Source organism: Apteryx rowi, unplaced genomic scaffold, assembly GCF_003343035.1.
Source record: "Apteryx rowi isolate R43461 unplaced genomic scaffold, aptRow1 scaffold_163, whole genome shotgun sequence".
Lineage (NCBI taxonomy): Eukaryota > Metazoa > Chordata > Aves > Apterygiformes > Apterygidae > Apteryx > Apteryx rowi.
In genome coordinates, this window is record NW_020447897.1 from 1,214,475 (window position 1) to 1,281,099 (window position 66,625).

The 66,625-nt window shown below is 44.8% G+C and overlaps 2 protein-coding genes across 2 annotated transcripts; both read left to right on the plus strand.

Annotated features, from left to right (window-relative positions):
• Positions 1-3,843: 3,843 nt before the first annotated feature.
• Positions 3,844-14,950, plus strand: VLDLR (very low density lipoprotein receptor). The gene is made up of 18 exons (XM_026060018.1): positions 3,844-3,961; positions 4,176-4,295; positions 5,297-5,419; positions 6,357-6,479; positions 7,848-8,219; positions 8,322-8,444; positions 8,529-8,651; positions 9,127-9,246; positions 9,323-9,448; positions 9,790-9,961; positions 10,309-10,533; positions 10,699-10,817; positions 11,228-11,367; positions 11,497-11,638; positions 11,976-12,122; positions 13,566-13,643; positions 13,758-13,927; positions 14,285-14,950. Exons 1-18 carry the CDS (start codon positions 3,844-3,846, stop codon positions 14,318-14,320), a joined length of 2,577 nt encoding a protein of 858 aa, XP_025915803.1. The 3' UTR covers positions 14,321-14,950.
• A 37,950-nt stretch (positions 14,951-52,900) lies between these two features.
• On the plus strand, positions 52,901-58,720 carry KCNV2 (potassium voltage-gated channel modifier subfamily V member 2). The gene is made up of 2 exons (XM_026060019.1): positions 52,901-54,337; positions 58,427-58,720. The coding sequence occupies exons 1-2, from the start codon at positions 52,901-52,903 to the stop codon at positions 58,718-58,720; spliced, it is 1,731 nt and encodes a 576-aa protein (XP_025915804.1).
• The last annotated feature ends 7,905 nt before the right edge of the window (positions 58,721-66,625 follow it).

Below are 66,625 nucleotides of genomic sequence, written 5' to 3' on the forward strand. Positions count from 1 at the left end.
CGGGACGGGCTGGGACGGGACGGGGCGGGCTGCCTTCCTCACCACCACCCCCCCCAAAAAAAAAAAATTATTATTATTATTTTTTTTTTTTGCGCGCCCTGCATTACGCGCAGGCTGCGCGGCCGCCGCTCTGCCTTTCCCCCCCTCCGCGGTGAGTCCGGGCTGGGGCCCCTCTGGCTGCCCCCCCTGGAGCGGTTTTCCGCGGGGTGGCCTTGCTCTGTGCGCGGGGGGCCGTGTTTGCCCTACGGTGCCGGCTGCTGAAGGAAAATCTGTGCACCTGGATCTTACCAATCCTGAGGGTTTTCTCCCGGGGGAAGGGATAGGAGCTCCCGCCAGGCATGCGGCGTTGGAGGTGCTGTCAAACTACTCTGCAACTTTGGCTTTGTGGCATCCAGCAGCGCTGGCATGGCTCTAGTTCAGGGCCAATTGCAGCCACCATAAGGCATCTCCACCTGGTGGCAAGGCTGAGCCTTGCCGGCCCAGGATCCCGTCCTGCAAGCGTGGCTCTCGCTGGTAGCGCTGAGTGTGGCTAGCTCCAGGGTTGTCTCCTAACGTGGAAGCCATTACCACTATGGCAGTGGAGCATATGCATTAGGCTAATTGGATAGTCAAATAAAAATACTTTCCACTTGACTGGAGGTAGCAATCAGTTGGCTGACTCCTTCCTTCCTGAAGGAATCGAGGTCCAAACTACTCTCCTAGGTGGCAGGTGGGCAATTGACGTCAGTATCATTGTGTGGCATTTGAGGTAGGGGTCTGGGTGAGCTAAGCTGTTGATCTTCTGGCTAGTCCCCAAATAGGCTCAAGCGTCAGATCTTCGTTGTGTTAGCAAAGCGTGCTTGCAGGTGGTTAGATCTTGTAGTCCTAACAGCGTGCAATAGTTCGGGCACTGGATCTGTCAGGTGGAGCACAGCTAGGGGCATGTTGCATCCAGGCCTCATACAAGGAGCTGTGGGTGAAGAGGAGGGAAGTGTCTGTCTGGTCACCTGTCAGTTCTCATTCCTGTGCTACTCCCGCATCTGGTCTACAGCAGACAGAGACCCTCTGTCTAGACAGCCCTGGTATGAGGGACCAAACTGGCTGGTTTGAAACTGAAACGGCTAGTCACTGTCGCCAAAAATCCCAACAAGAGATATGAAATGTAGGGTGACAGGAGTCCACCAGAAGCTTAAGTCTGGTTCTTCCCTCTGAGTTAGTGGCCCCAGCAGCTTTCTCCTGCTAAGAGTTGTAATTGCCAGGGTGTCCAAGGAATAGAAGCTAGTTCCTGTCTGAGCTCTCACAGGGTTTCCCAATGATTGCTGCAAGCTTTTCTGGGACTTGGTGTCAGATGACAGCACACAAGTGTCACATGTTTGAGGCTGTCTGGACAAGTAATCTGACAACATGCTTAAGGGGCTGAGACAAACAGTGAGAGCAGAGGTAACAAGAGAAAGCAATCCCTAGTTTAACTTGGGCAGCTGTTGTAGCTGTGCTCCTTCACCGTGCACACATCACTGCTTTATAACCAACTTCTAGTGAGTATGTATCCGGGAAACACTAATATTTACATTGGCAATCACAGGCTGTGTAGCTACTGGTTCTCCACATCTTTTTTTTTTCTTCCCCCCACCTGTTCTCTCCTCTAAGCCTTATCCCTAAGAGGAGGGAAGGTGTGAGGGTGCTTCTAGTGTACGATTCACACGTGAACAGAAGCTTTGAATTCATGGTTAATTGGTACTGAGCTAAAAATCGCTAAGCGTCTAATGAGTGGAACTGCATCAGAGGTTGCTTCAAACAGCGCTGGATTAGACTCGTAGTGTCATAACTAAATGGCTACCTGGTATTGCAGGACTGTGCTTAGCGTAAGAAAAGGGACTGTACTTGGTGTCTGGAAGTAACCTTTAGCTTAACTGGAGCTTACTTCAAGTGGCCTTTAGTTTGACGGCTGTCTCCAGGAGCAGCAACAGATGATAACCTTTGCCTTCCTGCACCTGTGTGGGTGTTAGGTGCTCTCAGTTCTCTGCTTGTCCATGGCTAACAAAAGTAGTTGCTCTGACATTTCATTTGGCATACTCTGGAGGGATGACACTTTCTTGGAATGGCTTCTTGCAATAGTCTTAATTATAGAGTTAAAGTTGTAAATCCAAGCTTGGTTATTGCTTCATTTCATTGTGCGTAGCTTCATTGTTCTGCTTGGTCAAAGTGATGTTACATTTGTAATCGCAGTGTGCTATGTAATCTTAGCAAGTCTTATCTCTGAGTTATTCTAGTTTGAAACAGAATAACTAAGGGCTGTGGAGTTATTTTGGGATCTCCTGAGTGGCAGGCTTAGTCTAATATCTCTAGCATGCTATTTTGGGAACGGCTGACTGTTCTCACTCTGAAAGCCTTGGGTGAGGACATCTGAAAACTAGCAGGAGTCAGTCATTTTGTATTTAAGTAATAGTACGGTAATAAGTGGAATAATGCGTGACCAGGGTTTGCATGCGGAAGGGTACCTCTGTTAGGGATAACTGGACAACTCACAGGTGATCTTAGTATAAGAGCAAGTCGATAGCCTTGGTTCCTGCAGGCTCTCTAAGCTGCCCGAGGTGAGCCTTCCAGCACAGCGCAGTGGTACTAACTCAACAGCCCTTGACAAAAGCATGCTATTAAAAGGTTCACACTGGTGTAACTCCCATTCTGAAAAGAGGTGGAGGGTTGGAAATGTAGAGCACTGAGGGGATATGCAATTGTTTCATGATAATTGTATTCAAAGGATGCCAGTACAAGCTGTTATGGCTTGACTGAGTAAACACTAACTTGTCAGATGCAACCTGTAACACTGCTAAAATATTAGCAGAGCCTAATAAGCTGCTGTTTCAGATCCTTTACTTCTCATGCTAGAGATAGCAGATAAAACTGCCCTTGTTTTCCTTGCTTGTGTTCTGTCCAGGGCTTGCCATTGCCTAGTGGCTGATTGCTAGCCAATATGGTGTGAAATATATCTGTTTCAATAGGCTGAATAGCTTCCCTCTGCTTGGAAACTGTCTTGCATTTTGCATATCGTACACAGAAGACAAAACATAACACGTGGTGATCTACTAAAATGAGATGCCCTTTGCCGGCCTTGGATTGCCAAGACAAAGCACTTCCATTAAATGATGCAATAAACCAGGGAGGAGCAGGAGTCTTGCATCATGCCACAGACACGTGCAGCCAGAACTAATGCCTAAGCTCGTACACTTGCCTGCATGCATTTCATGGAGCAGCTCTGACTTAGCTGCTGAGGAGGCAGGCTGCTGCTCTAGTGACAGTTATAACAGAGCTTCAAGGCATGGTAGCTTCCCTTGAGGGTTGGGGTCATACAGCTTCAGAACTAAAATATTTTGGAAAATGCATGTGAACGCTAAGCGTCACACAAAGCAGTATCTGACTCAAGTGTACTAACAAATTGAGATCCCTATCAGTTAGGAAAACAACAGAATTAGTAGTTCCAGAAGGTAGTGATAAATTATTTTGATCTCTTAACATCATGTTTGACCTAGCTTTAGTAAGCAAGAGCTGGATAAGTCATCACACTTCATTTCTTGTATACTAAGGAACTTCTCTTGGTGCCCTTGTTTGAGGACTTTATTAACAACCAGATGGTGGCAACTAACTCTGTCCTCCATGATTATTTTCCAGACTGCAGGGCTGCTGCTGCTGGAGTAACTTGTATCGAGAAAAACTGTTGTTTGACTACAGGGCAGATTGCTAAGCTATCTCACTGCAGGCATCTGGGGGGTGCTGTTACAATGTATTAGCAGAGTACTGAAATGCTAATCCAACTTGATGTTAGTCCCGTTTGAACCCGGTTTGCTCAAAGTTTGAAGAGCTTTGAGAATGCAATACGAGGCTTCAGACAGCAAAGATCAGTGCGTGCACACATCCCACTACCATATTGCGAGTCTGGAAAGCTCGGTAGTGAGAACAGTGAGGATAGTTTACTGCTGTCCTGCAGGTATGCTGTGGTACTGCTGAAACTCTGCGCCTGTGCTGTGAAAACTTCTGTTCTTCTGTCGCGATTACGATGACTACAGTCAAAAGTCTCAGAGCTCAGACTTGGTCTCATGCTGATATTGTTTTGTTTATTAAGCTGGATATCTTCCCCCACTGCTGATACCAAGAAGTATTGCTAAACAGTATTGGGGCTCAAGTTTCTCTTCTCATTGAAGGTGCAAGAGCAAAATGTGAGGAATCCCAATTTGCGTGTAGTAATGGACGCTGTATTCCTTTACTCTGGAAATGTGATGGTGATGAAGACTGTTCGGACGGCAGTGATGAGACTACTTGTGGTAAGTACTTGGGCAAAAGCAGCATCTCTATAGTAGTACTTGGTAGTTAGCATTGATGTTGAAGGGGGTGAGTGGTAGCAGACTGGATGGTGTCCCAGGGACAGAGATGCTTGTCCTGTCCAGCACCTTCATTGCCAGCTGAAATACAGAGCAGAGGACAAACTCCCTAGAGCAATTAAGGGTCTGTCTTGATGCCTTGTATCCCTCTGATATAGTTAAAACTTCACTGAACACGGTGAAAATCTGCTGGACTTGGTGCCTGAGGTAAAAGCTCATGACCAAAACTCTTAGTTTGCTGGATAGTGATTGTAAAGAGCAGACTGCAATGCTTTTCTTATTGCTTTAAGATGTGGTAGAAATCAGCTGCTGTTAGCACTTAATCATGGATTAACCAGTATCTAAGTATCCTCTTTTTCCTGTATGAAAGTGATTCTGTTCAGCCYCTAAACACTAAGTCTACCTCTGGCTGGCAGCTCTTGCTTTAAGCAMACTTGGAGACCAGGGCAGGTGACCAGATGTAATTAGACAAGGCAGAATGGACTTCCTGGACAACACTGGTGTGGCTGAACTGTCAACCTGCTCAAGCAGGTCTAGACAGGTGCCTTAGGGCTATATAGCACTGCACCTCTAATGACTCTGCAAGTCAAATGCCTTGATAATAAACTGTTAAGAGTTTAAAATCCAAATATAATCATTAATATCCATAGTCCTTGCTGCAACTCAGGTTTGTTCCAAGCAGCAGCTCTTCTAGCAGCAGTGACCCTTAACAGCAGCACTCCTTCAGTGTGTGCTTGCAGGAAGACAGATGTTTCTCTGTGCACCAGTGTAACTCTCTAGGAAGCGTTAAGCAGTGCTATCATTAGACTGGTGGAAGAAGGCACCAGACACTCGAGAGCTAGAGGTGCTGCCTCACTTGGCTAGAGTAATGGAGCGCATCTCTTGCTGCAACAAACAAGCTTAGCTCTGATGTCTAAACAAGTGGCTGTCCTTCTCCCTTGCAGTAAAGAAGACATGTGCTGAATCTGATTTTGTGTGCAACAGTGGTCAGTGTGTGCCTAACAGGTGGCAGTGTGATGGGGATCCGGACTGTGAGGATGGATCTGACGAGAGTGCTGAGCTGTGCCGTAAGTGAGCCTTGCCCGTCAGTGCTGGTGGGGAAATCTGTGGCGCAGCGGGGCGAGTGTTTTGAGTTTGCATCTGCCTGCGGCTTGGCTCTCCTCCTACAAGAAGGAGGAGGTGCTTGCTCTGGAGAGCACCTGCATAAGCGATAGCTTGGCTGTGGCCACATCAGTAACTTGTCAAGACTTCTAGCATATTAAAAGGGTTCAGAAGTGAGTGGGAGATCTGTGCTTGTGGTTGACAGCTGATAGTAAGGTTCACCAAGGTTTTCCTAGCAGTGAGGAGCAGTAAGCACTGGAACCTCGAGCGTTACAGTGGCTTGTTCACTGAGTGATCACTGTCCTCTAAGAAAACTAGTTGCAAAATAACCAGACCTAGAACAGGAACTGGGTGACTGAATACATGGGAAAAGAAAGCAAAAGTACAAAGGCCTAACTAGAAGCTCTTGGAATATACTCCAATATTAAGTGTTTTAACTAATCTGGGAATATAGATCCTGTGGATCTATAAAGCTTCATTTGTCTGTATTAATAGGAGCTGCACTGAGGAGCAATCTCCATACTTCAGCCCCAAGCCCTACTGCACTTTGGCATTGCTGCTGTATGCTGTCTGCGACTGCATGTTACAGCTCAACCTTGTGCAGTATAACTGGTGTGCAATAACAAAGCTACCACTGCAAAGATACTCCTACTAAATATTAATCTATTAGGGACTGGAAGTGCTGCATTTTTTTTTGTTTTTTTTTTTTTTAATGGAGTGGTACGGACTGAAATAACATCTTCAACGATGTGGCCATTGATTTAGATGGGTACTGACACCTAACTGCAATTGTGTCCAGAGCTGGAGCCTTTCAGACTCAACTTCAGGAGGACTGCTAAAACCCAAGATCAGTAGTTCTTAAGTTTCAGGACTCTTAAATTGAACTTAAACTTTTTCCAATAGATATGAGAACATGCCGGGTAAATGAAATCAGCTGTGGTCCTCAGTCAACCCAGTGTATCCCAGTGTCCTGGAAATGTGATGGTGAAAGAGACTGTGACAGTGGAGAAGATGAAGAGAATTGTGGTAAGGGAAGAAAGAAATGGTGGCTGCATAACTCTATTTGAAATTGACTTGACCTGAAAGGAGCTAGCTGGGCAGTATACCTGGGAAGATAAATCTCTCGTAGTATCAATATCTCCTTAACGCTACATTTATGTTTGTGTTGCAGACTTGTTCTAATGCTCCTGTATCTTTCTAAGTTAAGGAGTACAGCAATAGAAGCTATTCAACACTTACTATCAAAACTAGCCACAAATCACAATAGTCATAGGCTTAGTTGCACGTCAGGCAAACCATCACAACTTGCTCTCTGCAGAGTTTCTCGGCAGGTAACTCTAGTTGGTGATTACGTTAACAATCTTGTCTCTTAAAAATATGGTAGTGACTTGTTACCAAGCTGTAGGGAGCAGCTGAATTGTTTAATACTCCTAGCTGGAGTATTTTGCACTCTTGTCCAAAAGTACAGACTAGGGAGCTGGTTACAGGTGTTGCAGGGGACAACTCCAGGGCAGTACTCAAGCAGAGATGCAACTGCCAGCCTCAGCGCAGCGTTCCTGGCTCTTCTTGGTGAACTGCCAACACAGCAGTTGCCTGAGGTGCCCCAAACGAGTTTGCTGCAAGCAAAGCCACAGGTTGACTTCTGTCAGCACTGCCTTACCCTGGTAGGCTAACAGGATACTGAGCTCCAGACTTCTGCTCTACCTCCATGGGGTAGCTGCCATACTTTGCAAGCAAGTGCCTTTATTTGACAAGTAAATCTACAGGCAATGTTTCTCATGGAGCTGATAAAACTATCAGCCTAGGCATACTGAGCTGCTAGCTACACTGCTACAAAACGAGCATAATTGGTACTGCTGTAAGTTGTGTGGATGTGCTAAATGCCACAGGATCAAGTGGTGAAAAAATCTTGATCTGTTATCCCCAGTAGCCCACACAAATGGGCCACGGCTCTCCTGGGGAGACCAGCACAAAGCACTTCAATTTCAAACTACAGTGCATGCTGACCATCTGGCTATCTAAACCATAGTCTGTACTCCAGAGTTGGCAATTCTCTTACCTTCTATCTCTGATTCACAGAGTCTGAGCCTGTTCTCCCAGAGGCTAGCACTCTGAAGCAGAACAGCCTAGCTGCTTCAGAAGAAAGTCATCTTCACTCAGTAGCACAACTGGTGCCTCTCGCTCATTATAACAACTAAGACAATAAGGACAGTCTCTGCAGGGCTCGACTGGCCACCTGCAGGACACTTAGGCTCTCCCAGAGCCTTACACAGGATGCTGACCTACTGTCAGCTAACAGCTGATGAAGCAAAGAACCTGCAAAGTAAAATACTCTTCATAAGAAAATCTGCCTTATTGTGATATTCTGCTAATCTCTTACTCCTGTTACTCCAGGCAATGTGACTTGTAGTCCAGCAGAGTTCACATGCAGTAGCGGGCAGTGTATTTCCAAGAACTTTGTCTGCAATGGCCAAGATGACTGCAGCGATGGCAGTGACGAGCTGGAGTGCGCGCCGCCAACCTGTGGTGTTCATGAGTTCCAGTGCAAGAGCTCCACTTGCATCCCTGTCAGTTGGGTGTGCGATGATGATGCCGACTGCTCAGACCAGTCGGACGAATCTCTAGAGCAATGCGGCCGCCAGCCTGCCCCTCCTGTGAAATGCACCACCAGTGAGGTGCAGTGCAGCTCAGGTGAATGTATTCACAAGAAGTGGCGCTGTGATGGAGATCCTGACTGCAAGGATGGAAGTGATGAAATAAACTGCCGTAAGTTAACTTGCTCCTTCCTCTAAAGAAGGTGCTCCTTCGATCCTGTCCATTCCTTCAGCAGGCCATTGGAATTTAACTCTGTAGTGGCTCTGTCCTTAGCTTCTCGGACCTGCAGACCAGACCAGTTCAGATGTGAAGATGGGAACTGTATCCATGGGAGTAGGCAATGCAATGGTGTGAGAGACTGTCTGGATGGCACTGATGAAGCCAGTTGTAACAATGGTAAGTGTGGAATTAAGCAAGGATAAAGATGTCACAGAATCTCTCTTGAAACTGGTGGTTCCCTCACAATCTTCGTTATCTCAGTCATTCAGTGCTCTGGACCTGGCAAATTCAAGTGCAGAAGTGGAGAATGCATAGACATCAGTAAAGTGTGTAACCAGCAGAGGGACTGCAAGGACTGGAGTGATGAGCCCCTCAAGGAGTGTAGTAAGTGAACAAACTCATTGTGCAATGTTGACTGCTAGGCAGACTTGGATACTGCTTCTGAGTTGCTGGCTGTCAGACTGTGGGGTGCCTATCTGCATTGTCTTAGTGACAAGAAAACAGCCAAAAGCAATCCAGTCAATAGGCTAGCTCTACCCTAGCCAAACAGACTATTGGGATCATTTCTCAGTGGCTACAAGGCACTTGGAAAGCACTAAAGCTCTGCTGAAGCTTCCAGGAGCTTCAGTCTTGGTCTGCTGCTACCAACTTGTAACACAAGCAACATGATGATGATAGCTGAGCAAATATGGATCTTGAGGAGGCTCTCTTGCACATGACTTCAAGTGCCAATGGGGGTTTAGCAGTTGTGGCAGGTATCATTAGGAAATATATGGGTTGGTGGTAAAGCACTCTGTGACTAAGACTTAAAGACTAAATGTGTGTGCCATCTAAGAACAAGCCAATTCTTCTCTTCTAGACATAAATGAATGTCTGGTGAACAATGGTGGATGCTCTCATATCTGCAGAGACCTTGTTATTGGCTATGAATGTGACTGCCCAGCTGGGTTTGAACTTGTAGATAGGAAAACATGTGGAGGCAAGTATCAGCTATGTTAATCTGGACCCCGCTGACGGTGTTGGATGAGGACAAACGAGTTATGTTGTCTTTGCAGATATTGATGAGTGCCAAAACCCTGGTATCTGTAGTCAAATCTGTATCAACCTGAAAGGTGGCTACAAATGTGAATGTAGTCGTGGCTATCAAATGGATCTTGCTACTGGAGTGTGCAAGGCAGTAGGTAAGCGTTGGCATAAGATTTCTGTACCCTCCAGGCATGAAAGCCACTTCGAAAGGAGGTAGCATATGAGGCACTACCTATGCTATTGCAGGTTTTATGGAAAACTGCATATAACCAGTGCCATATAATGTGTAAAGACCTGAATACTCCTAACATCCCCTCCCTCCCCCTAGTCAAGTTGTGGAGGGAGAGACAGACAAGGTATGGCACAGTGAAGACCTGTGTCGCCATCCATTAGCATTAGGGGAACAGCAAATGCTGCAGCTCTTAAACATGTCTTAAAAGAACAGTATGTGACTGCTTGTCTAGAACTACAAATAACCTGTACCCTCTTTTCACAGGGAAAGAGCCATGTCTAATTTTCACCAACCGCCGGGATATCAGGAAGATTGGCCTTGAAAGGAAAGAATATATTCAGCTAGTAGAGCAGCTAAGAAACACTGTAGCTCTAGATGCTGACATTGCTGAGCAAAAGCTCTATTGGGCTGACTTCAGCCAAAAAGCAATCTTCAGGTAAAGACTGAAGACTTACTCTCTGAATCCTAGAGTGTTTTCCCCTAAGCATCTTGCATCTTACCCAAGATACTGCTCTAAACTTTGGTGCTGAGAACTAGATTACTAATGTCCTACACTTGAAAGACTAAGTACAGCAGTTGCAAGTTCCAGTCAGTAGCTATGTTTATGCCAATTACAATTCCTATGAACTGTTGCTAAAACTGAATAAGAAAGCACCTTGTGGAAAGTTGCAAGTGCATTTCCTAGATTGTCTGCCTAAGATCTGTATGTTGTATTTGCTGAGTCATACCAAACAGTAGTATCTGTGGAAGGAGCAGTGAAAGCAAGTAATGCTTGTCTTCCAGTGCCTCTGTTGATACTCGTGACAAAGTTGGAAAACACATCAGAATCCTAGACAACATACAGAGCCCAGCTGGAATTGCTGTTGACTGGATTTACAAGAACATCTACTGGACTGACTCAGCTGCAAAGACCATTTCGGTGGCTAGCCTAGATGGCATGAAAAGGAAGGTTCTCTTTCTCTCTGAGCTAAGAGAGCCAGCTTCCATAGCTGTAGATCCTCTCTCCGGGTGAGTATTTTTTCTGGTTCTCTGAAAAATCAGACCTGCAAGCTTCTGTGTCCTCATAATTGACTTTATTATCYTATATCTAGCTACTTGTTAAATGGTTATAATTAAGCCTTAAATACTACACAGTACTCTAGTTCATCATACAACATAAATTCTACTTCACAGCTTTATGTACTGGTCGGACTGGGGTGAGCCAGCAAAAATTGAGAAAGCAGGAATGAACGGATTTGACAGACAGCAGCTTGTGACAACAGAAATCCAATGGCCTAATGGAATTGCTCTAGGTATGTTGAACTGGCTTCTGTGTCAGAGGTATTCTGGGCCTTTATCAGTTTGTGCACTACAAAAGCTAGGGTCATTCTTCAGAGAGCTGTTTGCAGCTTCTGAGAATAGTAAGTTCCAGTATACCTGGAGACATTGCAACAGGCAAAGCTACTTCCCAGATATTGAAATRGTAACCTGTCTTGCGTGGCTCTATTCTAATTGAGGCACAGGCCACTTAGGCAGCAGTGTAGCAGGACTTCCGTATTCCCATTTGATGAGAGATTAGGGTAACACTGCAACAATTCTTGAACTTGTGAGTATTTCAGCTTTTGCAGGAGACTGGAGGTCTTCTCCATGTAGATACTGATTTTTTTTTTTTTTCCTTTTTCTTTCCCCCCTCCTCTCTTCTCCCATGCCCCCCTTCTCCTAGATCTTGTAAAAAGCCGTCTGTACTGGCTTGATTCTAAACTGCATATGCTGTCAAGTGTGGACTTGAATGGCCAGGATCGTAGACTTGTGCTAAAGTCTCATATGTTTCTTCCCCACCCTCTTGCTGTAACAATATTTGAGGTAAGAATAGCTTCCTGTACTCCTTGTGTCTGAGCTCATGTTCTCGCTGGTGCATKGCTAACAACTGTGTTGCAATAGCTGACTGAAACTAACCCAGATCTAATGGGATGCAATGACTCTGTCTTCTAGGACCGTGTGTACTGGATTGATGGGGAGAATGAGGCAGTCTATGGTGCCAACAAATTTACCGGATCTGAACTGGTTACTCTAGTAAACAACCTCAATGATGCACAGGACATCATTGTATATCATGAGCTTGTTCAGCCTTCAGGTAACTCCCATATGGTTTATAGCTGTCAGCTAATACTTATGTGAAGCCTGCCCTATTTGAGTGGTGATAATCCAGCTGCTAGAGAAGCATGGGAAATGATCTTGTTTACCTGTATAGCTTTCTACTTCCATGTTGTTCATGGAGCTCCTAGCATAGATGCCCTCACTGGAATTGAGAGAAGGGGTAGCTGCAAAGCCTCTTGCTCAGACAGAGTAGATGCAAGTCTATAACTTGTAGAGAAAAGTCGCTCTAGTACAGCAATTACTGAACAAAATGTACTATACTTAGCATGAAGGCTCGCTCTCATCAGTTGTTTAAAACTAACTTGTACCAACAGGCAAGAACTGGTGTGAAGACAATATGGCAAATGGAGGCTGTAGCTACCTCTGCCTGCCTGCTCCTCAGATAAATGAACACTCTCCGAAGTATACCTGTGCATGTCCTGCTGAATACCTCTTGCAAGAGGATGGTCTGAGATGTGCAGGTATGGTAATACAATTGAAATGCTTTCCAGGCTGGACAAGGAAAGGAGTGGGGGTACTGAACCTGTGAGAGGCCAGCATGGCAGTATAGACAGTATATATATTGCGTGGGTTAGTCTGATGTAATTCATCAAGGGGATGATCCTCTAGCATGCATTAAGCAGGCACTCAGTCTGCAGTGCTGTTCAAAGTCCATGCTTGGCTCCTGCATCATCATCATCACTTGCAATAATACCTTACAGCTCCATGGCTTTGTGCAGACAGCAAGCACATGCATAAACATACCTAGCCCCCTTCTCATAACATAAGGGGTATATGGGCAAGTATAAACTAGCATGGCTCTCCAATATATAAGCACACCATGCTGAAAACTGACGGGCTGAGTGAGGAAGTGCTTTCCAGGTCCAAACAGGCTGCTGCTATCCTGAGCACTGACCATACAGCAGGCTTGCCTGTGCAGTCTAGTGCAACTAGACATAGTAAGGTACCACTTGCTATGTTGCGTGTTGACTCTGCCTGTCAAAGCCAGACTAGTCAATGTGAGGACCCCTCTCCCTCAGTTGGTGAGAATAGTGGCTGCTCTAAAGGACTGATACGTATATGTATACATATCTCAAAGGCTGTGCTTGACCAGCAAGCACACAGAACCAAATCTCATCCAGAAAACCCAAAGTGAGGGATGGAGTAGCTAATGGTTTTAATGATTCCCTCTCTAAATACCTGTAGGTTATGTATGATTACCTGTCAAACCTGGTTCTTAAAGTTTTTGATCAAAAAGTAAATTATAACTGAGGGTGGACTTACCAGTGAAATAACTAATGTCAGTGTTTCCAATTAAGCTAACAAGCTGCATGATCATTCTGCCATCTGCTAAATGTTCGCCACCATGGATGTCATAGCTAAGCCATTTCAGAACTTCAGGATTAACTGGGTTCTTGATCTACAATTAGTTTCAGGTACTGGAACAACTGTGACTTACACTGAGGCTAAAGATACCAGCACAACAGAAAAATCTCCAACTGTTGGACTAGTTCCTGGAGGTACTGGTCCCAATAACTTAAACTGTTAAACATTACAGAAGCAAATTACAAACTGACCCACTAGCCTGCTTGAAGTTTTTCTCCTCTGCATGCAAACAGAGAATACAGGTCATGTATATAGTCCAAATACAACAGCTAGAGCCTGCTGTGATAAAAAGAATTAGTTCACTTTATGACAGTATGGAACCCATAGTGTCCATGATGTCCCAGGAGTGCTCAGAAGATGAGCAATAAAAAAAAAACCTTTCTCCTAAGATAAGATGAAGCCTGTTAGGCTGTTCTTGCAATGCATTACTGAGACAAGTTAATATGATAGCAGCTTCTGGACTTAGTCGAGTGCCTGCATCTGACTAAGTCTGCCAGCCTATTGATAGCAACCTCACTGTTTTGTAAATCCTCACGCAGGATTCAACATCAGTGGCACAGTGTCTGAAGTAACAGCTGCTGGAGGGACGTCAGCTGCTTGGGCTATTCTTCCTGTCTGTAAGTACAGCATTCACTAGCATTTGGGTGCCCCTGTTGTGTGATAAGCCTCTGCTTAGTCTGGAGTTTGACCTGACACTGCTCAATGCTTGCAATCCTTTTCTTTCCCTGAAGTATTGCTGGTGATGGCTGCAGTGGCTGGCTTCTTCATGTGGCGTAACTGGCAACACAAAAACATGAAAAGCATGAATTTTGATAATCCTGTCTATCTGAAAACAACAGAAGAGGACCTCACAATTGATATTGGAAGACGCAGCAGTTCAGTAGGCCATACCTACCCTGCAGTAAGTACACTTGTTGACTTGTCTGAGGCTCTTGGCTAATCTTTGGACTAGGGACAGCAAAGACCAGTAAACAATATCTGACTCGATTTTTGGGAAAAGTCCCTGCTTTCAAGAGCAAAGACCTGCTAGCTGCAGCCAGAGTATGGGGTTGAGTAAGCTGAGAGCTCATCCTTTTGATCAAGGCTAAAGTTGTACCAAGTGTCTATTCTCCTATGCCTGGCATGGAGTAATCAGTAGCTGAACTGATTGATACCCTGCAGAACTAGCTCTTATTTTAGACTGCCCTGTAGTGAAGCATGCATTGTGTGGTATCTCGCACTAGTACAGCTGTGGCTAACTAATGCTTATTTTGTACAGATATCCGTTGTGAGCACAGATGATGACATGGCGTGAGCATTGGATCAGCAATCTCTTTCAGTTTACTTGTATTTTACATTTTTGGGGATAATAACCAGGCTTGTGGCTGAGACTTCCTCCATTCTTGGAAGAATGAAGATACTTTCTGTATGTATGGAACACTTATGTAAATACCTATTTTATACAGCTTAACAACAAACCTTGTAAATACCTGTCCACAACAATTCAGCTTTTCGTGGTTACGGTTTTATCAGTAACCCTTGAATTGGTCAGTCAGTAACACCACTGGCCAAATATAAAGCACTTTCCATAGAAAGCCATATTCCAGCCACAACTTGTGCTATAGTGTAACACCTGTACATATGTCTATAGGCCACTTGTAAATATTCCTAGAGTATCACTATTAAGCACTTTGAAATACTTCAAATGTAAATTATTGTACACTGTCTTTTTTTCAATGGTTGGGCAATGGCAATAGGAAAAAACGGGTTACTATGATTGCCAAAAATTTGTAAACATAAGTAATTTTGTATGTATGACTGAAACAATCTTGTCTGTTACCTCTTAGAGGTATACAGGTGAATGCTCTTTGAGAAACCACTGTAAATTTTAAATGCAGAGGAGGGAAAAATAAATAAAAATTAAAAAAAAAAAGCAGCAATTAAATTGGTCTCCCTTATTATGACACAATTGAAGTAGAATAGCATATGTCTTATGTTGCTACATGTGTAATGGCCAAAGCCCCAAAGAGTGCATATCCACGTGAGCTAGTGTCCCCTTGGCTGTAGGAACAGAGGCAGTCTCCTGTTCTAAGTGCCATGAGACTTCCTATGGTGACTGTCAAATGCATGAGCACCCTACGATTCTTAGTGCTCTGCCTGCAGCAGGTGAAGTACGTGGATCTGCCGTGCTCCTCTAGCACGCTAAGTTGTACCTTGGGAGCTGATTCTTCAGCCAAAAGACCTGTTAGACTGACTCATTTTAGACTGCCAGTTAATCACAGTGGTTCTAAGACCACTCAAAGTACTGGAGCCTTCCTCTTGGTTGACCACAGGACTGACAAATAAATGCGTGGCTCGAGGAAGGTGGGGATTTATCTTGCTGCTGGTGACTGTCTAGTACCATGCTATTTATTCTGGTGCTAGTAGCATGAAGTCTGTTCCTTATTCAGTGTACGAGCCTAGTTCATTGAGGCAAAAGGGAGGGATAAGGCTGTGTTAACTTGCAAGTTCTGTGGCCTTCAGACACTTTGCTTTGTGATCAAGTCTAGATCTGAGAAATGGGAAGCTTCTGCTCTTTATGGCCTAACTGCTTGGTAGTCTCCAACTAAGCAAAAGCTGGCTTCCCTAGCCAGCAGTAACTAATGACAAATTTTTGTCCTGGATAAAGTCCTTGTTTCCTCCTCTGACACTGCAAGATCCTGGCCTTGAATTGCCACCCTCATGAAAAATGGCAGAAAGTGCTAGCTTCATTGCCGCTCATCCTAGAGCGGGTATGATAGAAAGATTAATGTCTCCCTCAAGGCGGAAAAAAAAAATTTTTTGTTTGTTTTTGATTGGATGCAGGTTCAAGGCTACCAGTAGAAGACATGGCTTGGGAGAAGCTGAAGTCTCCCAGTTGTGCTTTGGTGATGACTTGGTAAAGCATTCTCAGTCAACAACATTTCTAAAATAGTAATAATTAAAAAAAAAAAATTGCAATAGAATTTGGATCAGTTCCTGGACTTGATTTTTAATGCCCATTGTCATTGCAACTGTTCTTTTGTGTATTGTGAATGCCTTTCTTCACAGATGAGGATAGCTGCCAACTTCTACAGATTAAAAATAAGCTGTTTCTAGCAAGCTCACAACTCTTCTGGGAGTTGAAGCTTTAGCCAGCTATCCCTGGCAGCTCTTGTCTATTCCATATACTGAAAATGTCTGGAGATGCATGTGGACTAAAATTACTTAGCAAATATCAGAAAGTAAGGAGATCTCTAAAGTTTCTGTCCAAGAATATTTTACCTATTTTGCTGAATAGCTTCTATGATAAGGTGGGAGGAGAGGTGTGGGGGTTTTTGATGTTTTTTCTTGGTTTTTAGTAGCCTAGTCTTGTAAGGATTATTATTTTTGGATAGAATTCAACTTTTTCAATTAGATTTCTAGCTCTAGATATTACAATATATTTTTATGGAAAAGTTACAGACCCTAAAATAGACTTTTTTCTCATTTATTTTTTCAGCCAGCTTGTTGGTTATGAAGTTGCATGGCAACTAAATACAGGCAAAACTCTTTGCCTCTCTCATTTCTAGACAGAAGATGTGCCTCTCCACTTTCTTGGTAAAGTTCCTTGTTATCACTGGTTTAATACTAAATGGCACATTGAATAGACCAGTAAAGATGCTTCCTCACATTAACGTTCAGTGTTGGAGTTGCAGCTTAAAATTCAGTTTTCAAAACCTGACTTAGTTCTTACAGAAACTGAGGCCTTGGGATTTGTTTTTGATTTTACCCTGATGTACTGAATAAAATTTGTCAAAAACAGTACTTTAGAGCATAAAAGTAGTTTCTATAGTCTGTAGGAGATGTAACATTTATCCTGATAAAACTTCTATGCATTCAAACAGCGCGAAGGAGGTGGATGGGGGGTATTGGGCAGCAGCAGGGGATGATATAATATGACCTGTTCTTAGTTGCAGATGTGTTTGGCTCTTAATCTCTTTTAAGGCTTATTCTGACCTGCCCTCTTCATATCAGTGTTATGAAGTCTTTGTTTGCTTCCACAGCACACTYGGAGAGTAGTCAGGGATTCCTTCTGTAAAAACACATCCAACTTGAATAGACAAATGCCTTACTATCTTTGAACAACTTTTTTTTTTTTCCCCCCCCAGACATCTGTAAGTCTTTGACTCCTTGCTTTATTGCTCCTTCATGTGACCTCTTTGGCACCTAAGGAGGATGGTATAGCTGCACTGAGAGGTCCCTCAGAAGGAGCCTGTAGCAGTGCTAATTGCCACTAAAATAATTCTCAGAATTCAGCTGTGTTTCAGCTTCTCTGCTACAGGCTCACATGTTCCCAAAGCAATTGGACATCATTAACCTGTTTTGTTGGATTTTTATTGGCAACTTGACTCCTTATGCCCCATAAAGAATCTACTGCCAACAAGATACATAAACATAGTTTCAGTGGCTTATTCAAGTGGTATTCCATGTTGGCTTTTTTTACCCAAGCTGAATTCAAAGCTCTCTGGTTATGAATACCATTTAAACTCTGTTCAGCATCTGTAAGTCAGTGTGAGTGCAGAGCTGGTTATAAAGTCAGCTTTTTCTTTATCTTGCAAGTATTCAAACTTCTCTACTGTTGCACTGTTACACTGTTCCCCTGCTCCCATGTCCTCTTCTACCTATTTGATCTGCCTTTGAGCAATAATGTGAAATCAGCAATGCCAACAAAAATAGAAGAGGACAGGCATAAAGGGAATTGTTGTGTATTACTTCTTCCTATCTCTTCTCTACCCCATTCCTCCTCAGATACTTGCAGTGTGCCTTTTCCCAAGGTAGTTTTATCTATTTTTCTCTCTATCTAATCGAAATATCTAGTTTTATTCTACCAGATGTTTGCTGAAACACAGTGCAGATGCATTCATTTACTTTTATGTGGTGCTGAATCCTGCTAGATTAGATTGAGAAGGGGTAGGGGGGACAAGGAGCCAGGCTGGAAGAAATGGGATGGAAGACTTCCAATAAGGGAAAACCTTATAGCTGCTGAAACACTTCACTCCGTACCCTTAGATGCAAGTGAAGGCCTGCCCCTTCTTGCCATAGTCCAGCCACAGCGAGCCTGCAACTCATTGGCAAAGAAGCATGCTCCTCCTCCTCGTTTGGAGCTGGTGCACAAGGCGAATGCGAGTGTGTTGTCGCATATTTGAAGGAGGGTGCTTTTTTAAGAGGCATGCTCTATTAAAGAACGTAAGGCGACTTAATGCAGTCCTGGTTTGTGTTTTTCAGTTTTGTTTCTTTTGGGAAAACTTCACAAATAGCCTCTCTCCTGCTCTTAAGACTTTTTTTCATTCCATATGGCAAAGTGAAGAGAAGAATGGGGCTGCACACCTAGAATTAAGATTGCCTGTTGAAAGGATTCTGATCTTATTTCTCCCTTGCACAGCCCTAGTCATGTCATGTACACACCTCTGCCAACCAATGGAAAATGCTCATCTATGGTTAGGAGAAACCAAACTCCCAAACTGAGCAGAATCCAAAAGCCTGAATTAACTCTAAGACATTTTTCAGTGTGTAATGAACTGCTTAAATACTGGCAAAACAAAAGATTCGGGAGAAAAAGTTTTTTGCTGCAGAGATGTCCTCTGTCAGAGATTAAGCAATTTCCAGGTCTTTTTTTTCCTACAGGCATAGCTTCTTGGAATCGAACTTCAGATACATGGGAATGGAAATGTTTTACTGTACTGTCAGCGTGTAGATTTAAAGCTTAAATAGTTGGATGGGAACTTGAGATTAACTTAACATTCAAAACAGTTCTTTCCCTCCAGTGGAAAGTATTTAATGTTGAAAGGTCTCTTGGAAAGGCTGACGGTGGAATACGGAGAATACCGTAACAGGCCAGGCACAGCACTGCCTGCTCTGAGGCCCCTTGTGCAGCTACAGTGAGAACTGGTGGTTTTGTTTGTGCAGCTTTTTGCTAGTTGCATTTTTCAATACTCAGCTGCATTTTTTTTTTTTAATATATATATTTAAGATGGATCCTTTGTAATTCAGGAAAGTCAGCTTGTGATTTGCACGCTGTATTCTGGCTGAGGTTTTAACTGATGAATTCAGCGCTAAAGCATGTGCCTTAAGAAGGTGTCCATTCCTCTTAGGCTGGGATTCAAAAAGCACTTGGCAGCCTGTGTCTCATGCAGGCTTAGACTTCTAAGTAACTTATTCAGGGGACAGGGAGAAGATTTTGGTGTTTTTAATCTTGGCGCATGGAGGAGAAGGTGATCAGGCACCGTCAGCTCCCAATGAAGTTACCAAGGGTAGATCATGCCTGACCAACCTAGTGTCGTCTTTGATAAATGACCTGATGTGTGTATGAGGGAAGAGCAGTGATGTCGCCTACCTCAACACTAGCAAGACTTCCAACGCTATCTCCTACAACATTTTTATATCCTGGCTGGGACTTTATGGTCTGAATGGGAGGACAACTAGATGGGTAAAATGCTGGCTGGATGGCTCAGCAGGTTGTAGTTAAGAGGTCGGACCCTACCAGGAGGCCAGTAGTACGTGGGGGTGGCCTCAGGGCGCCTCGCAGCAGCCCCAGCACTGATGGGGAGGGGGTCAGGGAGATGCAGACGGGCTCAGCACACCTGCATGGGGCAGGGCCAGGACAGCCGGCATGGGGAGAGCATCGGGGGCTCCGGCGGGGATGGGGAGAAACATTTCCCCTCTTGAACCGGGCCAGAGAAGGTGTGCTGGCTCCATCCTCGAAGGGTGTCCAACCTCAATGGGGTAGAGCCCTGAGCGACCTGGTCTGCCCCACAGCTGAGCCTGCTTTGGGCAGGAGGTGGGCTAGTGACCTCCCAAGGTCCCCACCAGCCTGAACTATCCGCTGACTTTGTAATTTATTTGAATGTTGAGGAAGCAAAGGATTGACCAACTTTGCAAAATTTTGCTCTTTTGACTATAAATACACCTTTTTCTCAGAAATGAGCCAAATATTATCTGAGCAGGTGACACAGAGTTCCTGCAGTGCATGAAATAGGGTCCAGACAATAGCAAACATTTATACCCCTTTTGCAGAGTTTGGTCTAGGTCCGTTCATTCGAGCGCTCCAATGGTGGCAGCAAGTTTCAGTTCATGCTTTCCACACAGTGCAGTTTCCCACCTCTCAGTTGTCCCTCCTTGTTGTCACTAGTTCACTTGTGTCAATGGGGTTTCCGTTGTCATCCTTCAATTCTATTTGTGCAACTCTAACTTGCCACGTAAAGAGAGTTTTACAGAGGGAGGAGCATGGCCTTGTGATGTCTCGGAAGATCTGCTGTCTAGGAACTTTGTTTATTCTCCTGAGGTGACACTGGTGTTGCCTGTTGTAGCCTCACTGGAGATTATCAAATGAATAACAAAGCCTCTTTCTTCTCTAATCCCAGCTGAAATTAATAATTTAAGAACTTTATACTTAGATATGTATTCCTGCTCCAGGGTCCTGTATTGTGTAGGTTAAATGAAGCTTAAGACGTGTTACTGCGCAGGGCATTCTCAATGAGCCTGGCCATGGAGGACTTGGATGCTCTTGCTTGGAATTTGTTTCCTCCTTGAATGAGTAAGAAATAATGTGAGTTTCCAGCTTTCAGCTTATGCATCTAGTGGTAGGCGAAGATCACCTCTGAACCTTTTTTGAATCATGAGACTTATTAAAGCCTAAACACAAAAATTCAGATGAAGTGTACTATTTTTGATGCAGGAGCAACTTAGTCATTCTGGTATTCCAAGACGAGAACTGATCAGTCCTTAAGTGTCGGAAAATATATCACCTTTTTTTTACCTCCTTATCTCTGAGCTGTTGGATTTGATGCCTTCACATTGTAAAGTTCCTGCTATCAGGTAAAACCTGGCGAAGTTATAACGATAACACACCTATCATCTTGCTTCAGCAATGGAATTTGCACAAACGTTTCACAGGAAGTGCACAGCTGACAACCGTAAAATGACCTGCCCATAGCGAAATAGCTAGTGCTTCCCAACCCTTTTCCGTCTTTGGCAGCTCCCACTGCTGGTGTAATTTATGTTAAGTGACCGCAGAGAAAGTAAAGCTGTAAAGCTGCTTATTTATGGATGGCTTGATTTAAATAGAGTCATGAGAACTGCATTTCAATATTTGATATGCTGCATCCACTTGAGAGAAAAAACACACAAAAAAAGCCACTTTTCACTGTCTCAGGTGGCTTTTTGTAGCTGACACCAGCTGATGAAGACTAACATTTTGTTAGCTGTTTTGGCAATTCAGGGTTTTCTTGCAAGCAGCAGGTAATCACAATTATATGTGAAGTCCCTTGTTGACTAGCTCAAATCTTTAGGAGAAGGCGGTTCAGCGCTCCAGGTACAAATGTAGTTTGTTTTGACATGACTTTCATTGGGAACTATCCTAGCACTTTCATCTAGCGTTCGGCACTTACAGGGCCAGAGTACAGCCTCTGCACGCCACCGTGAAAGAAATCAGTGCTAATAATTAGACCTGACATTTATTTTGTTCTTCTCCTCATTGTCTGGCACTTCAGCAGCAGTTAGTTAATTTACCAAACGCTGTGTGGCTCTTTTTAACGCAGTACTTTAGGGACAGCTTAGAAAATGAATGTGCCTTTAAATTATTTCAGAGCAGAAGTCAAGCAGCCAGTCTCACCATTTAGAGCTTAGCAATCACATTTATGGATCTATAAAGAACTGAAATAACCACAACTTGTGTAAATCAGTTCGAGACTTGTATAACAGGCCTTTTCTTTTTATAGTTCTTCCTGCTTCTCCTCGTTTACAAGCCACAGTTGTACTCTTTCAAAAATAAAATGGGGAAACCCTGATTCTTAATTAGGCTGGGCTTTTTCAGCACCACTGTGGCTATGGGAAGGTTAATGTCATTTAATGCTCTGTATTGGCTCCTGGATTTGGAAAAAAGAAAAAAGGAGATCTGACGGTTTGTAACTCCCTGGAGCTTTAACTGCTAATCATACAAAAATAGAGACTTACTGCATCTGCACGTGGAGCCGTAAAAACTTCCTCTGATGTCTCTCTTGTTCTGTGTATCCTCGCCTATCCCGTATCCTCGCGCTGCGAGGCCGTGGTTTGGGCTACCTCCTGGTTATGCTTCTGTGGCCCCCTACCCTTAGAAAAACTTCTTCCAGTGTCTTTTGTGTTGACCGTGGATCGCGGGAAGGAATCTGACCCACATCAGGAGCAGGTGCCCGGGCAAATCTCAGGGCAGAGGCAAGACCCTACTGCCCACGCTGCAAGCAGCGGGGCCACCAAGGAAGGCACGCAAGGTCTGGGAGGTCCCCACGGTGCCTGCAGCGAGATCCTTATGTGTACCGTAAAGGAGGAGCCTCCCAGAGGGTCTGGGGCTTAGTGGAAAGGCTCCAGCCCTCTTCCGAGGACAGCAAACCACGCCACGTCCATCTGCTCAGGCAAGCGGACAAGGAGTAGCAAGCAGGCAGAAGGAGATCCTGTATTATTTAAGATTTTCAGCTATGAATAATAAAACCTGAGCTGCTGATTGCACAGTAGAGCATAAAATCAATTAAAGTCAAAGGCAAAGCTGTTGCATTAACTTGTCCTGCGGTGGTTTTGTATTCTGATGCAGGGATCCCTCTGCGCGTAGATGGTTATTTTATGAGCTGTAGTAATTCTAGAGAGAAGAGGAAATAAGGGCTGCCAGGTACTAATCTGACCATGAATGAAAGCCCAGGAAATCAGTTTGGCACAGCTCAACTACTTAACTGACGAGGACTGAAACGCCCATAACCAGTCAGAGGCATGGCATATACATTAGCAATATATTAACGCGTTCTGGTGCTGCAACACATAGGAAGGAAACCAAATCAACGACTGTTCAGACTGACAAGTTTATAACTTGACTTGCAGCTTACAGTTTGCTTTTAAAAGAGATACACGAAATGAGCAAACCTGTCAAACAGTCCGTTTTGCTGTATACAGCGTCCTTGAGAGAGGAAAGAAATGTTCAGAAGTCATGAAAATCCTCAGCCTGGCGCAGGAGCAAACACCGCGCTCAGCAGTTTGTCCTCTCAACCACACAAGCTGATGCAGGATCGACACTGTAGATCTTCTGTGCTGGAGTCTTATCTCGTTTAAGGTTCATGGACCTTAGAGGTACATAGAGGCTTAAGGGCTATACAGGCCATTCCTGCATTACGTAAGGAGTCACCGCTGCCTTTAGATTAACTGCCTACGAAAGGCTGTTAACTAGCTCCTGCGGTAAAGGAAGGGGAATGTATATTCCCCTTATTCTGCTATTTGTTTCCTCTTTCGTTCAGGGCATACCACGTCTCTGTGCCTCAGCGTTTCCACCTCTAGCAAGTCACAAGAGCGTTGTGAATATTAACTAGAGCTTGTAAAGCTCTAAGGGAATATGGGGGGGTGTGCATATGCCTGTATATTCACACGCACACGTGTGTGCACGCATGCATAAGCAGATTTCATATAAAGATGCCAAGTGCCCTCATTTAATCAAATTTTAGTGAGGACTTGAGATGAGTTCTTCCAATATTCTGCCACTGCTGTTTTCCCAGCAGGTAGTGTATCCAATGTGCATCATACGAACATTTATTTCACTGCTAGTTTTACATTTCTGCATGAAGCATGTTATGTTTGGGAGAGAGAAAATAATAGAAAATACGCATGTGAAATTCAATACATAAAATCCCCATAAAATAAGTGGGGATGTCCTTGTTCCTCAAATTGCATTACATCAGTCTCAGATGCAGGCAGCATGTTTGAAAGTTACAAAAAGAGTAAACAGAGAATATTATGTAATTAACCAGAGCTGAAATATAGAAGTGTAGAAAAATCCCTGGAGGTTTTCTAGCGCAGCCTCCCGCTCGGAGCAGGCTAGCTTTAAAGCCAAGCCGCATTGCTCAGGCCTCGTGCGGGCAGCTTTCGAACACCCCCGAGGACGGAGATGCTCCTGCCGCCGGGCAACCCGGTGCAGGGCTGCACCGCTCGCACCTTGGAGAATTATTTATAGATACGGTCAATAGGCATTTTTCTTCTTGCACTCAGGGACCACTGCCTCATGTCCTTTCGCTCGGGGAAGAGTCCGGCTCTGCCTTCGCTGCCAGCCCTGCTCCCACACCAGGACGCAGCCGAGGGCAGAGGAGAGGGATGTAGCCCTCGGCCAGCGGAGAGCCTCCATTTCCCCCAAGGAAATCCTTTTCTTCCCTTTTCTGATCTACGAAAACAGCTAAATATCTCCGAGCTCACAAATGAGACCAGACTTCTGTTTTATTGTTATTTAATTCTTGAGCAACACATTGCTAAGATGGTAGTTTATTTCAGCGATGAATAAATACCATCTTCTTGTATAGGGTAAGCAATATTAATAAATTATTGGCAAGGAATATTTTCAAGAGGTTTTATCTATAATATTTAACTGCCTTCTACTTTTAGGCCCAATGGAAAATAATTAGTTAATACTGACATTTTATTTAAACTGCCTTACTTTATGTAAACTGCCACAAAACTACTTTTCTCTGAAAACAGTAATGGACCTGCATGAAGATGTCATCTATTAAATTAAGTAAAAAAGTGCTCTTTCTTGGCACAACTGATTTCTTAATGCTTTTAATGAAAGCAGAGGTGCTTCAGGACACCTCTCAATAAGGCTTCCAAGTACATGCTTATATGCTGAAGACTTCAGTTTTCTGTTAAGTTCAAAGCCACAGGCAATAGCTCAGAGACTGATTTTTTTCATTTTCTTCAGGTTGCATAGGAAGCTCAAGAATAATTTGGATTTGCTGTATGTCGTCTGAATGTCTCATATACGTCTACTACATTTGTCATGCCTTAGCATAGTGCAGCATAAATGCATTTTCAAAAGCAGCAAGCTAAAAGTATGACCAAAGGCCTTAAGAAGTAGCATTACTGACCTCCAGATGTTTCTGTTGTTTTTTTTATGATTATCCTGCTACATATATTTTTAAAAAGTAAGATTCTTACTAAAAAAAATCCATAATATATTGCTGTCTTGTGACTGTATGTTCTTATAGTGCATAAAGATCTTTTTACTTAAGGAGAACTGATTCGATCAAAAGTATAAGGCAGAAGAGAAAAAAAAAAGTGTGATGTGTTAATTTGCTCATTCATTCCAAAGACAAGAAGTAAAAATCAAGTTAATACAACTTGCATCACTCTACCATTTTTGTCCTAATAACAAAGGACACTAGTATAGAAGCTGGATGTACTGTATAACCCTGCCCTTCTGTTGCTGCATTAGAAGTGGAGAATTGAATAAAATTTGTTAGAAAACCGTTTGATGATGGCTTTTTTTAAAAAAAATCAGTAATTTGTTAGCTCCTGGTTAATGCCATACTCTTGAACAAGTTACTGGCTCCCTGATTTGGGAAGACAATTATTTTGATTCTGCCTGTCTTAATTCAAATCCAGCACTTCCTAGTGCCTGAAAGTGGGCACGTTTCCACCTTAACTGGCTATTTACAAAACAGTCACAACGAAATGTTTTGCTTCTGTGTTAGTGTTGCCTTCATGACCCTTTCCCTTCTAATTTCTCCAGTGCTACTTCGCCTTCTCAAGAGGCTTCCTAGGTCATTAGGAACCACGAGCCGCCTGGGATAACCCGTGATGCAGGAAACCAGAGACGGCGGCGGCGGCGCAGGCGGTGGCCCGGCTCCTTCCTCGCGCGTGGGGCCGGTGGCGAGACCCGAGCGCGCACATCACCTCCCTCCCTTCCTGCAGCCCTGCTCGCTCCAGCCCCAAATAAATCTCAGTCGCTCGCTGGTGGCTCCTTTGTCCCACTGTTTTTAAACGCGGAGACCCTTTTGTGCAGTCGCATTAACACGGGACCTGGCACTTGAGACTCTGTTGTCTACTTCTGTACAGTAATTTAATGGGCATGCCAAGGGGAAGTAAAACGCTACTAAACCCTGGCCAATTATTTGCATACCTTTCATGTATGGTCGAGTGATCGTACAAGAGGCAAAACAGAATATAACTCAGCCTCTGAAGAGGGCAGTCATTTTGTGGCAAGGATAGCCTACTTCATACAGAACAAGTTGCGGATTTTGCCATGTTGTTTTCCTCCCCATTCTAGTTACAATTAATTAAAATTCTCACTTCAAGCAGCTAAAAAAGAGAGGCACATGCTATCCTACATGCATGGTTACCCAAGGATAACAAAAAACATTAGCAAACATCACATGTAGCATTATGCTGAATAGGAAATAGTATTTTTAAGGTACATTTTAAGTGGAACAAAAAAAACAGCTTACAAAAATTTTCATGAAAGCTCTGTTTTCAACAAAAGCAAAGCAAAATCATTTGTTCTAGATAACAGGAGAAATGGAATGTCACAGATTACAAAAAGAAATGGTGTATGTCAGGAATATTTGCTTCCTATGGATCTTACTTCAAAGTGAGATGTCATTTCCATTTACCGATGTAACAGCTTAAGAACAATATTTTCCATGATTGAGAGACTACAGGTCTATGTATTAGAGGTCTGTAGTCTATATATTAGGTCTATATTTTACAGGTCTATAGTCTATATATTACCCAGAGTCTCAAGCGCAGCGATTCCCCAAACGTTAGCAGAAAATCTGGAACCCTGGGACTGAAACTTGGTTTTTTTTTAAAGTAGCAGCTTCACAGCCCCAATATTAATCCTAAAACAACAGTCAGTTAAGCTCAGCGGGACATGTTTTACACAAATGAAGTCTCCAGGATCAGAATAGTCTAAATAACTCATAGAAATGAAGACAACTATTAAAACATGTCAGTTGTTAAATTTTACAGCAACAGTTTCCCGTCTTATTTAATTGCCAGGTAGCTGTTTGACCAGTCTGTGTAGGATATGGTACAACCATCACACAAGAGAGAACTTTCTATGATGCAGTCAAGGTCTGGAGCGTGTATTTATTGCATAACAATTTAATCCTCTTGATCTGATGGGTTTTGCAACAGTTAAATGAACTTAAGAAACCAATGAAGCTTTAAGGTCATACTCTGAGGCTGGAATATGCCTCAGCTAGGAGGGGAATTTCTATCTGCCTTTAAGAAAGGAAAAGAAGTTTCCCTCTGCTTTCTTGGGCTGAGCAACCCATTGCTAACACATGGTGCGTTGCTGGCATCCACCACATAAGGGATTTTCTTATGTGAAATTATGCAAAGAAAATCCTATTATGTACAACATGTTTAAATATTGCCATTCTAAAATTAAACCTTCCTTGAACTCATGTGAATGAAAGAGGACATCATCAAGGTTTTAAATACCTGTATAAAATCATCCATCTTACTCTTTCCAAGCAATCAAAAAAAAAAAAAAAAAGCCATTGGAAGCAAAATTTTATCTTCTGGTATATTCAGAAGCACTTCTATACATCAATTATTATCCTGAGAAATGAGCTGATATTGAAGATTTGTTGGCTAAATAAGAAGAAATACCTTTATTTAATTTCAGGGATGCCAAAAGAAGCATACATTAATATCAAGTCTTGCAAAGCAGAAGAGCATATGAGTGGTTTAAGGAAGGAATATGATTTAATTTTTGTTATGTGAGAGAGTATAAACATTTAATGGAGGAAAAATAATAAATATAAGAACATCATAAGCTGTTAGCAGAACAAGAAAATTTGCAGAAATAAATGAATAGTAGCATTATGGCTTTATCTTCTGCACCCTACAGCCACCAGAGGCTGTAACTATGACATTGGCACTTTGCTCATGACACATCATTGTGTCATCACATCACATCACATCACTGTCATGAGTGTCACATCACTGTCCTCACTGAGAGGACAACATTATAAAGCTCAATAAGGTCTGTCACTCAAGACTGGTGGAGGACAGTGAATTCTGATATTGTCAGAGGACAAGCTAATAAAGAAATACAGACACAACATTCATGCTTTTTTTTTTGCCTGGCCGATGACCACGTTTTTACTTATCTTAAATCAAGAAATTAAATGCATGAAGATCTATGTAAAAAGCAATTTTATGACTCCAGTTGCTGAAAAATGAAGAAATTGCAGTTTGGTGCTGCTTCCAAAATGTCTCCTTTTTTTCCCCCTTAAGAAAAAGGAGAAAAGAAAATCAGGAGCTAATAAGTTACTTGTTTAGCATTTCTATTATCTTTCATGTTAATGACTTCTCCCAGGTTCAGGGCTGCACCTTACACTACAGGGCAGCCTATAATAATTCAAGTGAACAAGTAGCTCTCATGCTTGAGTATGAAGCCATCGACTTAATTCCACTTTGTAGGAGGGATACTTACTTACTAGACTGTTTTCAATTTTTTTTCCACCACAGACAGTGTCCTAAAAATATTTTATCTACATAAAGATTAATAAATAGGATTTCTTTCCTGTGACTGAAATAAACATTGATTTTTGTGTCAAAGGACTCCCCAACAGCTAATTTCAATAAGGAGGCAATCAYCTTACTCCACTTTCTATTATTTTAATTATAGAATATGTTTTAAAGGCATTAAATGATTGTTTTATCTGATTAGAATAAGTCCATTGTCCCTATACTTGTAGATTTTTATCTAAGCACTTGTTCTGCACCTGCACGATTCTCTTGTGATTATGCATCTTCGTTGCACAAGCAGGGAGGGGCCCATGTCACTGAAGTGAGATTTTGCTTGCTTGACAGAAAGTTTTTGAGGCCTGTAACTTGTAGTGACTGAGACCATACACGGCACCGCAGAGCTGAATAGAAACTAGCATTTCCAGACAGCTTCCTGCCCAAATACTTCAAAGACAACAGAATAAGACACTGGAGCAGAAAGGCTATGAACTGTTTTACTAGGGCAAAACCGAACCCCTCAGGCAGGCTGGAAGAAAACCAGTTTCTGAACAACCAGATAAGCATGCTTGTGAGGACATGCAGACGTGATGGGGGTGTTGGCTGTGCTGGCATCACGCTCAGCTGCGTGACGTCCAGTGAGGCACGCAGCACAGCTTCCCATGGCCGGCTGAATGCAGAAGCTCTGATTTCACGTGACTTCATGAGCTTTCTTTATAATACTTGTTTACTCACGTCTGCAAAAAAGTGGCAGAGACGCAGCGAAGAGCGTGGTGCTCGCCGCACCGCGACGCTGACCAGGCTTGGAGACCGACAGCTGTGTAGCAGCTACAGCTGCTCCAGGATGCATGTGCAGGCGGCGGCTGGACACGACAACAAGGCCTGCAACTAAGCGGTAAAAAAATCAAAAGTCTGAGAAAACAGGGGGCCAGGACTTTACGTGGAGCACGAGGCAGGCTGGAGGCTGGGGAAGGCACGGCCAAGCGCTCCCAGTGCCAGGTCCACCCTAGCGCGGGAGCCAAGGGGGGCTGGTTCCCGCGGCCGGTTCCCACGCCTGCTGAGGGAAAGCCGGCACGCCGCCCGGGGTGCCCCGGGAAGCAGAGTGCAAGTGGCATGATTTAAAACCTCTGCTACTGCTCTTTCAATGAGATCCAAGGAACATCATTGCGCTTCGTGGGCAGGGAAGTAATAAACGTGCCCCCAGTGGCTGTTTGGTCGTCTGGCTTTCTGTCTGGCAGGTAGTCGATATTGGAGAAAATTGCAGCAAGCCCAACACGCTTCTACACCCAGGACAGTTTTTAAAGTGTTTGTGTCTGTGCGAATTTAATTTCCTCAGGTTATTAAGAATGATGAGCCTCTGACTTTTTTTGCCAATTACTAAACCATGGTTTGTCTGCATAGGTCCAGGCCTTTCAGCAACCTTTATTATCACTAATTATCTCATCTCTCCCCCAGCCTTTCAGCCATAAAGCCCATATTCCCTCATTTTTACTCAGACTGACACAATAGTTGCTTTCAGGAAAACTGGTCTTTAATTAATCAGCTTATTAGCAGATGTTCTCTGCAGGCTATAATTTTTTGTCTAAGACTGTATTCCATTTTCCTTAGAAGAGAATTTAAGCCTGGTGAAAAATCAAGCAGTAGCTATAAAAACTGAAGTTGCTTCCTTCTCTTATCACAAACTTGATCTCATTGCTCCAACAATGTGTTTTGCTACTTCAATAGATGTACTATTTGGTAGCCAGATCTTTGGGTCTCTGCTGTGAGGGCCAATTAGTGCACCTTCTGATGAATGTGAAGCACATTCACAGATAAAAGAAATTAGGACTGCCAATGTACTCTCACAATGATTGCCAAGCAGCCAGATGATGGTAATAGTTCTTGCTCAACTCTTGCCCTAGTGAAAACTGGAACAGAAAAAAGGAACAGAACTTTCCAAAAACTAAAACGATCCTCTAAACCATCCATTCTCCTCTGCAGATCGTAATTTTACAGCTTTGTACACATAGAACTGAAATATGTTGCGGTTAGCTCTCAATCAATATAAGGTCACAGCCTGTGGCTGCCCAGGATAGAAAAGAAGTATTATCCAGAATTTGTACAGATTTATTTTTGAAGCTATTAAGCAGTTTTGCTTATCACAGATTTATATAGCTATTAAAATCAGCGCCTAATCTCTCTTGCCAAAATGAATGAATGAATCAATCTTATCTACATTATCTACYGGTCTTCTTGTGCAGTATTTTGATTCAGTATTTTTTTTGCTGTGTAAAAATAACAGTAAGCGAGGATTGCAAAGCTGTGCCGCCGGCACAGAGCCTATGCGGCTGCAGCGCACGTAGCCACGAAGAAGAACCGCAGCCCGGTGCCTGCCCAGGCTGCCGCCCGCCCGCGGGGACGCAGGGCTGGGGCACAGGGAGCGGAGCGCGCTGCCGTCGAAACAGGCAGAAACGGCAAAAAGTCTGAGCGCTGGCAGTCATATGAAGTCCTGCGTGATAATGTCACTGATTGATATAGATTGGGCTGAGTCTTCTTCTGTGATGCAGCCTCGGCCCGGGAGAGGAAACCCTGTTTGTGCGCATGACCTGCGGGAAGGCACAGGAAAACCACAGGCTCCCACGTTTTCCACTTCATCCCTCACTCTGAGCTACCCAGGAGGGAGGATGAACCCGTAGGCCGAAAAGTCTGTCTATTTGGGATGTTGGCTAATCGCTGAGCAGCTGGTGGCAGTTCCCCTTCTCACTACCAGCTAACGGAGAATCGGAAAACATGCGATGCACTTTTTCCTCTCTGGTTTCCCTATCTTGCCATTCCTTCTGTGCTTTAATCAGGCTCAGTAATGTGTCCAAAAAGCCCCCGAATGAACCTCGTATCAGAAGTTCACGTTTCAGAAAGATACGGAGAGGGCAAGCCAGCAGCACTAACTCCCATCCCGATGCCGAGGGTCAGGGCTCAGCTTTTACACCCACAACAACGGGAGGAAATCGCAGCCTGAGCTGAGAAATCGCACCAGGATGCCTGTTAATACAAATGAATTTATGTCCCTGGGGTGCTTCATAGCACAGCATAGATCCTTCTCCCACGTATTTCAGCATTAGTCGTTACAATCCTCCTCAATAAAAATCATTGGTATTTAATCTGCTATGGTCACATCCTGTCACCCTGACCCCTGTGAGGCTACTGAAGATTGTAATTAGGGCATATGTGGAGTCCATAAATTTTAAGGACCTATCTCCAAGGCAGTAAACAATAATTCTGTAGTTAGGACAGGATGACAATATTGCACATATTAGATATTAGTAGGGAAGGTAAATACAAAAATGTCATCATTATTTTGATGTTATTGATATTTTAGCATAGGCCAAAAGTTGCCGTAAAAGGAAGGGTTGCATTCTGCTAAATAATGGACAGGAACAGGATAAATGATGCTAGTCTGAAGAATTTGCAGTCTATTGGGAACAGAGTGTAATGTAATAAATAACATTTAGGCAAGATGCATAATAATAACACTCTTGAAGAAAATGTCGGATGTGCTAGTTTTCGTAGCATAACAGACATGGTATCAACACACTGAACTGAATCTATTAGCAGGACTGCATCCTACAGCCCTCAGTGTGCCAAAGCCAGACTTTTAGACATCCTCCCACAAGCCAGAGCCCTGAGCAGCACTACAAAGCCTCCTCCAAACAAGGGGAGAGCTAGGTATCTGTGTTAGGGTTTCTTCCTCTTCTCTCCCCCAGTAAAACCATGATGATGATGATGATGATGATGGTGCCACTGAAGTTTTGCAGACTCTTGGTAATCTTTAAAGAGTCCATAGCCTTAAGTTAGCAAACATTTGCTCAAAAAGCAGCCAGCAAAACAGAATCCGAAGTAACCATCATACGGGAGGAAACATCAGAAACAAAAGCTGTGAAAGGATTTTTCAGCTCTAGGTCAGAGGAGTTCAGTCTGGCAATAACAGAGCAAAATCACATAGCCACCTTGCCAAAAAAATTTTTTTTTTGATGTAGCTGTATTATGATGAGCGGAGCTGGCAAATAAGGTAACAGCTGGGTACTTCTTTGAGAATGTGTCCTGCAAACATCTCCTGTTCGAGCTGAGGTTCCCACCCACAGTTGCAACAAGGTCCTCTCTTCCTGATGGAGTCTCTGAAGCTTGGATTAGATTTGCCCCACGAGGGCTGACCACAAATTGGTGTTGCTTAGACTTAAGAATGTAAGATTTTTTTGTTAAGCTTTCTGCATGCATAGTAAGGTCAGGGACATGGTAGGCCACATGGTATTATTTTCTTCATGGATTATTTTTCTTGCATAATTCCTCATATATTTTCTGTCTCACAGGCCTACTATTATGTGTAAAATTCTTTGAGACTCTGACCTTTGAAGCACTTTGGTTTGTAGGTACCGGCTGCTCCATCTCCTCTTTGTTCCTCCACCCAAGAGCTGCTGAACAGGACACTCCACCAAAGGACGTGTCTTATGCCCACCACACCCCTTTCTCAGGCTTAGTTTTTTTCCTTCTGCTTGAAAACCTCAGCGTTTGAAACCCTTCCAGCATTAAATATCTATTTTCTTTGGTAAGTGAGGGAAAGGAAAGGAATGCAGTTCTCTCATCCCTCCGTCCCAAACCTCTCCCCATTGGCAGCCTCCCCCTTAACCAAGAGCGTGGTGGTTAGCTCACACACCAGGACACAGGCAGGGAGGCCCAACATGTTCATTTTCAGCTACTAAAGGTGCCTACAACCTGGCCAGTGGCTCCCTGTTACTCCAGTTGTGCTAAGCAACCAGTACCGGCTGTCCTGGGAAGGTGCCCTCAGGTGCAGAAGCACTGCCAGCCCTGTAAGGAACTAGTTTATGGAACCTGCACAGAGTGGAAGATCCAGATAGCAAAAGGCAAGGACAGAAAATCAGAGTATCTTTGGATTTCCAATGTTTATATTTGTATTATATTACAGATGTTTAGGTGGTCTGTACAGAGGCTGGTGTAATAAACAGTCATTTCATCCCTTAATGCTCTCTCCTACACTGTAATACTGCTGACCTGTAGAGCAGGGGTCCAGCTATAGAAGTAGAAATAATTGCTATCTAGGGTGGAAATACCCTAACTCTTTAGAAATAATTACTATTTAAATAATTTTGTGTTGACCCTTGTTTTCTTTCTGCTGAATATGAGTAGTACTGAATTACAATTCAGGGATGAGAAAACTGTGAAAACGCTACGAGAGAACTACAAATGCACTGAAAAATGCCTGCCTCTTTCAACTGGAGTTTTAAAGTTATCTTTCACATAAGGTTTACACTGGCAGAATAGTTGCAATAATGCATTAAAAATGTCTATTATGTTCTATGTTAAGATCCTATCAGATTTCAAGACTATTTACCAATGGACTAACTCAGTACCTGCATTGTCTTATGATTATGTCAGCTATAGCATTGCATTATATATAACACAAAGATCCCTCAGAGACCAAATTCCATGTTTTTCTCCCACTCCCGAGAACAGTGGCTGAATCAGAGAGTGTCCTGGCCCAAATCCATACCCTGTTCAGGATACGTGCATGCTCTGTGTGCTCCCAAAAGGGCCTCGTGTCCTTTTTCATTCCCTGCCTGACTCTGCCTGATTGCACAGCGCTGCGGAGCTGAATAGGTGCTCTCTGCCAGCTGGGGACAGCTGTGTTTCTGTGATGAATGAAGCAATCCCCTCCTGATACGCTGCGGGAGCCTGGATTTACTGGGTCATATCCTCAGCTGGTGTAAATCAGCTGGAACCCATTAAAATTAATGGAGGTGCACTGATTTACTCCCAGGTGGTTACTGCAGAATGTGTCTCTCAACAGTTCATTAATGAGACCTAATGCCATCGTATTTTTACACCACCGCACATTTCACAGAAATCAGGTTTGAACGTTCACAACTTAGTCTCCCTGAAAAGAAAGGGGGTATAAGGTGTGCCATAATTCCTGTACTAGCCACTCATCTCTGGAACTGTTGGTTCAAACTCGGATGCTGCAAATGAAGAAAGTCTTTTTCACATTCACTTGGTTTTCAAGGGAGCTAAAAAATGCACACACATTCAAGGACTTTCCACTGCACTATTCACAGCCAACGAATTTCTGTCTCAGAAAGCAAGATAGTTGAGACAGAGATGCCTAAGGCTGATGCATCGGCGTTTGCTGGAATCCTCACTCTCTTCAATCAATTTACTATTCATCTTTCACAGTTTATCCAGAGATTGCTCAGCACAATACCATCTATAAAGCTTTTTCAGGTTATCTTGTGCCGTACATGCCCTATTAGTATTCAGCCTTCTGACTTCATATCGTAGTTGAGTAATTTCACATTTTGGCCAAATCAGCTATAAGTTATGATTGGGAAATGTTTCAGCTCAAGAATTACTGCACTTGCAATTCTGTGCCAAGCAGATAATTGTAGCAGGATATTGTGAGGTGACTGCTGGGGTGAGTATTGTGTTGTTCTCCTCTCCGTATCCTGCATGAATGCAGACCAGAATCAGATGCACTTTCTCAGTCATAATTTGAATCCTTGAACAGATTGATGCTCTCAGAAGCCAAATCAAACACAATAAATCCAAAGCACTTCTGACTCCCTCTTACCCTGAGGCATGCAAATGACAAGTTCGCACCTGCAACAGAGAAAACCTATAACTGTACTTTTCCCAGTTTTACATTTCAAAAGATCCTGCGCCTATGCTCCAGTATCTCATCAAGTCAATACCTAAAGCTGCTATTGCTCCTTAAGCCCTGATGTGAAAAGAGTTGGGTGGATAAAGATAACTGTAGGGCAGGAGTTTAACTCACAGAATCTTTATTGCTAGTGATAAGATAAAGCACAGAGGGGAAAACAGCTTCTCTCAGGTCCCAGGATAAGTTTATAATGCTAGTTGTTTGAAACTGAATCTTTTTACTCACTATTTTATTAGTGCTTTCCAATCACTTTAGCTCTGGAAATCTCTGAGACATAGCAAATTCTTGTAATCCCAATTTCTGCATTAAAAAAAACCAAACCCATGGTCTTGTTTGAATGCATCCCAAGCTGCAGGTGCCTAACCAGCAAATCCATGCCTTTAAAAAATCCAGTATGCACATAAAATCATAAATGCTTTTGATTTTTTCTGGTCTTTTTATTAGGCACTTTGTTTCTCCAACTTAATCTAATCATAAATTAAAACTACAAGGGCTATATTCCTCTTTTCTTTAGAGGTGATATTCAGTGAGAGCTAGTGCAAGTTCCATAAGCTTGTTAAAAAAAAATCTAAACCCTATTTTCAGTGAGATTTTTAATAATTGATAGGCCATGCTGATAAACTGGCTCTTTGCTCTTTTCCGGAGAATGGGCTCTGTCATTTTTCAAGTATAGAGTCATGAATGCACAGCCTCTTGTGAATTACTTCTTTTATACCATGATGCTTGCTGAAAAAAAATGTTTGTTTTTTTAACTTGCAATTCAGAGGGGAACATTTTGCAAATGTCCCCAGACTGTCTTTTGTTCCTCCAGCAGTTCACTTCATTGTGTTGTTCTAGTAACAGATTCTGGGTATGATGGTGAATGAGTTCTTACATATGTAGGTTATATGTGCTGCAAGAAGGAGGAAGAGCCACCTGGAGTGTCATGATAGCCAGGTCCTTGGAGGGTACTTCATCTTGGCTGTTGAATCTGCAGTACATGTCGCAAATGACAACATGTCCCGCTTGGATATTGCAAGATATTGTGATTCATTTTTCTGGACTGCTGCATGGCTTAGGTTTTACATACCTGCAGATGTTTTACCTAATCATGTAAGTAAGTGTTGTTTTAAAACCATTTGGGAGAACTCTGTATTCTCAGCGCAACAAGTGAAAAATGCTGTAACTAAGAGAAGTCATGTTCTCACAGACCTCACTCCAGATGTGCTCAGTACAGGTCCCCTCTGGCCCCAGGAGCCATCCTCAGGTGTAATCCAGCTCTACTGGGGAAAGGGAAAGGGGTCTCATCACCTTCCCACTTTGCAACCCGTAGCAGCTGTGGGCTGCCAGCCCTAAGGCAACTTTGACTTGTACAGGCTATAAAATGTTTCCTCAGCAGAGGAATATTCTCTGCTTTCTGTTTAAACCAACTTTTTGTAGCCTTTCATGTGACACTATAGAGAAGTAAGGGATTGCAGGATGCCAGCCATTCAAAAGTTATTAGGAAAGAAATGCAGCTGACATCATTGCATCGTTACCAACTACAGTAGAGCATGTGCACTGCAATACTTAGTTACTTTTACTATTTCTCTTGGCACGGTTGTTAAATATGATGCTGTATAGCGTCATAGCTAGGAACTCAAAACATTTACCCAAATCCCCTTTGTCCTTGATGTTTTATAAATACGGAGCAGCAAGACTGCCTCTGCCATCATAACTTGATGTCTGTGTGCAGACTGGAGACAGCAGATACAGCAGAGAGACAAGGTTATAACACAAGAAAAAAAAGACCATTTGTGCCAGGGCATACCAGACCTCCATCTAGCCCAGTATTTGGTCCAGCTCTGGGTGCCTAGGGAGAGTTTAAGACCAGCATAAAGTGATATTTTGCTAGAGAACTCAGCCAGCCTGTACTCATGGGCAGGTCAAGGACCTCCTCAGCTAAAGGCAGTGTTTGCCTTTGTTTTCTCCTAAGAGCTGATCTGGTCCCATTTGTGAGCCAGGGAAATTTTGGCACCCACAGCAGCCTTTGGCAAGGGGTTTCGGAGCCTGACGAGGCGCTGTGCAAAGGAGAACCTCTCCAGTTTCCTTTGTCGTCTGCAATTTCGGAAAAACCTGTGAGCATCCCATGCTCCCTGTCCCTGCGCGGCACACCGCCCCATCACCACCCTGTCTCACCACCTCCTCCCCCAGCCAAGGAGCTGCTGCCCATCCATCCAGCCGCACAGAACAAGAAATGTTCGGTTCCTTCGTGAGGACAACATAGCTCACGTGACGGCATCTCAGCTGCCTAGCCCCAAGTTCAGACTCCCTGGGGAGCATTAGGCTGATTTATTGCAAGTCTGCAGCAGCGTCCCAGCTCCAGCCCCTGCAGGGGATGAAAGTAATACGTGCATGGAGGGCAGCGGGGTGCAGGCAGCAGGACGAATGCCTCCCATCACTCCCGGTTGTGTTAACGTTCAGCAAAACCCAGCACTCAGAGGAGGACTGGGCTCCAGGGTCAGTGGGAGCAGCGCTTTTCATGGGGTCACTGGCACTGAAGTGAATACAGAACCTAAAAGGAGGGGATTAGTAACAGAGCTATCTGAATTTCTACCTCTTCCTCGGCCATCTGACTCAGCCTTTCTTCAGCTGTATTTGCAAGATGCAGACCTGGACCACAGTTCAGCTGTGCCAAGTCACGTCCAGACCTGGCTATTTCCTACTTAGGTACATTTGCCTTCATACCTTCACACACCACTCACATCACAGCTAGGGAAACCGCAAGGTCTTTCTTTTTAACCATCATCTCCCTCAATTCAGTGAGTCAGGGAGTGAGACTGTGTCTGGTCTCATCAACACACTAAATATTACACTTATCACACAGAGAGCAGCAGTAACTCCAGGGTGATTAATTACCTCAGGTACTCCAGCTCTCAGAAACACAGTAAACCATTAATATAATTTAACTTTACAGCTAACACAAGAAATTAAAATACAGAAACAAATCCATTTTTTTCAGTTCATTAGACAGGATGTAAACTCTCCTGTGAACAGGCCTGATAAATGTAATTTCCCTTTAGGGCATGACTTATGAAAAATGACAAGTGTAATATTTCTATCTAGCACTTTGCTGAAATCTGTCAACAAATCCCTAAACCTTGCAGCTCCAAGCTACTCTGAGGGAGATTTTCATTTCCAGGTCTCTTTTTCGGAGCAACTTCCCACCTGAAATACATTGGAATTCTGTCATCGTGGATTTGTCCCTGGAAATGCTCTGAAAACCCCAAGGTATGTCTCCTTGTCAGGAGACTAAGTCTACTTTATTAAAAATAGAACTTTGATCTAGCAGGTGGATAAATGTGCTGTGCAAGCAGTATACTGAAGGGTAGGGAATTCTTTAGCTGAACTGACATTTTATGCCATAAAGAGCCAGTGTTTCTATCCGTCTAACCCATCTATTTATTAATGCATCCTCTCACCATGGCATCCAGTCACAACAACAGAAAAAAAAAATCCTCATGGTTTGTCAGTCATCATTATCAGCAGGTATGAGCCATCAGATCCTATTTATACTGCTCATGCAAGTAGTTGCCGTAGCTCTCAGGGTGCTGCATCTGCAGCCTAAATGTATAGTATTTGCTTCAAACTAGTGACTGCATGCAATTCTGAATCCTTAAATCCTTTCTCCTTTGGGTGTTTTTGTTGTTGCCATTGTTTTTTAAGGTAGAAACCTCTAGGGAGTTTGCATAGACAAAAGCCTAAAAAAAGGGATTTGTCTCACAATGACATATTAGTATCTATTAATATCTATTAATATCTTTTACTGTCTGAGCATCAAGGCATCAATTCAGCTTAAATAAATTAAAAATATATCAGTCCAGATCCTCCATCAGTATGAGTTGTTACAGCTACAAAAAAGGCTGCATTTCCTTCTAGTAAGCACAATGTCACGCTGATTTACACTATTTTATTTGGACAGAGGACCAAGCCTGCAAAAGATTTGTACTGCTATCACAGGTGAGTAGGGGTAGACTTTAGCTTGACTAAGTCCAATCCAAGCCAGGCTCTACCCACTTAAAATTCACCCAAGTCTCAGAGAGCACTCTAACCCAACTGTTTTCCATTACCACCTAAAAAAGCACCTAAATCCATTGGGACGTTCCTCATGCATTGAACTGGCAAGTGTAGCTCATCCTCCCCTTGTGCCCTGGAGCTCTGGAACAGATCTACTTGGGGTTAAATGGGCAGCTGCCCAGACTGCCTTGGTCTCCCAGAGACACCTGAGGGCCTGAGCAGCATTGGCCTTGGCCTTAGCATTGGCCTTGGTGTTGGCCTTGGCATTGGTGTTGGCTTTGGTGTTGGCCTTGACATTGGCCTTGGCATTGGCGTTGGCCTTGGTATTGGCATTGGCGTTGGCTTTGGCTTTGGCCTTGGTGTTGACATTGATGCAATAACGGTTCCCCCGCCTCTTCTTTCTTTCCCCTGTTACTGCAGCACTGGCAGTCAGGTTCTCAGGAGACAATACTGTGGGTGCTCTTCCCTGGGACATGAAGCAGGGCAGGGGCCTCCCCAGCCTGAGACAGCCCTGCTGCAAGGGAGCGATGAAGGCTGGAGGACCCCAAAATCACCAGCAGTTTTCTTGGCTCTTGAAGGAGGAGGCAAGGCTACTGCAGAGTTGGCAAAACTCCTCCCACAGCCACGAAGGAGAGGGGACTGCTCAAGTGAGAGCAGATCTCCCTCCTTCCACTGAGAATTTGGCCTATCATTTCAAACTCCTTCCCCAAGAAGCAGTGCCTGATAACTTGGATACTTAAATTAAGTGTACTGATTTTGCTATCTGTTGTTAAATACACTCTGAGTGTGTGCGTGCACGCATGTGTGTGTGTGTGTGTGTGTGTGTGTGTGTGTGTGTTGCTCTCCTTTATAAATTAGATTGCAGACAAGTAAATGGTATTCATTGTATACTGCTTCAGTTACCAAATTGGCTATAATGTCTCTTTAGCAATCACAGCAATTTAGTCTCTCTGAATTTATGCTAGTCTAGGATGGATATTCATTAGCATATTTGCTCACACTTGAGCAGAAAAGGCCAGAGAAAAGAACAAAAAAAGAAAGTGAAAGCAAACCCTGAGCTAAGTGGGTATTGCAGGGTTAAGTTAAGATCAAGATTCAGCTTAAAGCATAGTTCATAACAAAACAAACTACAATTCATGGCTCTGTAAGTACAAGGAAAACGGCAAGCCAGGGCACTCTCGCCAGGGCTCAGCTCCCCTCCCATTCTCCAGCATAAGCAAGGGGTGATGTGTGTCTCCACTCAAGCTATGCAGATTTGTGTGTGTAAGTCATATCACAGGCTTTGGGGGAGGTCGTGACCACCAGTGACAGGGCAGGACACGAAGGCCTGTTCAGCATGCAGCAGAGATGAGGGAGCATCTGAACTGCAAGAGCCCCGAGGGACAGTGCCAGACAGTGACTGAATTCTAAGAAAAATACTTTATTTGAAGTCATGTATGTCCCTCCAGTGCGTGTGTGACAAGTTTAGAGCTGCCTTGTGATTTTTCATACATTGGGCTGCCTCCAGTGCACACTCTGTGTGAACACGTTGGTTTAGCTCAATGGGAAGATATGGAGAAAATGCCAGGACAGAGAGGAAAACCACTCTGAAAACCACTTCTGAGGAGCCGTTCAGGAACTTTTAAAAGAAAATACCAGAAATGCCAGCTGTGACGAGATTTCCTTTGCCTCCAGCCCAATGATGAAATTAGGAAGACTAGGAAAAAAGCAGAGTGTTCAGAGAGCAACCCTCTCCTTAAACATCACCGTTTCTCCTTAAAATAAAACTCTCTTCCTGAGGCCCACAAAACCACCACAGTCCCAGTAGAAGGGAGATGACTCGTGAGCTGTGGCTCCTGTTTATCTCAGTCACGTGCTTTAGCATGCGTTTCACCATCACTGTAAGCTTTCTCACAGGTGTGTAGCACTTACATCATCTCTTGCCATAATCACTGATCTTAATTCATTTTGGATGAACTACACTGCTTTTTGTACCTCCTGTTGTTCTTTGTCAAGGATGGATTTTGGTGCATCTTCATCACCTTCCCTTATTCGTCAGTTTTCAGTCCGTCGGTACCTCTTTCCTGCAATCTATCATTTGTGCGCTGTAATTTTGCCCTCCATAATTGCACCACCAGTTACACAGAGTCTGGGTAGCCTGTTGTCACCAGGTCTAGGCTTTCTTACTTTTTTTAACCAGAAAAGAGAGCAATCCAGAAAGATTTCTTCTCCTGCTTTTTTTTTCTACTTCAAAGATAATAAAGCTGTCACTTCTGGTGATGTGTTTGCATTAGTGGTGATATGTTTGCTCGCGCTACCCCTGGCAATAGCTAAAATCCTGTGTGCAACACATTACCTTTATACTATAGGGTGGTAAATAATCAGAAAATGGATCATTTCTTCTTGCAGTGAGCAAGGACATTTATTAGTATAAGGGAAAGAGTGTTGTGCTTAAACATGCTCTTTGTCACTCTCCTGTGTCTCAGACCAATTCGGTATAATCTGTCCCTGTTGCCTGGCCTGCCTTGCTCCTGACTGGACAATTAAAGGTGGGTGCACATGTGTGACAGCACGTGCTGGCTCACCACAGGTCTCCTTCTTCCCCTGCTTCCTCCAGTCCTTCCAATCTGCAGCCAAGGCTCCCTATCATTTCTCCTTCACGTCTGGTTCCCTCTGCAATTGCCTAAAGCATGCCATCCCACACCTTTCACAGTTATAGTAGGCCTGGCGGATTAGTGAATGTCTTGACCCCACGGTGCCATGTTTTGTGGTGATGAGCCATGTGCACACACAGGAACAACCCTGACGAGCCAGTGGAGAAGTGGGTAACAAAATAAGCTGGTAACAAAATACAATGTGGTAAAGAAAGAGGACCATTAATGAAGTAAGACATAACAGGTAGAGAAGCAGAATGGTGACAGAGAACTGTCCTTCAGGACCCTCCAGTCCTAGCAGGAGATTTTAGCTAGCTATTGAGAAAGCTGTTTTGTATGTATGTGTTATGGAAATTACAAAGAGAAGGGACATGAAAATGTATATTGGACCTTTTGGTCTTTGAAGCCATATTGAAAATTATAGCATGCAGTTATAAGGAGACTTTTTCTTTTTTTTCCAGCTCCTTAAGTAGTTTTCAAGCATGGATGCTGACAGCTTAGGCAAATCACTCTGCTATTCTGTCAAGAACCCACAATAGTTATTATCAGTTAGTTATGTTTGGCTTGTTTCTCCCAAATCCCTCTCATTTGTGAGTATGATGTATTTCCAGCTGCATTTCTCATCCTCTTTCTTGCTGCTTCTGAGCAACTTCACCCCTGCTCCATCTTCCTACAGGCCACCCTGTGCCAGCCTGTTCTGCGAAGCTTCTCCCTTCCTCCCAGCCCAGTTTTGAGCCTTCTTAACACATTTGCAGCTTGAACCCTGGCTGAGCACCTGCCTGAGGGCAGACCATCCGATCCAGACAACCATGCCTCACTGCTCAGTGCAGGAAGCACCGCTCCCCACGCTGTCTGCACCCAAACCGCTGGCTCCCCTACGTTGCCTATGCACTTGCACTGGCACCAGGGAAAAGCTCACCAGTGCTTGTATTATCTTCACTTTTCTTGCATCTTCCTGAAGTCACCCCCTGATCATACAGGTTTTATATTGGATTGTCTTTCTTTGGTATCTTTTCCTTTTCTAAGGCTACTCACAGAGGCAAAATTTAGGTCTGGTGATTGATAGTACTCTTTAGGCTATCTAGATCCTTGATTTTTGCAAACCCACGTCTCTGTGTGGCAGTACATATTAGGCTATTGTGGTACCTCTGAAGAACTCTCACAGGACTCTACTTTCGCTGGTAACAGCTGTAGCTCTAGGATATTATGCCATCCTGATTTCAGTACAAACAAATAGTGCTTAGCAAAAACAAACGAGGAGTAAAATCGTAGTGAAGGATAAAAAATCCTGAGGATCTCTTCGGTCTCCTTTGCATGAGCCCTGACGTTAACATCTTGTTTGGGCTAGTTCACTGCCTTGTGGGAGAGAGAGAAGAGACTTCAGTGCTTCAAAAGCGCTAGGCACGTTCCTTGGCTGATGTAAACTGTTGAGTGCCATTGCAACACCATCGCCCCACCTGACATACACGGTCCTCAGGGGTATATAGGAAACCGAGCAGGGACAAGGTGGAGAAGTCAGGCCCACCGTTTCGGTACAACGAGGCACTACGTGGACATTCGTACGCGGCTGTTGGAGGAGTCCTTCGGGGACTCTGCCCATGGGAGCAGCAGGGAAACCACGGCAGCACAGGTCTAATAGAGGCTTCTGCCTCCAAATGGGGGGTGAAGAACCGGGGGGGCAAACATCAGTCTTTGGTGAAAAAGGCTCGGGAACTCTGCTTGGAGAGCTGCACCAAATTTTCTTTCCCCTCCACCTGTGAAATCGCTGCTCTAGCCCACAATTATCCGTGACAGCAGCGACGGCTTGTTCCTACAGAGCAGCTGCTAAATACTGTCTTCCAGGCAAATCTGACAATAGCTATCTTGTGGTACAGAGGTCTTTCTTAGATGATGTGGCAACTCCAGGTTGACATAAAGCATCATGCAATTAACCTGTCATTATGTCTCCATCCAAAATTAGCATTCATAGCTGTTAAATGGGGATTCGTGACCTGTTTTTAAAACAGAAGAGCAGAGTGTATTTTCTAAAAGAACCAATTTGCAGTATGATTTTCTAAACAGTATTTGACAAAAGCAGTAATTAGGTTAAACAGGAATTTGATACTCTGACCCATTCAAAAACCTTCTGCAGTCATTCAGCTCTACCTGTTTTTTTCTCTTGCTAACCTTCGGGGAGCAAAAGGGAGGCACTGCTTTCTTCCCAAAAGTGAAAACCAAATGAAGATTTTCAAAGGTATATTCATCATTTCTTCAGAGACAATATCAGCAAAAGATCGTTTTCCTGTCTCTTTAACCCTACAAACAGTGGAGGGAATGACAATTTCTGACAACAACAGAGGAAAAAGAAGTTTGGGGCGATTGCACTGCACTGAGAATTCAGAGAAGTACAGAATTCTTCTCCTATAGAAAAAGTTTAGCCTGTAAATCAAATCAGCTCTATGCAGTGCGTGGGGAGAGCGCGAGAATAAAAGATAATGCAAATAACCTGTTAAAACCACTCATCTCTAACTTCACGAAATGCCTGACAAGCTCACCCTATTAAAGTGATTTACAAATGACACATGGTTGCGATAAGGATAGCAGTTCTGCAGACAGATTTTTACACATATGCATACATGTGTGTGTGTACAAACACACAAAAAAATCTGGCTAAAATCCAGGCTGCAAAAGCTTTCTCTGCCCTTACACTGATGAGTGCTCTGGTAGGCAATAGCGTAGACTGAGCGCTTTATTACAAAGTTCTGTTTGTGTTAGGAAAAATTGCTCCTGGAATTTAAAAATCGCAGGTCAGTACTGCCTGAAGTCGCTGTTTCTGTGGAAAGGGCTGCTGCAGCAGAGCAGAGGACTGAGGGAGCTCAACTCAGGCATGATGGGGGCAGAGGAGGGAGCAGGGACAGCTTTCGAAGGAGGTGACAGAAAAGCAGAGGGAGTGCAGCTGTGCGCCCAAAGCGGCAGGCAGGGGTGTGACGTGCATATGGATGGAGCAAACAAAACTCCGCGGCAGTACGGCCTGAGAAAATCCACTATGGATTGGAAAATTGGCTATTTTGGGAAACTGGAAAATTGGGAAATCCACTATTGGCTTGGAAACGTGGGCTTAGAAAATCCACTTCAAGGAGGGCGGCACTGCCCCCCCCCMCACACACAGAGGTCATGCTCAGGCTGTGGCGTGGGGCTGGATGCGACCACGAGTACGCTGAGGAAGAGGAAGAGGTGCATCTTCATCCCCTTTGGACCTGGCAGCTGCCAGTCAGTTATTTGAGATTTGGGCTGTAGCATTGCACAAGACCTGCACATGAGGGTAGTTCAGCTGCAAAGCAGCCAGCCAAGGTTCATAAGGCAGGTGACTCATGGTAATTCACTGTCGCTTGGAGCGCTGGGATAGGAAAGGCTCAGGAGGGGCAAAGAAGAAAATGCCAAGCCCGAGGAAATGAGAACGGACTACGCAGAACGTTACCAGGATGCACGTGCTTGCCAAAGGAAGAAACTTGGAGAGGTCTGTCAGCGGGCTTGCAAAATGTTCCTGGATCCAAGCCTTGCACTGGGCCCTCTCCAAGCCTGCAGGGTGCTCTTGCATGCAACGTGCATGAGTGAGCTGTCTTTCTTCCTCTTGCCAGCCAATCTATTTCAGTAAATTCTCACATGCAGCATCAGCAGTTCTCACCATACTGTCTGAGGGCATGCATAAATCTTGGGGAACGGCTATCCAGGGGCTGTGACACGTGTATCTATAACATCAGCCTGTAATTGAGTCCAGCATAACTCACTGTTATCCCACCACAAGGAATCTAAGGTGGGCTGTAACTGTTTACTTTGTCATTATTATTTTTTTGCAGGATCATGGCAAGATGGATCGTCATAAACTGTGTCAGGCTGGGATTTATGACTGCAGCCTGGGTGACTGGTTCTTACTAGGGGACGGGAGGCAAACAAGAAAAAGTGAGGAAGCAGGGCGGTTGACTGAAATAGCACCAGGACAATACAACTTACAAATTCAGGGGATCCTTTGTGTTTCACGGGACAGGTGACTGTCCAGCCCAACACAGCATCCTGAAGTCTTAAACAGGAATGCGTGCCATGCTGCTAGACAGGCCAGGAATGGCTGTGTGAGCTGATGCACTGCTATTTCTCATTACGTACTTTCATCTATAATTTCTGTTCTGTGACTCTATCACTGATGAGGTTTAGATGGCTTTCAATAGCAATACTATTGATTGTGCAAATTATTTCCACATAAAAAAAGGAGCAGTGGATGCTGCCAGTCAGAAGTGTCTTTTTCATATATCAGGAAAACAGCAAAACGTGAAAAAATTGATATAAATTTCTGGGAAAGAGAGAGAAAAAGAAGGAGTGCAAAAACTTTGTATATGCATGCCCGCACTTTCTCCCTTTCGGCAATCTGAACAAAATTCTCAGTGCAAAACTAGCAGCTGAACTCTGTCAGCAAGGAAAATGCTTATTTCTGTAAAGGTGCAAAGCTCAGAAAACATAAAACTTGTCACCTGCACAGGCCACCCTTCCCATACCCATTTAGTGGTCTGTTGGTGTCACGGTTTGGTCGCTACTGTTTGCTTCCAGCTTCCCTACCTGCTGTTGATAATCATTCCCACTCATTAACTCAGATCTGTTCTGGCTGCTGCTGTTGTGTGCTTTTTAATGTATGTTTGTGTTCACTGCAGGGCTGGGACCAGCTGCCTGGGTCTGAAGTGCTGTTAATGTTTATGAATGAGCCACTGCATACGATCAGCAAGGCTTGGCGGAAAGTACAGCAATAGGCAATACGGAAGATATTGGTTCATTCCTCTGTGCTGCTCTTTTACTGGTTAAATCATTTTTCTCCTGAGCTTCCCAGCTGTAAAAATTGGCTGTGAACTCCTTAAGCTAGAGGAACATGGTGGTGTTCATTTTTTTAATTTTTTTTTCACTTTTTATGTGCATGTTTAGTGCTGTGATGCATCGACTTGCCGCAGTGTGTGCTACATAGATATTTCCCTACTGTTTTTCTGCTCACATGGGCTACCTGACATGCAGCTGTTTCTGGATATGTGGCCTGCTGAACATCACAGGTATCACTGCTGAGCACGTTAGGGCTCAGTCTCACGGGCAGATCCTCCCATCTTAGAAAGTCACTCCGCATAAGCAGAGATGTGGTGTCTTTGTGCATGCCCTTAGCCTGCAGCAAATGCCAGGCATTCAATTTATCTCAGCTCACAACGGAAGAGGGCTAAGTGAAAGTTGCATTATTTTGCATTTCCCATGGGCTCAGCTCTTGCATACAAACTGCCTCCGTGGCTCAGCTGGTGCATATTGATCTGTTATTGCTCTACCTTGGTAACTTTGGCTGTGCCTGCATCCTCAGACCCAGGTGCATTCAGATCATAAAAAGTGCACCCAGGGCTATTTGGGGAGTCTTTCTGCAGTACAGTTTCATCCTGATTAATAGGCATGCTATCCTGTTTTCTGTAGTAGCTCTGTCCTGCTCACTGTGAGGCTAGCTAGCTCTCATGTAGCTTCAGAGATATGTAGTACGTAGGGATATGACTTATGTTTTCTTTTCTTCATGGTAAGAGTGTTTTATGCCCATATGCCCTGTCCCTGGCAGTCTCTGATTTGCTGTGATATATGTCCCCCATCATGTGGGTGTCTGCAGGTGTGTGTAAGATGTCCCACTGCCTGCATAGATGGTAGTGCAGCTCCCTCCCGGCTGTCCACATCCGTGCAAAGGCTGGCTTGCGTCTTGCTGGGCTGCCAGGGAAGTGCTAGTGTGCGGGTGCATATTTCCTTCTGAAGACCCGTCTCTTTTACCTTTCGTGTAGCTGCTGCTGTACAGCAGCTCCCTGAAGAAGACCTAGACTAGGATACAGCAATCCAGCTTGGAACTGGGTCTTGGTATTTGCTTCATCTCTGAGGACAGAGTTGGCCCTTCGCCTCCCAGCATGAGCAGAGCTCCTTGTATTGCAGGTTTAGCCAAAACGCAGGGAAAGCTCCCCCCTCAGAGTTCACTGCAAGACCTTAGCCAGACTATATCCCTCAAACAAGACACGGTTTGGCTCACGGTTCAGCAGCACAAGCACCAATCCATCATAATATCATCCGCTCTTCCTGCCCAGAGATTTGGGCTCTTCCTGCCCCCTGCTAGTTACGGTCCTCTCATATTTCCTGAAAGAACTGTTTTATTCTGTCATTCTTTAATACCATCTGCTTAACAATACTCCTTGTAGTACTCCTTGTAGCCTTCTGACACTTTCAACATCCTGTTCTGGGCAGAGTTCAGACAATTGTCGGCTTTGTAGCCAGAGTCATATGTCGAATATGCCTGGGGCCTAACAAGAAGAAATAGCACACAGATGCTGAGGTACCTCACATTATCCAGGCTTAAGAGCTGGGATAAGTTGTTCCTGGCTTTGGCCAACTAGCTCACGCTTTGTTTCTTGCGGAAAACTTTCTGCTTGTGTTTTCCGGGGATATCACAGCAGTCTCCCCCTCACCCTTCCTCTCTGCCGGCTCAATCTGCCCTTCCCAAGCCCCCGCCAGGAGGCTGCGGCGCCGGGGCTGGCAGGCGGGAAAGCACGGGGGGCGGAAAAGGCGTCGAGCAGGGAAGCACGCGTCCCTCGGCAGGAGGGCTGGGAAGGTCTGCCGGGGCGGCGAGCCGTGAGGACAGCCGGAATCACGGAGCGGCGAGGGCGCCCCAGCTCACTGCAGCTTGCATCGGATCCCGGCAGAGCCGCGCGGAGAGCAAGGGCAGAGCRAAGCTCGTTTCACCTCTGAGCAGAGCTGTTATCTCGGCAATGCCCTAGCTCAGCTGGTTTTTTCTTTCTTTTCTTTTTTTTTCCCCGACAATCACTCTTTATGACGAACCGGCGCGCAGAGGAGCAGAAGGGAAGAGCAGAATCCTAATCCTCCTCCTCCCGGAGTCACCCCTCACGGTTTTAACAGCCAGCCAGCCTGCCTTCAGCCCTGCTACGCTTTATGAGTGCCCTGATATTATTAGTAGGACAGGGGTAATTATTAAGACATTAATAGTCTCCCTTAGCAGCATTTTCCTCATTGTCAACATAGCTTGAGAAGTCACCGGAGGTTAATGAAAAAGCCCGGCTGGACCCTTTGAAATAACCCCCCCCCCCCAAGTAACTTTTCAGTGTGTTCCCTCGGGATAGCTGAGCATGTCCTTTAAGTCTCCAAGTTGCTAAACTTAATCTGAACCACGCGTTTTAGCGCAATGACAGAATTACTGAGCGAGCTCTAGGGTCACTGTTCAAGTGGGTCAGAACAGATGATCTTWAAGGCCCTTCCTGGCCTTAAAACCTATTAATCTACAAACAGTGCCTCCAGCGAGGCAGGAACTAATCCATTTAGGCCTTACAGAGCTATATGAGCTCTTTAAGGTAATTTTAATTAAAAATTGCTCTTTTTTTTAACCATGACAAAGCAAGCATATTCGACTCTGACCTGATTTGCTCAGTGAAAAAGCATTGTAGCTGTACCATGCCCATCCTGCAAAAAGTCAGTGTTCCCTAAGATGAAGACTTAAAAAGACCCACCTTCTTGTGACCCTCTTGCATTTCAATTGTAGTTTTCTGTTGTGAAAATGGTGTTCTCAGGAAGCCTTTTTGCAGCACAGGCTGGTTCWTTAGACAGCATTTGCCTCTGTTAGTGATTGCCTAACCTTCGCTTTTCTTCTTCAATCCATAAAAGAAAAGGTTATGCAATCCTTATTACTAACACTTAACTTTTCACTCGATCCATGAATGAATTATTGCAAAAGTTTATAATGAAGATAAGCAGCATGTTGAATAAGGTTGCTAAGGAAAAAATTGAGAGAACTTATCTGTTCATTTCATTATTCTATCTAGGTTAAGTCTTTAGCGTCTGAGAATCAGATCGCCCTCTAGAAGCTCCTGCTGCTGCTGTGTGGCTTGAGAAATGATTGCACGGGTAGTGAGCAGCAAGTCTTACCGGGCCCTCCTCAGAAGGGAGAGCAGGGAGTCCGACAAAAAGCAMACAAAATGCTACCATCAAGGCCAGCAAGAGCAATGTGGCTATACTCTAAACTGAACCTGGATTAAGAATCATTCAAGAGTTTTAAAAAGTAAAATGGTGATATTGCAGACTCATTTTATCTGCTGAGTTAGTTTGCTTAAGAAGAAGAAACAGCCTTGAAACTGGACATTAATTTGTATCGTTAAGGTTGCTCACAAAGTAGTCACCACAGCATGCTTTAAAGTTCAAAGCAGGCTTGTATCATAAAAAAAGGCACTGATAATCCCTAATAATAGGGACCTCACCTTTTGCATCAAGAAAGAGAATGGGCAGTGGAGAAGAATTTGCACAGCGAAACATTTTCAAACACATCTAAATACGAGTTGCTAATAATCCAGGACTTTTACAGTGTGACCTGAAGAAATCTTAAACTATCCAGTGTGATGCATCCATTAGGATGTAGACTGACAACAGAAATATTGTATAATGGTCTGCTCTAATATTTACCTGTTTGGTGGTATCATCTCCAACAGAGCCAAGCTATGCTTGAACAATGAAAGAGAGCTGACCGTTGTGTTGCACAAAGGATATTGGGACAAGCTCACATGCAAAAACCTTCATTCACAGGGTCCATCACTGAAGGAATACACTGAATCTAAGGGTAGAAGCTATTTTGGGGGGAAAAGGGGAAAAAAGGAGGTGGAGAGAAAAGAAAAAGCTCTCCCCCATGGTCACTCCCCCATAAAACTTTTCCCACAGTAACTACACTGTTTTTCCGTCCAGACCTTCTTGAACCCCCCCAGGCTGTTCCTGTGTATGAAGCCGCTGGTGCTGTCAGGAGCACGTCTTGACCTGGCAGGAGCTGCGAGGGACGGCAGGCTGCAGGACCACGGGGACGGCCCTTAGCAATACAAAAGGTTAAGGCTCTTTGCAACACTTGTTTTTTTCACAGAGGCTGTGCTATGTGCAGACTGTGTTTCCCAGGAGTAGACTTTCATGGCTACAATACCACTAAAGGATATTAGTAAGGCAAGGTATGAAGGCAGAAGTAATATTTTCTATTAGATCAACTGACAGAAATCAGACCCTGAAGAAGCGCTTGTCCAACAAAAGCACATCTATCTTTTTCCTAGTTATGTCAGCCAATCTAATAAACCCCCAAATTTTCCTTCTCTTATATAGCTTATTTCACAGCATCACTTGGCACTGCACAGAAGGACCCAGACTTGGGCAGAACTCAGACCCATCAATCTAAGACAGCTTCTCAGAGCACCTACTATCCAGGTCTGAGAGGCCTCTGAATCATTGCAGCTGGCCCATTTCCAGGTCACAGACTTCTCCCAGGGCCTGAGGATCCAAATTTGCTCAGATTATGCCCTGCTCCCTAGGCACATGGGCTCTGCCTTGCTCAGAGCCAGGCTGAAGGGCCAGGCTGTTGGCCGTGGTCCGACCACAGCCAGCACTGAGGCCACACCAAGACACTCCTGGTGGTGCAGTCCAGGCCCACATATTTGGTAAAAGTCCACTAATGCAGGAAGCCTGATTTGTAGGCCTGTCTCTGGCTGAAGAAATGAAATTAATCATTCACAGGCCACTAGTTGACAGGCAAGTCCAGGGCAAGTCTCCTTGTCTGCAGGTTGAAATTGGGTCACTGAGCAGAAAGGAAAGCAAAGGTAACGCTGCCAAAGATGGGAGGAGGGGGGAAAACAAAACAAAACAAAAAAAAACCAGAAAGCTTGGCTGCTCCTCAAGGCCGGGAGAGGTCTGTGTTTTAGGGACTGGTTATGCATTGAGTTACTCGATAAAAGACATTAACGTTTGAGGAACAAGGGCAAGAACCAGAACACCTTCCCTCATCCTCCATGCTTCAGGGTGCTTCGCAATTTATGTCAATGCTTTAATAAAATTGCTATTGCAAGACTGCTAGGATGGCTAATGCAGTCACACTGATAGCTCCAGGCTCCAGGTCTCCAACTGGAATTTCTTCTGACTGGGAAACAGCAAAAAAACAAAACAGGGTTGCAACTGCCCCCAAGTGTTCCAGCTGGGCAAGGGTGCCCCCACCACTAGCAGGTTCCCCGTGCCTTGCCCGTTCCTACCCCAGCCTGGATATACCTGGAATAAGGAGCTGGTGTTAAGCACCTGTCACGCGGGGGCTAGGAGCATGTCTAGGAATCTGTGCCTTGGCTGTGCACAGCCTCTGCTTTGCAAGCTGAGGTGCTCCCAGGGTCAAGGAGAAGCAACCTGGCTCTCAGGACATTCAGCGTCACTGGAGGTGCTTGAGCCGGCTCAGTCAAGGCCAGGGTGAAACCTCGATGGAGACAGACAGGATCTTTCCTGTCCTGCTCGGTAACATGCGTGGCTTGGTGCTACTCAAGGTGTCCAGCAAGAGAAACAGGAGAGGCGTTGCCCCCTGTTCGGTTTCTCGGCAGCTCATGAAGAGTCTGAAATTAAGCAGCGTGTTAGAAACCCCTTCGCCCCCTCCCCTTCCCTTTAGCTACTCCAGACTGGTGGTCCCACCGCCCGGCAGGTGGTTCGGGCAGAGCCTGCCGGTCTCCCCAGCCCTCAGCCTGATGGAGTGCTGATATATTTCCTCCAGCCGGGGGGAAAAGGGGATGAATTATATTTGCTCACCTTTGTAAAGTGTTTTAAGTGCTACTGTCTTGAATGAATAAATCCCTACTCAATATCTGCATATTAATTATTCATTATTTTTATTAGGGAAAACTGAGGCATATTAAGGCTGTGTAAATGAAAGAAATCAGTACTGTTCAGTCACTCCCCCCCTTCCTCACACCTTTTCATTTTGAGCTTGCTCTAAATGTATATACACTTGAATTAGAGAAATGTCTGGGTTTTATTAGCAATAAAACTTTACATTTTTTTCCTACTGATTATTCATAGATTTATGGATCCATAATCATTCACGTCACAGACGGAGGGAGCTGAGGCTGGAACAGGATAATAGCCTCTAAATCCCCTTCTCTAAGCACTCAGATCTTCCCTGTCAGCAAGATTAAAACAGTCAACAGCAGTCTTTGTGTGTCTCTATCTCACACCGAGCTTTCACAACTGGAGTGGTGGCTGGCGGGGAGAAAAATGCGGAACTGCTGTTGTGCTTSATGCTACTGAGATAGAGAGAGAGAGAAGAAAGCAGAACTGTCGGCCGTTGTGGTTTTACAAAGGGTTGGTGCTAATTTCTCAGTCAGGTGAATGCAAAGAAAGGAGAAGAGTAAGGAAAAATATTATGTTGCAGTTTAACCAGAGGGGGCAGTTTCTATTCCCAAAACATGAAGTAAGAGAGAGAGAAGCGTCAAATGTTCTCCCACCATCCGAAAAGGGGAAGGAAAATGAAAGCATGCATTTAGACAAGCAGAGTGGCTTTTCTGTTGCTACTCCGTTAAGCTCCCAGCCCCTACTGCTCCTGGGACCTGAGGAGAATTACAACTATTATGTGGATGATGAAGACGAGGAAGAAGAAGAAGAAGAAGGAAAGTGGCCAAATGGAGATTCATTTGAGGGAGAAAATAAGCTCTCTTCTTCCATTCCTTGCTCCCCTTCCCTTTCCGCTGGAGCCACAGCTACGGCTTCCGCCTCATCAGTGCTGAACATCAATGTTGGCGGCCAAAGCTACCGCCTCACCTACCAGGCGGTGGCCATCTACCCCAAGACCCGCCTGGGCCGTCTGGTGACTTCCACCGACCGTCGCTGCCAGCTGGGCCTGTGCGATGACTACGCTGCGCAAGTAGATGAGTATTTCTTTGACCGGGACCCGGCTGTCTTCCAGCTGGTGTACAACTTCTACGCCTCGGGGGTGCTGCGTGTGCGGGATGAGCTGTGCCCCTGCAACTTCCTGGAGGAGCTGAGCTACTGGGGCGTACGGCTCAAATACACACCGCGCTGCTGCCGCATCTGCTTTGAGGAGCGCCGCGACGAGCTTAACGAGCAGCTCAAGGTGCAGCGCGAGCTGCGCTCCCAGGCTGAGGCCCAGGAGAACGAGCAGCTCTTCCACCACATGCGCTACTATGGTCCCCAGCGCTGGCGCCTCTGGAACCTCATGGAGAAGCCCTTCTCCTCCGTCACCGCCAAGGTGATAGCCGTGGCCTCCAGCTTCTTCGTGCTCATCTCCGTGGTGGCCCTGGCGCTCAACACCGTGGAGGAGATGCAGCAGGTGGACAGGAAGAGTGGGGAGAGACGGCCTGTCCTGGAGTACGTCGAGACGCTGTGCATCGCCTTCTTCACACTGGAGTATTTGCTGCGCCTGGTGTCTACCCCCGACCTGCGTCGCTTTGCCAGCAGCGCGCTCAATGCCGTAGACCTCATCGCCATCCTGCCCCTCTACCTCCAGATGCTGCTGGAGTGCTTCGCTGATGATGACCAGCCCCGAGGCCGGGGGTCTCAGCACGAGCACGACATCGAGAAGGTGGGACGGGTGGGCAAGGTGGGACAGGTGCTTCGCATCATGCGCCTCATGCGCATCTTCCGCATCCTCAAGCTGGCCCGGCACTCCACGGGGCTGCGTGCCTTTGGCTTTACCTTGCGCCAGTGCTACCAGCAGGTGGGCTGCCTTTTTCTCTTCATTGCCATGGGCATCTTCGCCTTCTCCGCCATGGTCTACACAGTGGAGCACGACGTCTCCAGCACCAACTTCACCAGCATCCCCCATTCATGGTGGTGGGCTGCCGTAAGTAAAAATATCTCACCTTGCTGGGTAGCCAGAGGCAGCTCCCTCCCCTCTCCTTCATTGCTAGAGTTGCTGTCAGTCTCAAAAACAGCAGGCTCAGATCAGTGAACATCTGTTCTGAATTCTGAGTTTACGGGACATATGCACTCACTCATGCATGCACATGCACTCACTCACCTCTGCCGTGAGCTTAAATCAAGGCTTAATCAGGCAGACAGTGTTGAAATTCCCATCCCACCACAAGCAGACGGTGCTTGCCCTTTAAAGAAGAAGTGGGCAAACAGACAACAAAGCAAAGCATTTCCTCATTTAATCAAATTGTCAGCATTAAAAAAAAAAAAAAATGCATCATGCTAGCTGGTTGCAGAAGGACATGGAGTTTTCATTTCTGCTGGTATTTTTGAATACCTACTCTGACCCATCAAACAACTACAAGATGCTAACACATGGTTTAAGTACTGTTCAGTAGGCTCTAGACAGTCAAACTTGCAAATCCAAATCTGTCCCAGAGCTCTGGCCATTAAAAATGCATATAGGGCCAACAATTGTTCTACATAAGGAACTATATATCCTGTTCTTTAGGTGGCACCCCTAAGACACGTGCACATAAATGAAACATCAGTGGTATTTGTACTGTGCCAGACTTGCACAGAAGTACATCGGAAAAGGAGCAGAATGGCTCAAGGGGCAGATAATGGGATGAACTGCCTGCCTCATCTAGGTCACTGGTTTGAATCCCACACCAGTCAGTAGCGACGGCAGGATAGTGTCACCTTGCATCTTTTTTTTGCAGCATCTGCAGGGAATAGTGTGATTTTAGTCCTGTCCCAAGCAGGGAAAATCTCACACTGCAAAAAYGGCAATTGGAGTGAGGGCAACTGGCTGAATTTCAGCTGATGTGCCTCAGAAATGGAGACAGGATGACCTCATTTTTAGAGGCTGCCGAGGAGGGCAGTGCTCCAGGGCATGTGGGCACATCTCCTTGGGAGGTCTGAACTGTCACTGACCCATGCTGTACTGTGTGATGTGGAGGCATGCGTGAGGCAGCATTTTCCAAGCTGTTGGTTTCACACCTTTCCAGGGCACGAAGATTTAGCCAGGGACATTGAGCTACGGCCGTTCTGATTTCTCCACCTGCTCTGGCAGAACAGCTTCAGCAGCCCAAACTCAAGAGGCGCTTTTGCAGTGTTTGGGAACCAGTTCCACCCCAGACACATCAGCAGCCAAGGACATCCATGCACTCACTTCCAAAAGGCTAACACATCTTTCCTCAGACTATTGTAGTGTATCAGCGTGGTGGTGATGCCCTTCAAGGCGAGCTGTGAAGACGAAAGAAACACCACTGGTTTTACCGGGACTTGCAGACACGGGGGAGAGGGAGCCACAAGAATTTGCCCAGGACTGGAAGTCCCCAGGTTATCATCCATAAGCCCACGCTTTGGCGGGGAGAGGGGGGTCGTTTGGCCATGGGCATCGATGCAGAAGGTGCTGCAGAAGGTGGGAGCAGGAAAACGGGGCAGAGGCCACAGAGGCCACCACACGTTGCAGCCGTCTGGCTTGGCCTGGGTGACAACACGCCGCAGGCTCCGAGCAGGCACCATTGCACCCACCTCGGTGCCGCTTGCACCCCTCAGGCTTATCCGAGCCTGCCATCACCCTGCAGACGTGTATGTGCACACGCTTGCACAAATGTGCTGAGTATCCCCCAAGCTGGGGTGTGGGAAGGAGGGAAAATCAGTGTATGTGGGAAAGGCTCCTGTAATACGGCCTTTACGTGTCGTCTTTAAGAGATATGCAAAGGATATGGAAAAAAAAAATCACACCTCACACATAACTGGAATAAGGCCGTTGCCTTATGTTTTGTTTTCTGAACATGCAGGATACATGTAAAATCTTTAGGGCTCGCTCCTGCAAGCTGACGGGCCCATCGTTATTCTGATATTCCTATGAAACCCATGCAGTTATGTACATGATAAAGGCCTATTTACCTCAGCAAGAGGCTCCAGAAGAGGTTGCACATTGCAATTCTATGGCATAACCCTTTTTTAAGCCTATTTATTCTTTAAGGATAAAAATTAAGATATTCAGATCACTGAAATTTCAGTAAAATCCAACAATGTCCACAGGCTCACACACTAAAAACAAGTTATCGCTCCCACACTGCCACAGGTGATGTAGAAGAGGATGGCAGTGGAACAGGACCTTATCACAGGATAATGATATTGTCCTGGCTGGTAGAGATAAACATCTTGCCTTCATCTCAGTATTTATTTTTGGAGATATTTATCCTGTATTATCATTCAAATCCAGTGACTTAATTTCCATTAAACCAAATGACTAATCCCTTTTATTCCACAGGAAGCACCAGGTGCGTCCTACAAATATGCTTATCCCGTGCTGTCTCATGCACCCTAATGCTTTCTTCATTTGAAACAACATTTTATTTAGCATGTTAGAGGATGGCAGGCTGCACACTGTGACCTTCCAAAGACTTACTTTGGTGCTAAAGCTGCAAGGGCATTGCAATGAAACTCTTACTGCCTGCACTTTAGCTATTTCTGAAAGAGTTTCACATTACCTTTTCACAGATGCGTACAGTGTCTTCAGATACTGCGAAAAATATTAAATAAGATTCCTTGGCTGAAAAATATTCCTTGCTTAGGAGTCAGATTAGGAAGTGCCAAATTGCAGAAGCCTGAAAGTCATGCTTAACAGAGGAAAAATAAGTTATATTTGCTAAATGTAAAGATTATAAACAATCAAGACGTGTGCATTGGAAGAATATAATTTAGGAGTTATTTATGCCAGTTGTTTGGGAGTACATCATCCATGTGCAATGTCCCCATAAGCAAACACCTAGTGGACGTGAGTTCAGCCCAAACCCAATTTTACAAAGACAGTGTCGCAGAACTCAGTGCAGCACCCAGCCTGTAAAACACAGCTCCTTTATACATCATGCATAGACTCAAAGGAGAAAATAATGATGGCTAAAAAAAAAAAAGTCTGTGAAGCCGTACAGTTAATGTGATGGCAAAATTTGCAGGCTCATTTAACATGGAGATACTAAATACCATCACTCCCACAAAAAAMCCCAACATTTTCAGCAATCCCTGAACCCTTCTTCAAGGCAGAATTCAGCCAAGGTTTCCGTGTACCTGTCAGCTAAAACAAACAGGAATGTTCCCGTTTGAAGGCACACATAAAACATGCTTCTGTAACCTCTGACATATAGCTGAGCAGGAAGAACAAACAATTTGTCGCTGTAAATACATATTGCAAGCATACACCGCAAGCAAAGAGTCCTGGGCACCTGAATAAGATCTTTGTTTATACCACAGCTTTTTACGGTGATGTAACCATTAAAGGGAACCTTATTTAGAAACTTCAAACAAAAGAGCTCTGCTGGGCCTCTTCTTCCTATAGTGCAAACATTATCGAAATAATACATTTTGCATTTAGCTGAATCTTTTCATGTGCTTTTCATTACTAGCTGTATGATATATATATGTGTATGTGTGTGTGTGTATACATATATATATGTGGCATACATGGTATATATAGAATATATATAATATATGACAAACAAAGTTGATACTCAAAACGTAACCCATACCTCCATAAATTCCCAAATGCTAGCTTTTACCAGTGCATTTGATTCAGACGTGGAGGGGGTCTGTTCCCACTGAGGGGCTGCAGAAGCAGGGCGGCAGCAGCTGCTGGATTTGCGCTGTCAGGAAGCACCTCGAGCCGCTCTCCGTGGCCAGGAAAACCCCCCTGCTGGGCAGGATGGCTGGGAATTTGTATGGAAACTTCCTCTGCAGGACAAAGCTTTCAAAAACCTTCCTTATTGCCCAGCCACACTGTTTTTGCTCATTATTGTAAGAGAGGGTGATTTTCTTTTTAATTGGGGAAGATGGACAGTGCAGAAGAAAACCGTTAGACGGTGTTTCAGGTTCACGATAAAAAGTACAACAGCGTTAACTTTAAAATTTTCCCTGTTCCTTAAATATGTCTAGGCAGGTGGCAAGGAGGTGTGTCTGCTTGTGTTGCTCTTCTCAGTTAACGAGCCAAACGCTGGTTTGCCTGCAGGTCAGCATCTCCACGGTGGGATACGGCGACATGTGCCCAGAAACTCACCTCGGCCGCCTGTTCGCTTTCCTCTGCATCGCTTTCGGCATAATCCTGAACGGGATGCCCATCTCCATCCTCTACAACAAGTTCTCGGACTACTACAGCAAGCTGAAGGCCTACGAGTACACGGCCCTCCAGAAGGAAAGGGGGAAGGTGCACTTCACCCGGAGAGCGGCGAAGAAGATATCCGAGTGCTGCGGGGACGGCGCGACCCAGCGCTCGCCGCGGCGCTGGGACCGGCGGCCCGTGTGACGCGCAGCCCCCCGCTGCCGCTGGGACCCGCGGCGGGCGCCGCGCGCTCGGTCCCCAAGAGCAAGCGGGYGTGGAGCACCCCGTGTGCTGGCCGCGCGGCTGAAACCGGCTTTCCACCAGCTTCCGAGCCCGGGAACGCGGCGTTCGCCTGCACGTTAGYGGCGTCCACGTTCCTTGAGCTTTCTGCCCCTATTGCCGCTGCCACAGAGCTATGGCTCCGCGTGCCGATTTCGCACGTCAAGCGCAGCGGTGCAAATTGTCGTACTTAGGTGAGTAACACGTTGGTTTGGCTATTTCCACCCCAACCCACACCCCCCCCAATGACCTTTCATAAAGGTGAGAACTAATGAAGAAATCGGGAGTCTGAGCTGATAAACCGCATTGATCAATTTCCAAAGCATTTCCAGACCGCAAGCTCTTTCGGATTTAGGATTAAGTGATAAAATAAATTTATGTTACAATGTTTAGCGCATCTTCTTATCGAGTTGTTAGAATAATAATGGGTCTGTCATGGGGCATAAATGTTAGAGCAACGTTCTGAAAAAAATATTGGAATTAAACATGTAACGGATAATAGCTCATAAAGATTTTTTCCTAAAAAGGATCTTATTAGTATTTATTTGTAACAGTTTTTAAATACAATTTTAACACAAGTTACTTTGAACTTATTTCAGTTACTGGTAAAATTGTAATGAACAGGAAGTGGGTATCCGTTTTTCTGGTACAAACAGTCATTAAGGACACATTTCTGACACCTTGGCTCGCATCCAGTAGTAGCTTATTCCCTGAGATTACTCAGCCTTCTTGCGCAGCTGCATGTGGCTTCCCACATGTAAGAACTTCAGAAACTCACCCCCAAAAGTATGCAACAAATGACAACAACAACAAAAAAAGAAATAAGCTCAAAATTCAATTTATTAGTTTGTAGCAGACTAGAAACTTTTTTTTTTTTTACACAAAAGGAGTTCTGGCAGTCTAGAAATAGGAACATGAACAACCAGTCTGAAAGATGAGCCTTTTTATTGATACTCAGACCCAAGCGGTGTGAAAAACAGGGTAACGAAAAGAAGCAATGATAATAGTGACCGATATGACCCATGGCTGTTTTTGAGCATTACTCCCCCTGCAAAACAGCCTGACGGCAGAGAAGCATTTTTAAATCACCGAACTCGCCCCGTGCCTGCGCTGTCCTGCTGAATGCAAGTGGCCGCATTCAGATCTCAGAGCCACAGTGGAGACCACGCTGCGAAGCTCGCTCTTGGGACCGCTGAGGGTGAAAAAGTGCATTAATTTCACCACGTCCATGCAAATTGTGTCAAGCAGGGGGGCGTTTTCCCTATGAACGGTGAGAAGGTAGTAAGCAACCAAGTTGCTCCTCTCATTCCCTACCTCCAGGCAGACCCATCATCAGCCCATCTGTCATTTTGCTCTTTAGGAACGACGGTCAGCACACTGGGTGCTGATCGGCTCTGTTAAAAGCCAACCCGGGTCTTCAAGGCGCAGCTGAGCCCTGGGCCCCGGATGCGATGGATGTTTGAGGTTTGGGGCTGCACACAACGCAGCAGGAGCGACCCTGGTGCTCGCTGAGAAKGACAGCGACTTTGGTGGCAGGGCCACGCAAAGTTGCATGGCCCCGCTGCAGAGYGGCAACGGGAGCAGGAGCTCCCTGGCACCGCAGCCCGGCCAAGGTCTTCGACCGCCGCCGCAAATCCAGAAGTGAGGTGGCGGGTGAAATGCATGAGAGAACTCAACATTTACGTTGGGATTACCCAAAGATATGGGACACCCTGATTTAATGTCCTTGCTTGAMGGAGTCAGCAGCTGTGCGTACCATGCAGATGGGAGGCAGGGGCTCAGCCTTGCACRGCCAAGCTCGTCAGCGTCTGGCCACCTAGAGCAATCCAGAGCCTGAGCACTGACCCTGCTGAGGCTGGTCTCCCTGGTGGCCCCAGGCCTGAGACAGAGACCACCAGCCTTATTTTCCCCCACTTGCCTCTCATGCAGGACCCTTTCCTGCAGATGTTCTTCAAGACACCTACAGGAACAGKCTTCCCATATAAAACATGAGCAGGAGAAAACATTTATTCTCTCCCTTTTAATCAGGAGTCACAACCGGATGCTCTCAGCAGGTGCTCTCTTACTTGACCAAAGGGATTTTTATGTGCAGGTCCCATATCGCTGCTCTGACTGCTCAAATATAACTTGGAGTGGGTTTCTCTGAACCTCTAGCAGAAGCTGTTCCCTTTGTGTTGAGTAAATAATGACTCATCAGGTGGCAGTAAAAGAAAGACTGTGAAGTTTCATGTTTATGGCACTCAACTGGGTGGAAAGCTCTGGGTCACAGGCCATTGAGGAGACCTTTAACTATCCTGGCSAAGCAGCAAACCCCCTCCCAAAGCCGTGCTCTCCCCTGGCCCAAGGGGTCTTTGGCCCTTGGGTGGTTCAACTCACCTCGCACTCACCACAAAATACAAAATGTAAGTGAACAGGCATGGGCCAAGATACTCACTCCAGATGTGCAGGAGACTAATTTCAGCCCCCATGGGGAGAGGAAGAAATTCCCCTCTCCTTTCTCTGCACGCTTTCCTCACTCCTCTCTCTGCCATTCAACCCCACCGCCTCACTGATGGCAGCTCTGCTACCTTTTCGATACCTCTGTGAGCTGACTGAACACACAAATGCGACAATTTTGGGGTGCAGGGTTAGATTCTTGACTGTTCATGACCTAAATCCATTTAGAGAGACCTGAGCAATGTTAGAGGTGATGCAAGGTACACGGTAGAAGTGTGCAGTCGGGAGAACAGACCTCTGGCAACAGTTAAATGACATATGAAGCAGAAGGTAGTCATTTTTCTATCATCTTGTGAGTGATAACTGGCTCAATTTCCTTGCTCCATGCAGCAGGGGAGCAGGTTCCCAGCAGAGTAAAGCAGCAGACCAGAATTTAGTGTTCATTTTTTTATCAAAGACCTGACATTTTTCTCCTCTGGATTATCTCATATAGCTTTCTGTCCAGAGCATTTTGCTTTCTGTGACTTAACTGATGTTATTTTGAGGGTGACCAGCGTAAACTGGTGGATTTCAATAGGGAAGAGCACAGCTCAAAATCAGGTATCACAATACCAACCGGCTGTTGCCCTGAATGCCTAAGTCCTGTCCAGAGCAAACTCCTGCTCACCTGCAGCAGGCTGTGCACTCCCTGCCAGCTGGGTTTGAAGCAGGACCCGGCATTTTTGCCAGCATTAGCTAATGCAATCATTCCTTTCAAGAAGGACCCGCACTTCATTTACTCTGCCACATCCACTAAGACTTTCAACAGCATCTTCGGTGTCCCGAGATTATTTGGATGAAATAGCCAAGTGCTTTGCATGATGACATTAAAAAGTAATGCAGGATAGCCTTGATTATCTTGATTACTTGAATGCCACAGGGCTTAGACAACCAAAAAAATTCAAAGCAGCAAACAACATCAAAGGAAATCATGCGTACATACAACAAAGACGGGCAATGCCGTTAAAGCTAAAGTAGAAAGGCCCTGTTTTATGAGGTGGCAATTTCATATAGTTAAGGTCTGGGTGAAACGGGGCATGGGGGCAGTTCTCAAACCAGTGAGAAATTAGACTATTTTCTGAATGCGACCATGTTCAAGTCTTTCACTTTAACTAATTGCAGATATTAACGAGCCCCAGAGGGAGAAGGAATATATATCCTATCCTTATGTTTCAGTACAGACTTAGCAAACTTCTTCTCTCTAGTAGACAAAGAAACAGTCCCTTTATCTGGATGGCCTAGCTTTATTTTTGCATAACTAAGTATTACTTGTCCTACTCATTTTAGGCCTGGCAATTACCTAAAAAGAAAGTGAGTGTGTGTTTGGGGGGGATCCTTAAAGATTTTGTCCCTATATTAGGTAGGAAGTAGTAATTCCAGTTAGAATATGCTTTTTCACAGATCCTCACCTTAGAGCATCATTTTTTCAATACAATTAAGCAGCTGTTTGCTTTTCCCATTCAGAAAGATAGTGCTTAAAGGGGTAGCTACCATACAACCCTAGTTTAAAGGGCATCTGTTGCTGTTCCCAGGCCTCTAAGGCAAATAGTTATATTCAGTCTTTAAATATGTACAGTTTTAAAAACTATAAAGTAGCCATGCTTTAAAGTTTTTGGAGAAAATAATAACCGTCAATAAACCTAGGAGAGAAAAAATGTTGCTTACTTATTTGCTTAAAAATAGCTTTAACTGTTTAGAATGCTCTGGTTTTATGTCATGTAAAAATATTTGATTCATGCTTATCTGCTGTTTACAAAACCTTCATTAACCTATTTAAGTAGTAGAGAAATTGCATGGCAATCTACTGCAATCCAGCTCTTTATCTTGGATTAAAAAAAAGGAAAGGTCAGAGGCACTAGCTTTTTATGTACTTGGGTAATTTAATGGAATTATGCTGARAAAAATTAAAGCATTCCGCAGGTAGTTCCTGAGATAGAGATTATCAAAAAAAATTTTTTTTTTTAAATAAAGCACATCAGAGTTCAATTCTGCTCTCTAAAATGACTCTGTATTTCTGAATCGGATTTGCTCCATTTATAAGCAAAAGCATCTTTCCCCCCTGTTAATAACCAGGCAAACTAGTGCATCGTGCCTAGAAGTCCCTCCATCAGCACCACCGATAGCACCACCTGGGCTGCCACCCGGCCAAGGCAATGCAGAGCCTGCATCCACGGCAGCGCTGATGTAACCGGCCATGCCTGGAAAGAGCCAGCACGGTCACCAAAAGCTTGTACGCGGATGAACTTCTCAACGCCCGGGTAGGAACTGCTGTGCTCTGCGAGGAAGTTGCACTGTTTGTCTCACCACGTGTCCAGGGAAAGGTGTGGACCAGGAAGGGGATGAAACCCAGCCCACCCCTCACCAAAGATTGGGGTCCGATGTGAAATCTCCATAATTTTAACCCTGTGATAAGCTGGAGCCGCAGTGAAATCGAAGGGACTTCCCACACCTCAGTCTATGCCAGTCAGACCTTCAAGGTCAGATTCTGGTATTTAAGCCATCACATCCAAATATGTCATTTTGAGTAAAAAATAATGATAAGGGGGGGGGAAAAAAAAGTTCTAGAAATTCAGGAAATTTTCCTGAGCGCACACACGCTGCGCTAGTCTGTTTTACAGTGATGGGGGCAGCTGGGTTTCCTTGCGGGAAGCACAGTCTCTGCGTGGAAAATTGTTCGCTGCTGACACCCAGAGGCAGCAGTGCCACCAGTGCCGCCGCAGAGCCACCGCGGGGGTGACCCCGTCTGCCAGGCCCCCCCTTTCCTCGGAAATGCCGCCTAATGCGCCGTACTCGTAACGCAAGCGTGCTCTGCTGTACCTTCAGGCGCTGAGCGCGCGAAAAGCCGGGCAGCAACGTCTCAATCGGCAGCAACGTCTTCAAGAAAGAGGAAGTTTCCCATCTGTCCTACGAAATCCACGCTACCATCGTATGGGACTAAAGGAATCTTCAGCCTAACGTCCCATCAGTTACGGGGGAGGAGAATTTCCTCACCCTTTTCACCTCTAAAAGGCAATCCCTATGCCTACAGTTTTCCCCCCAAAGTCACCACGCACCAAGTTAACTGATTGCACGCAGACRTCCGGAGGATGGCAGAAATGCATTTAATACTCGGTCTGCCTATTTCTAAAACAGCATGACAAAACAAAAATACCATTACTTACACCAGAAAATTAGTCAGGGAATATAAAAGTTCAATCTAAAGCTACCTTAACCGTAGATTGAGTGGATTTTTCTAGACGACAGTGAACATCCCCAGTGTTTTATGGACAGGATAAAATGGAAGCAATCAAAACACGGCCTCAAATAAGCGTCGCTCCACTTCAAGCACGGTGCACTTGAAASAGTGGTAATTTTCTGGGTGCATTTTTCCATGCAGCACGATGCACATCTCTGTGTATGTCCATGCACAGAAGAGAGAGAGCTGTGCCATTTTATAAACACATTTCTTGCAGCTGAGCTAACCCAGAAGGCCAGTCAGCCTCGCYGTAGAGGGAAAGCGGCTGCCGTTGCCACCGCACCTCTTGCTCCCTTCCCTTCTTYATTCAAGTTCCACCACAAAATCCATCTTCTAAACAACATCCACCCACTCCAGCCTTATCCAGTAGCTGTGATAATGGTCACTGTTAAAGATCCAAATTCACTATGTGAGCACCGTATCCTAGGACACTTCACATTCTTGTGTGAAAAAGAACGATCGTATATAAATACGGTTTCCAGTTATAGTTAACCATAGTGAATCTACAGTAAAACAGTGGCCAGTCCAGTGTTTTCTAACACAACTCTTTTCCTTTGAAAGACAAAACGCTTGGGCTTCATTCATACCCTTTCATCTCTACTCACAGCCTCTTCTTCAGAGTAAGGGTGCTTGGTTACACAAATGAGCAACAAACTTAACAATATAATCAGAAAATAAACTTAATTTAATGAGACATTTAATTGCTAATCTCCTCTCATTTTCATTAGACATGTTTAAAAAGGAAACCAGTAAAAAAAAAAGAAGTTACTATGACCCAATGCAAGTTACTAGCCAGACAGCAGTGGCCTGCACCTGGCAGCAACAGCTGCCTGAGCAGCACCACGCTGCCTGGGAGCAGATTACATGCACAGATATCCTRATTTCGTGCACTGCACAAAGGCTTAAAGCACAGTTCAGGATGAATGGCAAATAACTACCCTACGTGCATTGGAAGCAGACGAAAACAAGTAATTTGAGATGCTGCTGCGCATATTCCTTTTACACTGTGAGTAACTTTTTGTCCATCTCAAGTGCTTGTACCAACATCTGCTTTGTCAGTGATCCCCAAGCAGCAAACTGAAGAGGCAAATGCTCAGACAGTATGAAACTAAATCTTCATCCATCAAAGCAAAGGTCCTTCAAATAGGGCATGACACTGCGTAAAATATGAAACTTATCATTATGCTTGGCACCTGTCATCAGTGAGGATGTTTTCAAATGGAAACCACTGGAGCGGCATGGATCCCGGTGGGCAGGCTCTGCTAATTCCCCTGTGCCTGTGCCTTGGCTAATTAAACATCAAGCAATTTGACATGTAAAATTGCAAGTTCAAAAATTCTGTTTTTTTGAAGTGACAAATCATTCAGACATTTCTCAAAGATGTCTTTATATTGGAACTGCTTGATCTTTTCACCACCCACTGCTGAAAGACTTTGAATTTGAAACAGGTTCCAAATATTTTATCTCTTCAGGTGGAACATAACCAAGAAAAACTGGAAATTAACACCTAAGCAGAGGTAGCAGTGGCAACAGTTTGTAAAACAGTCTCTGAAAGGACTTCAACCATAGGAAAAATGACTTTGACAGGCATGAAAACTGATGCTATCACCACTCAGTGAAAATGACTAAACAGCAGGTACTGTGGCACCCACACACAGAATCACAGAATCACAGAATCGCTGAGGTTGGAAGGGACCTCTGGAGATCATCTAGTCCAACCCCCCTGCTCAAGCAGGGTCACCTAGAGCACATTGCACAGGATTGCATCCAGGCGCGTTTTGAATATCTCCAGAGAAGGAGACTCCACCACCTCTCGGGGCAACCTGTTCCAGTGCTCTGTCACCCTCACAGTGAAGACGTTTTTCCTCATGTTCAGATGGAAGTGTCTGTGTTTCAGTTTGTGCCTGTTGCCTCATGTCCTGTCGCTGGGCACCATGCGGACCTGTCTGGTCCCATCCTCTCGACACCCTCCCTTAAGATACTTGTACACGTTGATAAGATCTCCTCTCAGCCTTCTCTTCTGCAGGCTGAACAGGCCCAGCTCTCTCAGTCTTTCCTCATGGGAGAGATGCTCCAGTCCCCTGATCATCTTGGTAGCCCTCTGCTGCACTCACTCCATG

Bases quoted from the DNA above. Each gene is read 5' to 3' on its own strand.
- VLDLR (XM_026060018.1), top strand. From the start codon at position 3,844: ATGCAATACGAGGCTTCAGACAGCAAAGATCAGTGCGTGCACACATCC. The intron at 5,420-6,356 runs GTAAGTGAGCCT...TTTTTCCAATAG, and splicing joins CGAGAGTGCTGAGCTGTGCC to ATATGAGAACATGCCGGGTA. The intron at 8,220-8,321 runs GTAAGTTAACTT...CTCTGTCCTTAG, and splicing joins AAGTGATGAAATAAACTGCC to CTTCTCGGACCTGCAGACCA.
- KCNV2 (XM_026060019.1), top strand. From the start codon at position 52,901: ATGTTGCAGTTTAACCAGAGGGGGCAGTTTCTATTCCCAAAACATGAA. The intron at 54,338-58,426 runs GTAAGTAAAAAT...GTTTGCCTGCAG, and splicing joins ATTCATGGTGGTGGGCTGCC to GTCAGCATCTCCACGGTGGG.